General features: G+C 41.3%; 1 protein-coding gene across 6 annotated transcripts; it reads right to left on the bottom strand.

The window, feature by feature from the left end:
• Window positions 1-19,437: 19,437 nt before the first annotated feature.
• Window positions 19,438-68,445, bottom strand: VRK1 (VRK serine/threonine kinase 1). Of its 6 annotated transcripts, none has more exons than XM_019481608.2 (14): window positions 68,356-68,394; window positions 66,151-66,196; window positions 63,634-63,795; window positions 61,219-61,274; window positions 56,508-56,577; window positions 55,656-55,743; window positions 52,969-53,077; window positions 52,754-52,846; window positions 51,348-51,480; window positions 49,997-50,117; window positions 45,880-45,938; window positions 44,400-44,578; window positions 37,496-37,598; window positions 30,641-31,756 (listed from the first exon to the last, which is right to left on the bottom strand). In XM_019481608.2, exons 3-14 carry the CDS (start codon window positions 63,788-63,790, stop codon window positions 31,671-31,673), a joined length of 1,254 nt encoding a protein of 417 aa, XP_019337153.1. In that variant the 5' UTR covers window positions 63,791-63,795; window positions 66,151-66,196; window positions 68,356-68,394; the 3' UTR covers window positions 30,641-31,670. The 6 variants fall into 6 exon arrangements, with proteins under 6 accessions (XP_019337150.1, XP_019337153.1, XP_019337154.1 ...); XM_019481609.2 differs by having other exon boundaries at window positions 68,348-68,363; XM_019481610.2 differs by lacking the exon at window positions 66,151-66,196 and having other exon boundaries at window positions 68,348-68,409.
• Window positions 68,446-72,089: the final 3,644 nt, after the last annotated feature.

Genomic DNA, 72,089 nt, shown 5'->3' with positions numbered 1-72,089 from the left:
AAATGTTTTGCACAGTTCATTTCTGCCCTCCATAGCGACCTCAGAGCTTCAGTATTTTTTCATTAGAACTTTCAAACATAGAAGGTATCTTTGCAAAGCCATCAATGCGGAAATCCTCCGCCACCTATTTTATATTAGGAAACAATTGCTGGGAATGTTTAGACTCCCAATACATTATTTTTAATACAAAGACCAACTCCAGAGATAAATTCTGCCTTCTAATTCCCTGTAATTTGTCAAATAGGTGCTATGTAGGCATGCGGGGGTTTTGCTTTGCTTTGTTGGGGGGGGAAGTACCACCTCCACTAAAAAATTATAAGAGATGCACAAGCCTAAACAGAGGCCAAAAAGTGAAGGATCCCACTTCCTTTGAAACTGGAAGATAATTGCTTAGGGTTCCTTGGAAAAAGGAATAAATGCTTAGGACATCTCTGTTTCTCTTTAATAATGCCTTCAAAAATAAGACATTGGTATTACCTCCCCCTGCCACCAACCTGATTTATCCAAAACTCAGTATGACACAAAGACTCTGATCATGATTTTAAATTTGAAAACTATGTCTGCTTCATCTCAGCTTCTTTTGAGAGACTCTTGCAGCCTTGGGAATTATTCTAAATCAATACATCACACTCCAACCCAATACTTCTCATGACCATAAAGCTAAAAATACCTGAAACTGGGCATTCCCCAGTGGTCCCCATCACCTCCACAACTGCTGACACAAGAAGTAACACAGCACAGCACAAATGCCAGACAGAAAAGTTGCTTTCAGTGGTACTCTAGGCTCTACTGCCATGAGCAGCACTGTAAAATGTAGTTAATTGCAGCCTTTTCTTTTGCCAGTCCCCTTTAGACTGCAAGAGTTCCTTTCAGAAAGTGCCTCTCTCAAGTTATTCACTATGTTTTTTTTTCCTAGTGAAAAAATGTACAGCGATGAATCTTGAGATGCAGTTTGGTCATGAATTAGGTTATTTTTCCATCATTTCAAACAAAAAAAAAGGTGATACCTGGAAAGATCCTCAAACAGTCTGTTGTGAAGCACCTACAGGAGAACAAGGTGATCATCAGGAACAGCCAGCTGGCATGGATTCAATAAAAGGCAGTCATGTATGGCTAACCTGATCTCCTTCTAGGATAAGGTGACAGGCTCTGTGGATGGGGAGATGGCAGTGGATGTGATATACCTTGACTTTAGACACTGTCGCCCACAACATTCTCATTAATAAACTAAGGAACTACAGACTAGATGAAGGTGCAATAATGTGGATACATAACTGTTTGGATCATCATGCTCAACAAATAGTCATCAGTGGCTCATGTCTAGCTGGGAAAAAATATCAAGTGGAGTTCCCCAGGGGTCTATCTTGAGTTCAATATTGTTTAATATCTTCATTAATTATTTGGATGATGGGATTATGTGCATGCTTAGCAAATTTGCAGATGAGACCAAGTTGGGTGGAGTTGAAGACACACTGGAGAAAAGGGCTAGAATCCAGAATGAACTGAATAGATAGGAGAAATGGTCCACAGCCAGTCAAATGAGAGTCAGCAAGGACAAGTGCAAAGTCCTGCACTTGGGATGGAATAATTGCATGCACAAATGCAGAGTGCAGAATGAGTAGCTAGGCTGTAGTACTGCAGAGAAGGACCTGGGAGTTACAGTTAGACCAGTGAACGGACGCGGAAGACGGCGTGAGAACTGCATCCGAGAGACCAACTGGCGGCTTCGGCAGTGGTGTCTCGAGGCAGGCTTTGGCTTCCTGGACAACGACCCGCACATCACGACGAGGGACATGCTCAGCTAGGATGGGCTTCACCTGTCCCCCAAAAGTAAGCGTGTGTTTTCTTCTAGGTTGGCAGATCTCCTCCGGCGGGCTTTAAACTAGGCTTGTCGGGGGGAGGGGAAGATGAGGGCGGGGGAAGCTGTGGACCACCAAACCATGTGGCACCCACAAGGACAGCCCAGCCTAAAGAAAGAGAGCATTGGGAACCTGAAAACCATGGGGAGGCCAGCACTACGGCACAGGTAAGAAACGAGAAGGTAAGAATCAAAGGGCCCCTTGGGACTCGGAGCGGGGGGCAACAAAGGCACCAGTCGCAGGGCTCAAGTGCCTATATACTAATGCTAGGAGCATGGGGAACAAGCAGGATGAACTAGCGCTCCTGCTTGCACTAAACACCTATGACTTAGTGGGGCTAACGGAAACCTGGTGGGATTCATCCCATGACTGGGCGGTGCATATTGAGGGTTATAGGCTGTACAGAAAGGACAGGATGGGGAAGAAAGGGGGAGGGGTTGCGCTCTATGTCAGTGAGCAATATACATCAACCCTCATCAAGACGGAATCCAAGGATGAGGAAGTAGAAGGATTGTGGGTTAGGCTACATGGGGGGCAAGGAGAAAGGGATTTGGTGGCAGGGGTCTGCTACAGACCCCCACATCAAGGGGAAGAAAGAGATTCGGGGCTCCTGAGGCAAATCTCGGAGACCATAAAAGCTAAAGAGGCGGTAGTCATGGGGGACCTAAACTACCCAGACATCTGCTGGGAGTCACAGACAGCAAAGTCCCACCGCTCACGCAGGTTTCTAACCTGTGTACAGGACCTCCACCTGACTCAGGAGGTACACAGTCCCACTAGGGGGAATGCCATACTGGATCTGGTATTGGCAACGGGAGATGACATGGTAGCGGACCTCCAGATCGGTAGCCATCTGGGGGACAGTGATCACCTAATAATAGAATTCACCATAAGACGGCGAGTGGGTAAGGTAGCTAGTAGGGTGAAAGTGCTAGACTTTAGGAAAGCTGATTTCAATGAACTCAGGCGATTAGTCAAGGACGCACTGCAGAGTAGGAGATTTGAAGAGATGGAAGCCCAAGAAGGGTGGCTGTGCCTTAAGGAAATGATCCTTCGGGCACAAAGCAAGACGATCCCCGAGCGAGACAAAAGAGGGAAGGGGGCCAGGAGGCTTCCCTGGCTGACCAGAGAAATCCAGGGCAGCCTAAGGGCCAAAAGGGGAGCACATAAAAAGTGGAAACAGGGAGAGATCACTAAAGATGAATATACCTCCTCTGCTCGTGCTTGTAGGGAGGCAGTTAGATGGGCCAAAGCTACCATGGAGCTGAGGATGGCAACCCAAGTAAAAGACAACAAGAAATTGTTTTTTACATATATAGGGAGTAAAAGGAAGGCCCAGGGAGGAATAGGACCCCTGCTAAATGGGCAGAAACAATTGGTGACGGACAGGGGGGACAAGGCTGAACTCCTCAATGAGTTCTTTGCCTCAGTGTTCCTAAGAGAGGGGCACGACAAGTCTCTCACTGGGGTTGTAGAGAGGCAGCAGCAAGGCACCAGACTTCCATGCGTAGACCCTGAAATGGTGCAGAGTCATTTGGAAGAACTGGATGCCTTTAAGTCAGCAGGCCCGGATGAGCTCCATCCAAGGGTGCTGAAGGCACTGGCCGACATCATTGCAGAGCCACTGGCGGGAATATTTGAACGCTCGTGGCGCACGGGCCAAGTCCCGGAGGACTGGAAAAGGGCCAATGTGGTCCCCATTTTCAAAAAGGGGAGGAAGGAGGACCCGGGCAACTATAGACCTGTCAGTCTCACCTCCATCCTTGGCAAAGTCTTTGAAAAAATTATCAAGGCTCACATTTGTGAGAGCCAGGCAGAACAAATTATGCTGAGGGGAAATCAGCACAGGTTCGTGGCAGGCAGATCGTGCCTGACCAATCTAATCTCTTTTTATGACCAGGTTACGAAATGCCTGGACACAGGAGGAGGGGTGGATGTCGTATACTTAGACTTCAGGAAGGCCTTCGATACGGTATCCCACCCCATACTGGTGAACAAGTTAAGAGGCTGTGACTTGGATGACTACACAGTCCGGTGGGTGGCAAATTGGCTGGAGGGTCACACCCAGAGAGTCGTGGTGGATGGGTCAGTTTCGACCTGGAAGGGTGTGGGCAGTGGGGTCCCGCAGGGCTCGGTCCTTGGACCGATACTCTTTAATGTCTTCATCAGTGACTTGGACGAGGGAGTGAAATGTACTCTGTCCAAGTTTGCAGATGACACAAAGTTATGGGGAGAGGTGGACACGCCGGAGGGCAGGGAACAGCTGCAAGCAGACCTGGACAGGTTGGACAAGTGGGCAGAAAACAACAGAATGCAGTTCAACAAGGAGAAATGCAAAGTGCTGCACCTAGAGAGGAAAAATGTCCAGCACACCTACAGCCTAGGGAATGACCTGCTGGGTGGCACGGAAGTGGAAAGGGATGTTGGAGTCCTAGTGGACTCCAAGATGAACATGAGTCGGTAGTGTGACGAAGCCATCAAAAAAGCCAATGGCACTTTATCGTGCATCAGCAGATGCATGACGAATAGGTCCAAGGAGGTGATACTTCCCCTCTATCGGGCGCTGGTCAGACCGCAGTTGGAGTACTGCATGCAATTCTGGGTGCCGCAATTCAAGAGGGATGAGGATAACCTGGAGAGGGTCCAGAGAAGGGCCACTCGTATGGTTAAGGGCCTGCAGTCCAAGCCCTACGAGGCGAGACTAGAGAAACTGGACCTTTTCAGCCTCCACAAGAGAAGGTTGAGAGGCGACCTTGTGGCTGCCTATAAGTTCATCACGGGGGCACAGAAGGGAATTGGTGAGTATTTATTCACCAAGGCGCCCCCGGGGGTTACAAGAAATAATGGCCATAAGCTAGCAGAGAGCAGATTTAGATTGGACATTAGGAAGAACTTCTTCACTGTTGGAGTGGCCAAGGTCTGGAACGGGCTCCCAAGGGAGGTGGTGCTCTCCCCTACCCTGGGGGTCTTCAAGAGGAGGTTAGATGAGCATCTAGCTGGGGTCATCTAGACCCAGCACTCTTTCCTGCTTATGCAGGGGGTCGGACTCGATGATCTATTGAGGTCCCTTCCGACCCTAACATCTATGAATCTATAAGCTGAAAATGAGCTCAGCATGCTCTTGTTGCAAAAAGAGACAGTGGCCTTGTATCAATAGGTGTCACTTGTAAATCAAGGAAAGTGATTCTTCCAATCTATTCAGCACTGGTGAGGCCTCACCTGGTGTAGAAGGATGTGGCCAAAGGATGTGCCCAGTTAAAGAGTCCAATGCAGAGCAACAGGAATGATTAGGGGCCTGGGAGGCAATACTTACGAGGAAAACTGAAAGAACTTAGGTTATTTAGCCTGTAGAAGAGAAGACTAAGGTGGGATTTGATAACAGTGTTCAAATACCTGAAGGGAAATTACAGAGAGGATGGAAATGGGCTTTTTTCTGTGGCCATGGGGACAGGACTTGGAGCAATGGCTTCAAGCTTCAGCAAGAGAAATTTAGGTTGGAGATTAAGAGGAACTTTCCAACTATGACCATAGTCAAGCACTGAAACAAGCTACCTGGAGAAGTTGTGAAATCTCCATCCCTGGAAGTTTTCAAGAGCAGGTTATACAACTACTTGGCTGGGATGATTTAGTCCAGGATGATCCTGCCTTGAGCAGGGGGCTGGGTTAGATGAGGTCCCTTCCAGCCCTGCTTTCCTGTGATCCTGTGTTTGGAGAAAAAAGAATTTCAATCAGGTTTGGTCAGAGCAAAAGCAACTAATCTTCCATTAAATTTAATTTTATTTACTGTATTTACTCAATTCTAAGACAAGGTTTTTTTCACCATTTAACATGGCCGGGGGGGGGGGGGGGGAAGCCCCTTATTTTAAAATCAAGTGTGAGAGCAGGAGGGGGGCAAGTAGCTGTTGTTGCTCAGGTTCTGGCCCCTACCAGGGTTGAGGGCCATAGCTGCAGGTGCTGCCTGCCCCCTCCCCACCATCTCTGCATACCGCCATCTCCCCCTTGCAGCCTCTTCCCTGTATTGTCCCCCATATGCAGCTTCTGCACCCCCACCTGCCTCTCTCCCTCCCCCATTTACCCTTGCTTCATGGCAGCAGGCTCTGTCCATGCTGCAGCTTGGGGCACTGAGCCCAGCCCCAGCTCACACAGCTGCTATGGAGGATGGGCTGGGCTCAGTGTTCCAGGCTACAATGGGGATAGTGCCTGCCAGCACAATACAAGGGAAAGAGGGGAGGGGGAAGCAGGGATCAGAAGCTGGAGGGGTGGGGGGTGGAGGGAGCAGAGGCTTGTGGGGGAGAAGAAGCTGGTGGAAGGAGGAAGAGGGGGAGCACAGGCTGGGAGGAAGAAGCAGGAGTAGGAGCAAAGGCAGTAAGGGAAGGGAGACCCAAGGCTGGGGGGCGGGGTAAGAGGAGACAGAGGTGACGGGGGGGTGGGGGGCAGACACAAGCAGGAGGCAAGCTGCTTGACCTCCCCACACCACCTTTTCCTACTGTTTGCAACCCTGCTGTAGTTGGGGTGGGGGGTGAATTAAAAGATATCCCTACAATAATTAGATTCTATACATGGAAAATTATTATGGAATAATAGAAAATTTCCGGCAGGCCCTGAGCTGCAGGGAGCCCCGGTCCTTCCCTCCATGGTAGCTGAACTCCTCGGGGCTGCCCAGGAAGGTGGCTGGTGGACAGGTGCTGCCCCGGCTTGGAGGTAGCACCCAGCCCAATCCAACTCTTTCCCAAGCCCGAGCTGGGGCAGCATCCAGCCTGCTAGCAGCCTACCTGGGCATCCTCGGGGAGCACCGCCACCACAGAGGGAAGGATCGGAGCTCCTGACAGCTCACCCCCCAGCCACACTCGCCTCCTGACCGCAGGAGACACAGGCAGGCTCCACAGGAGAAGAAAAAAAAAAAAAAAAGGCTCGGACCCCTCACTGTAACAGTGATGGAAGCCCCTAAATTGAAATGGTGGGTTTTTAATCATCGCAATTAAAAACCCACCATTTCACTTTAGAGATCTAAACCCCCGTCACGTGTACAAGCATCCTAAGCCATTAATCATGATATCCTCTTTACTAACCTTGTAACAATCATTACGTTCACAGAGAGGAAATGTAAAAATATACACCCCACACTCAAATAGATGTTTAGCAAAGTAATGACAAAATCTGTTTAAACAGAGAAGGTGACAGCTTCTGATCTACCTGCAATTGATTATCATAGAATCATAGAGAACCAGGGCTGGAAGGGACCTCCAGAGGTCATCTAGTCCAACCCATAATCTAAACTCAATCTATATAAGACTACCGTCAACCCTGGCATAAGACTCAACTCTGCATAACACTACCGTCAACCTGATTATGCTGGCTGCTGCCAAAAGTCTTGTGCAGAAATGGCAGGGAAGGGAAAAGGAGGATAAGGCTGAACAGTAGTAGCTACTCTGATTGCACTCCTTAGAAGCAGTAACCTGAAGACAAACCGTACTAACAAGTGAGAACAAATTTCTGCTACAGACACATGCATCAACAAGTATGTAGTCATGGGGAATGGAGACTTCAGAATTTAATTTCATCAAGGTATTCATATCTGCAAGGTTGGGAATAATGTATGTTTATTCCCAAACACACTACACCAGTTCCCTTCCCAGAGGACTGCAGACCAAATTCTGCACTTTGATTTGTGTGCACAAACCTGTAATGCTGGCATGCAAGAATGGAAACAGCTTACTTGCTATGAGTCTTGAGCCATACCCGACAGCCTCAAATCCATGTTCTTACTGGTCACTTTAAAGAAAGAACATGAGAAATAAAAATTTTAAAGGGTTCTTTTTATCTGGTCAAAAATTTAAGAATTGGAGGAATGGGCAGGAAATTTGATTTAAAGGTGACTTGACCCATCCTTCCAAAGGCAGATCTTTGCTTAAAATCTGTTCATTTCTATCCATGGGAAAGGAGGCTCATCCCAGTTTTGGTCTCTCTGATGCTGTTGTCAAACAATTCATAAGAGAAATTCCATTCTTTTAGCATTAACAATTAATCTCATTTTGCAGTTTAATCTTCCTTTTTTAAGTAGGCAACTGCTCTCTTTCTATTGAAACAAAATGAAGCTTCCTTGCTACATGAGCTGTTGATCACTACTTTTTCATGAGGCTCTTATCTACTGCTGGACATTCTGAGTACATAATGTCCCCTCTTAGACACTTCTCAAGAGATCTGAGAGTTAGACATAAAGCTTTTAATTTTAAATGTTGAATACTCTCCGTTCTTACTACTCTCTCCAAACTGATGGATGATTGGAGTGAGCTACCTAGCCTTTCAGACTGGCTTCCACTGTAAACAAGCTCTCAATGGTATCTGAGCAGATATATGTAAGACACTGTCTATCCACCAGTCTAGATACTTGAGCACTAGGGAGATAATCAGGGGTACATATTCTATGGTGCCTCTCACTTGGGGACCAACATGACATTGAAAAACTCTGAAAAGCTCATGAGAAATCATAACCTTGCCAATGCCTCTACCCACAAAGTCATCATGCTTAGCTTGTGAAGGAACACTCTCTGTGGGTTAAACCTCAGACACTAAAATGGCATGGCATCTTGAAATAATTGCCTTACAAAAGAAGCAACTTTCTCTATGTCATGCTAGCATTTCCAGGTTCATTATCCTTAGAACAGGAATAGAATCTTTTCAGTTTTGTTAATGACAAAACCATGCTGCTCTATACTGAGCCGCAAATTTTCTAGCTGAATCTAAGGTGCAATATGAAGTCTGCAGAGGTTAGAAGTTGCTTGCTCTGTTTTTTTGTTTCCTAACTATAAATATGTTTAGTGGCTGCATGAGAAGCTTTGCTCAAATAATTATAAACAATTTCCAAAACAAACGAACATGACATTTTGGCTAAGTCCTGGACATTTGCACAGCCACTTGCTAAAACAACTGGAGACTGCTATAGAAAGCTGAAGAGAAATGCATGCTGTAAGATTAAACACTTATTTTAATGTTCATTAACAGTACTTAGAAATCCCAATTAGAAACAAACAGCAATGTGCAAGGCGCTGTTTGTTCAAACCTAAATGGTATGGTATGTTAGGGCTCAAACCCTAACCTAAATATCTTAAAGCCTATTACAAGAGGAATTCAGAAGTGCCCTACTCCTTAGAACAATTTCTCAGATGACCTCACTTCTTTTTACTTGGTTTGAAGACTAAAGTATTGACATTGACAAGTACATCTTATTGCACCTTACAGGAAAGACAGAATCATTTAAAAGGAACTCTGGCCTTGCTTTTCAAAGGTGTTGAACATCTGCAGTTGTTTATTTCAAACAAACAGATACTAGCACTGTTAAAAAATTTGGCCTTCCATGTTATTCAGTGAAGGCCACCCTGAAAAACAGGATTCTCTCTGCAGGGTACATAGAATAGTGAAGATCAAGAAAGCATTCTGCAGACTCCCATCTGTGTAAGTGAGCAGTATACACACTTGTTCGGGGTGATGAAAACATGCATGTATTTGAAACAACACCATAGGCATATCATCCTTTTGCAAAGACTAAGAAAATCCACAGTTGTTTCTCCACATTTGCATTGCCTTCCTTTGTTTTCAGTATCTGCTATCACACTAAGGAGTTGACCTGTGAGAGTGAAAGAAAATGTTGCAGTGCAGCCATGACTGAAAGAGGCTAACAAGGTTTCAAAACCTTTCTTCTTTGTAACAAAGACAAGAAAGAAGGATCAAGATGACTCAGTGAAGCACACAGGAACAGCCAACATGTGAGGGAAGTTGAATAAGCTTTTTGGTATTAAACAAAATGATAGGCAAGAATATCAATGGACTGGTCTGCATATCAGGGAAGATATGACCCTGGCATCTTCCACTTCTTGCCAGTACTACCAAAAAATTAGAAGCCATCACCTCCATCAATGGGAGCAATGGTAGAAGTATACCTAGACCAGGTTCTGAAATTTTGAGTGCTGCATTTCCCCTCAACATGTAACTCAGGCTACAAAACAATTTCTATCATTGCTAGCACTACTGACCACTAGTGGTAGGGCCCATTTTCATTAGTGCCGTTTTATCACAAATTCAGGACACAGGTGTGTTACAACAATTAGTAAGCATGCCGTATTAGCAAATGTTCTTTCAGTTTATATAGGTATTTCTGCTTTCAAGCATGGAGTCTTTTTATTAGTAAAACTTTTTTCAGGTTTAGCTACAGTAAACAGCTAGAAGGTTACTGAAGATAACAGCTAGAAGGTAACTTGCTTGCAAGCATTTTCCAATGCTCCACTTTTCTCCAAACTGAAAAGAATAGGGAAGTACCTTCAGTTTTTCAAGGGATAGATCACACATTTCTGTGGCACAAAGCAATTTCTTAAGAATATTCTGCCCTGCAATGTATCAATTCCCAAAGCTGCACATTATAGTTTGTGCTCTGAACAAAGCTAAGTACGTTCTCTCCCAAGCCTCTTTTGTCTTCTAAATGCATCCTCCTTGGTTGCATCTCACATCACTGCACATTCAGGGTGCGTCTGGATGAGCAGGAACATGCGGTATGCGGCACCACACATGCAGGTATTCCTCATTCTGCTAATTTGCAGCGTGTAGGGGCGGGGGGGGGGGGGTTGTTGTTGTTGACACTGGGAGGTCACTGTGCCTAAAAAATCAGGGCGACACATGTGGTGACAGTGTGTGTCATCTGAAACCAGAGCCTGGATGGCCACAGCCATACTCCAGCTGCCAGCCAGGCTCCCTGCTGCAGTATCACAGGCCCCCAGGACCCCAAGTAAAGCTGCAGGGGCCAGCCCAGGTGCTGGCCCCAGCCTCCCCTACCCCACCCAGGGCAACATACCACTCACCAGAGCACACGTACACAGGCATTCCCCAGAGACAAGGTGCAGCAGTACACACTGTCCCCACGGAAATGCACGTTCCTGCTCATGGGGCCTCACCCACGCTGGCTGCATATAACGAACATATTAATCACTAGCTCTTTCGCTTAAATTGTGAAAGCAGCATTTTCATCCCACTTCAGAAACTGAAGGTCTGGTTTACCAGTAGGATTAATTTCTATCCTATTTGAAGTGAACTGGCAAGTTGATACATTTTTTCCCTTCTCTTCTACTGCATCAGGGATTTCTCATCACTTTTTCTCTAGCACAGTGGTTCCCAACCTCAAGTCGCGACCGACAATGCTGGCAGTGCCACACACAAAGGATGAGCCAAGCTGTGTGCTGGGAGCTCTCCCACTCCTGCCCCCACCCCTGGGCCACCACCACTCCCAGCAGCGGGTCACAGCAAAAATAAGGTTGGGAACCACTGCTCTAGCATTATTTACAAAACATTGTCACAGTAGCCAAGGCCTGAAACTGAAAATCTTTTCGATAGAGGCCACAAATATGGGAGCCCCTAGGGCTGTGCGAAACGGCACTGTTCCGTTTCGACTTGAGTTTCAAGCTTTGAACGGAACAGCATTTTGTTTCGAATTTCATTTCGAGTCGAAACAGCTGTTACGTTTCGCTTCATCAAAACAGTGAGGCTGTTTTGACGTTTCGTCCGACCATCGTGCTGAGGAAAAGAACACAGCTCAGCTGGGCTAAATTTGTTTCCCCAGTTGAATCATAGGGCTGGGGACGGGAACTGAGCAATCAGGCTCAGTTCCTTTCCCCAGCCCGATCACAGCTCTTGGAAAGGGAACTGAGCCCAGGCTCAGTTTCCTTCCCCTGTGCTGTGATTGGCTTCCTGCAGCCTGGCGGTGGGAGATGAGGAGAGCCAGGGCTGCGCTCCCGGCTGCTGCTGGGAGCACAGCCCTGGTTCTCCCGTCTCCCACAACCTCGCTGCTGGCTTCAAAACTCAAAAAGTTTCAAAATGTTTTGACTAGCCTTCGAGGCTGTTTTGAAGCCCTTTGGTTAGATTCGATTTCGCTGTTTTGAGCTCGAAATAAGTCCAAACAGTGTTGAATTGAAACAGCCAGCAGAATTTCGCACAGATCTAGGAGTCGGTGACTTTTCCATCAAAGATCAATTCCTCCAATTTTTTTTCCCTTTTTCAGGGCATCATCCATTAAGAGTATGCAAGTCTTTTGTTTAATTTCATTGTTACAGCATTTACTAGGAGCCTGAGGCAAACATACTGGGGCTTGTTTTCACTTTTCAGTGGCTCTGAAGTATGTAGAACCTGTTGTCCATTTTGGTAATACTCAAATTTTTGTTGTGTGTTGGAAACAGACTTGAATATGCTGGCTTCAAAAAATTATTTAAAATTTTGGCTTAATAAACTATATGGTCTGAGTTATTCCCCTGTTAATCACAGAACCATAAGGCAGGAAGGAATCTTAGAGGGTCATCTAGCCCAATCTCCTGCTCAAGAAAAAAAATCAGTCTTGTCTAAGCCATACCAGACAAATATGTACATCTGAAGACTCCCACGACAGAGAATCCACAGCCTCTCCTGCCAATCTACTCCAGTGCTTAACCAACATCACAGTTGTCATGAACCCACAATATTTTGAGGTATTCATGGAACATCACGGTTTCTTGAATTCATTTCACTAACATTTCACATAGCTTCTATGGATAGGTAGCATTAAGCTGTGTTTAGCTTTATCATTATTATGTTTGCTTTATGCATGAATTATGGCATTTGATATGAACATAATTTTTATGTTTTATATTTTGACAAGGACTGTTTAAGTGGGCAGTGATTAACTTCAGTGTTGCACCTCTATTCACACTTGAAAGCAATTGCTGAGAATTACCATCCAACATGGGTATGTTGGACAGTCAAAAAGACCCTTGGAGACCTGGTCTGAGGCACGTGAACCAGGATCTTCCAGACAATGACAAATTTACATTTTTAAAAGAGAGGCCTATAGCAAGAATGACACCTAGCTATTTAGGAAAGGGCATTACTCATGCCTGTAGAAGTAAGAAACAGTATTCTTAGGATACATCTGAAAAGATGTAAATATTCTCCTGGTCATAATTTGACTAGGAAAAACTCCTGGTTTGGTAAACAGATATACTCTTTGGGGTGGAGAGGGGGTGGCAGGAAGTTATATGCATAGTATAGGATCTCCAAGAATCCAATGAATAATGTATTCAAGGTATGATTAAAAAAAATCCCCATACTTAATCCTTGCCATGGGATCAAGTGTTTGTCTTCAGTTTTTCTGGACACAAGGAATGACTTTAAGCCAGGGGTGGGCAAAATACGGCCCACAGGCCAAATCTGGCCCATCAAGAAATGTTTATCTGGCCCATGGCAGGTTCCTCAGCCCTGCCCTGCCCAGCTCAGGTGCAGGGGGGCAGTCAGGGCTGTGGTGCGTGTAACGGCAGGGCTGGGGTGACACAGCATCTGAATTCAGCTTCCTGCCAGCCCCACTGCCTAGGCACTGCAGCCCATCCACCATGTACTCAGTGCCAAGGGTGCTAAATGAAGTGGGTGGGGTCTCCATGGAGACCAGTCTGGGCCCCCCACAGGCAGGATGCACTTGGCTGGCCAGATGGGATGGGGTTGGGGACAGCCATGGAATGGCATCCGGGAGCAGGACAGGTGGGCAGGGCCAGTCCAGGATCACAAGGACCATAGCTGCATCTGGGGTAAGGATGTGTCACAATACTTAGAAAACTTGTCCTAATATCCAAGCTAAATCTTTTGCTGCAATTTTAGATTCTTGCTTCTCATCATATCCTCTATGGACAAAGAACAATTGATTCTTTTCTTAACAGCCTATTTTATATTTAAAGAATTATCACAACCCCTCTCAATCTTCTCTACTCTTGGTTAGATAATCATAGTTCTTCAAACATTTCCTTGTCTGTCAAGTTTTCCACCTCCTTCCAACCATTTTGCTGCTGTCCTCTGGATTCTTTCCAATTTGTCCATTTTTTACTTGAAGTCAAGTGCCCACAACTGGACCCAATGATCCATGGGAAGACCTAACCACTGATGAATCAAGTGGAAAAAATATTTCCCATGATTTGCATGCAACATTCCTATTAACACATTCCACTACTAGCTTTTGTGCAACAATAGCACATGGTTGAATTTATTCAAGATTGCTGTCCATTATAAACTGCAGACCCTTTGCTAAAATGCAGGACTTCACAAATCTGATGCCCAAAATTTTATATTTGTGTATTAGATTGTTCCATTTTAAATGCAATACTTTGCACTTGTTCTTACTGAATTTCATCCAATTTATTTCAGGCCAATTTTCCAATTTATCAAGGTCATTTTATATTCTAATCTTATTTGCCAAAGAGTCTGCTGTCACACGCAGCTGGGGGTCATCTGAAAATTTACTATGTATATGCTTAATCCCAGTCTCCAAGTCATTAATGAAGATACTGAACAGTACTGGACCCTGAAAGATCCCTAGGGAACCCCACTTGATAAATCTTCCCCCTCAAACATAGAGCCTTTGATGACTACTCTTTGAGCTTTATTATCCAACCAATTATAAAACCACCTTACAGTAGTTATCTAGACCATGTTTCTTTATGAAAATGTCATGTCATACTCTCATTCAGAGTATATCAAGATCCTGGCTAATGTTGAAGTATACCACATTCATTGCTCTCTCTCCATCCAGAAAGCTTGCCATTTTGTTGTAGTCAAGGTGGCTAGCAGAAAGGGTATAGTTTTCAGTCGGGGCAAGTTAATATAGGGGCAGCTTAGAAGGGTCATAGTTCTAATATAGCTACTGGCTTCAAATTTAAAATAATATTTAAATAGGGTGACCTATTTCATATTTAAATGTTAAATCATATTTAAATAGGGTGACTAGGGTGATCCTAATTTGACTGGGAGAGTCCCGGATTTCAGAAGCTGGTCCTGGCCAGCCACTGAAAATTAAAATGAGGGTCCCAGGCATGAGGCGCAGTCCAGCAGGAGGCAGAGCAGCATGAGCTGTAAAACAGGAAGCCCTAGCAGGCAGCAAAACTACCCTAAATTTAGCTTGATTAGTGGAATGACCATTAAAAAGGGAGATGATTGTTAACACCTGTGAAATAAGGAACAATGGGACATTAATGGGCCATTGACTCCCTTAGCTTCCTGAATAGTAGTACCAGAGCTGCAACATGCAGCCCAGCCCCTGCCCCACCTGCAGCAGTACCACTGATTGGTGGAGAAGGGGGGGAAGCGGGGCAAAGAGGACTGTCCCAGATTTCACATTGTCCCATATAGCCAGCCTATGTTAAAAGAGAGTAAAGAAAACCTGTTTCATGGCATTGATGACACATAACCTAAATAAACCATTGCCAGCAACCAAATATCACCAGTGCCTGGCAGTTGATCCACTTCTGCTTTCTGGCACCAAGGCTAGAGTCTGAGATGGGTTGGGACAGAGCCATCTAAGGATTCCCCCCCACCAGAAAAACCTAAAATGGCTAATTAATTTGGTTTTATTTGTTAGAGTACGACAGTTAAACAAAAGCCCATGGCAGATTACAGAACCTGGATTTTTTATGTGCAATAGGGGCACTGTAAACTGTTTGACACTCATCTGACTTGGTTATAACCAACAGGGTTTAAGTTATACCCATACCGCAACTATTTGGCTCCAAAGTCAAATTTCTGCTTCTCTGCCTAACAAGCCACTTGTCCATGTATTTATCAGTGCGCTCTGGGAAGAACTTGGATAGTAGATATGGAAATTCACTTCAGGATGTCCTACCACACTACACTGTAGAAAGAGGAAGAGCTGAACTGGTTACACAGACATAACTACGATGTTCTACCCACTAAAAAAAACAAGTGTGCCAAATTGGATACAATTCCTAGAAAAAGGCACTATTAATAACCGAGCACTCAGCCTTGTAGCATATGCACAAACTGTATTTGGAGATGGGAACAACATTCACAGGAAGGCCCAGTGTTAAGCCACTGGGCTCAGTGTCTTAGTTTCCAAATATCCCAACTATTTTTCCAAGGTTGGTTTTTGTTTTGTTTTTTAAAGTAACTGTTTGCTTCTAGCATTGCTAGTTACAGGAGGGTCCAAAAGCTGTTAATTTCCCGCCATGCTCTCATTGCCAGTTATAAGCCTTCATAAAAGGGACAGGAGAATCTCTACCCTAGTACTGCGGAAAAAATCTAGAAACATACTACATTAAATTGCTCAGGCAAGTGAGGTATCCAGCAATGGTCTTCAGAATAAAAAATAAATAAATAAATAAAAATAGGGTCTATCAATTAGAGAAGTGGCGCTTGGAGCCTATGTGCTGGCATGCCTACAGTTTTTTTTTAAATGTCTGGCAGGATGTTTTACAAACTAAACTCAGCAAGATTACAATTCCACCAGAAGGTGGTTCAGATGGTTTTGCTAATAATTTTGATCAGCTGAAATGGAGAAAAACATCATTTCATTTATTTGGCTTTTCAAAAAACTGTCAAGTGTAAGCAAGACCATTAATCGCCCCCTCCTGAATACCCCCATCCACCTGGGGGGAGGGAGGGAAAGGGAACAAAACAAAAAAACCCCAAAACAAACCACATTTACATTTGTTTCCTTATGAAACTAGTCTGTAAAACCAGCCTTTGTCTCCAAAGCTAAGCTTGGTCATTCTTTCTGCATTTCCTTTGCTAGAAGGAAGTACATGTTTCTTCAGAAAATTCACTGAAGGCTGGCATTGCTCCTGCTGCAAACATGTAAGTGCTAACCACCATATATTGGCTTTTGTTTTAATAGCCTTTTAACCAACTTTGTTAATGGACTGAATGCAATTTAGATATGGAACTTGGCTAAAACGTAGCTTCAATTGGCTATTAAAATTTAAGAGCCAACTAAGATAGCTAATTACAAAAAAGCTCCAGTGATAATGCTAAGCAGAATTGGTAATAGCAAATGACAGTCTGTCTAGTCTTATTCCCAAAGGGAAAGAAACTCTTAACTGAGAAGTCAACCAGACAATGTGCAGAAAACTTAATTGCATTACTGGTATTATGGCATCCCAAATCTGGCAGCTCACTGGGACAAAACAGTGAGTAAAGTCTGTCAAACTACTCAGGAAAGCAACTGACCCTTTTTATATATTAGCTGCAGCAGATTCCACAAATTATTGCTTTAAGGTCTAACCTTTTAGGAAAAAATCCCGTAAATAAACCATTGAGATTTCAGACCATCAACAAAGTATCATAAAAAAACCTTTATACCTATCCTGAATTAGATTCTCCCTCCAGATATTTTAAATTAGAAAAAATATAAACAACTATTTGTCTGCTAAATATTCACACACTAAAAGCATTCTTTGCTTCATTATCAATACTCTCATTACCCCATCAGTTGAAGTACAGACTAGTTCTCCTATGAAGATTTATCATGTATGGTGGCCACTTTGAAAATGTAGGTAGTAGAGTCTTTAACATTCTCTACTCAAGTGTCTCCCTGCTGTGCCTGTAAATGTCAGTCCAGTTTTTTCACGGCTGTGCGCACAGATTAGAAACAGCAGGAGAGCTTGGGAGTATGACTACAATACCAGTAAGGACACTTGTCTTCATGGCACTGCTCAAGTGATTCTTGGAATGCAGGACCCTGCTGTTTTCTAATATTTACACACAACTGGAGTCATCAAGAGCAGTAAATGCAGTCTAAAGGCAGCTTGCTTCTTTTGTGTTAGGGGCTTTACATTCATTCAAATGGGAACGTCAACAAAAAGTACATCCCCCCCCCCGGAAGCTGTGTATTTCCCTACCATTTTGCAATACAAATGTAACTACGCACACAGTATTATCAAAACCTTCCTCTTTGCTCTTCCTTACCTTCCTCACCCGTTAAGGATCATTGAAGTTCACAGGGAGTTGCCAGAGCTTCTTGACCACTAGTTATTGTGCTTTGACAAGAGCAGACACAGCCTGATAACTATTCACCTGGACTCTAAAGTGCTTTTTTGCTTCTTAGAACATTTTATAGGAAGCACTTCACTCAAGATACTATTCTTTTTTGTTACCAAGACCTCAGATTAGTGTATTTTAATCTCAGGATCTGAGGCATCTTAGGGTATGAGAGAAGAAAGTCTCCTAAAATTTCTGTGTGTTGAAGTTTGGTCTTATTGTATCAAACAGAAGTCTAGTCCTGGATGGGTGAGAGGATTTGGAAGAGTGGTGACATACCAGTAAAATTCACATGCATTGTAATTTAATGTTCAATAATCAACAATAAAATATAAAAGGAGAGTGAATAATGCTACCTTTGAATCATAGAATGATGAATAATGCTACCTTTGAATCATTAGGGTTGTAAAGGACCTCAGGAGGTCATCTAGTCCAAACCCCTGCTCAAAGCAGGAACATCCCCAACTAGATCATCCCAGCCAAAGCTTTGTCTAGCCAGGTCTTGACAATTTCCAAGAATGGAAACCTCTCTGGATGACCTCTTCCAGTGTTTTACTACCCTCCTAGTGAAAAAATTTCCAATATCTAACCTAAACTTCCCTTGCTGCAACTTGAGACCATTGCTCCTTGTTCTGTCATCACTAAGAACAGTCCAGCTCCATTCTCTTTTAAACCCCCTCCCCTTCAGGTAGTTGAAGGCTGCTATTAAATACTCCGTGGTCTTCTCTTCTGTAGACTAAATAAGCCCAGTTTCCCCAGCCTCTCCTCGTAAGTCATGCGCCTCCATCCCTGAACCATTTTGTTGCCCTCAGATGCACTCTTTAATTTGTCCACATCCTTTCTGTGGTGGGGAGTCCAAAACTGAACACAGTATTCCAGATGTGGCCTCACCAATGCCAAACAGAAGGCAACAATCACTTCTCCTGACCTACTGGCAACACACCTATTCCCTGACAGCAACAAATTACAATTTCTGTTTTCTTGCCAACAATATTTCTTTAGCTGGCTGTAAGATAGGTCAGGGATGGCACCTTAGAGCAGTGTTCCCCAAACTTTTGATATTTGGGGCCAATTTTTTCCTGGAATAAAATTAAAAGCACACTTCACTCTTTCACCTGAAAAGTTACACATATAAATCCACACAGTGGTGGCCACTGCCCCCCCGACCAAATGAGCAGTGCCAAGTTGGTCCATGAGCCAGATGTGGTTTGTGGACCTGATCCTACTACATGGGGCTGATTGGTGAGGACACAAATCCCACTCTAGAGCTTAGAAATTTGGCAGTGACAGCTCAATGGTAATGTTACTTGCCTGTGCTTTTCCACTGCCAGATTTCCAGACCCATGGGGAGTACCACAGATCAAATGACATGACTCCACAGGCCAGATCTGATACCAAAAGTATCATTTTTCACAACATTTCCACCCTCTTGCAGTACCCTTTGAGAGAGAAAATGAATAGCAGCCTTCCCTTTATCCTGGGAAAGAAAACTCCATGGAATTCAATGCATTAATATATGGTAAACCACTAACATTGTAAAGTCTTGTCATGTTTCTTTTATACCTATGCAAATACACCTGCAAAGCCTCCTGTATATTTCTTCCAACATACAATGACCAGGGCAAATGTCAGGTGGCAGTAGATGGTATCCAGTTTTCCATTTTAAAAAGTTGCAATTTTATAAACACAAAATGTTCTTGTTTAAAGGGAAAAGAAAATCTGATAGATAATTTAATCATTGAAACGCACACACTTTATATTCCAGTATCCTCGTTTATTTCAGAATGTGGACAGTTGGATAACTAACATTATATAAGCATTTAAATTAGCAAGAACAAACAGTGGTATACCAATAAAGTTCACTTACTCCTATATGCTGCTGAAACAGTTTGCCATTTTTTGTAAAGCAGTTTTCTTCAGAAGACTTATGTCCATTGTTCCAGTTTAAAAGAAAGTCACTTGCATTACCTAAGTGCAAAAGGTTTTCAAGCTTCAGGGTAAAACACTGATCTCCATACTTGATCTCAAAACTTCCCCAGAAATACTTGGGATTAGGAAGGGGGCAGGGGGAGAAAAGAAAACAAGGCAGTTCAGCATAAAAGTGCTTTAAAAATGGAATCAAAAATTTTTAAAAAGTCATCTTACCAAGCAGCAAGGACAAAAGATGATTTTCATGTGATAAGCACAAGTCAAGCTTTCCCTAAAGTAAGAAAGGAAAGTGTAAGAAAATGGAAAATGTGTAAGTAAAAAAAAGTTACATAAAAAAGGGAAAAAAGTGGGCTCATACCCTTCCTTGCTTCTTTTTTGGTAAAAATAAAACATGGTGTTTTGTAGGGTTTCCAACAGAAATTCAGGTCTTGCCTAGTGTCTTTCCCCTAGGAGACTATGGATACCTAGAGAATTGATATGACGGCATTATTAGGCAAAGGAAACTCGATGAACTGAAGTTCGGCCACATTACAAAATTTAAATGCGTCAGAAAATGGTTTTCAGCAATTTCATTACATAAACACAGGTAAGAGGAAATAACCAATGTGATTGCTGAAATCTGTACTTCAACATTAAATTTTGTAGTGTAAGCCAAGCTTGACTGAATTAAGTGATAAAACAAACACCTGTGAAATAGTTGAACAAAAGGTATCTAATTATTTGCTATTTCTTCCCCTCTAATTAGTGCTACATCTACATATCAGACCTCCAATAAGTGTTCATGCAAAACCAGGGAAGACTAGAAGCAACATTGCTAATATTTCTAAGAAACGAACATAAAAGGAAAAGGGAAAAAAGACCCCTCAAATGGTTGTGGGCTCCCTTTCCAAGTTATAAAGCAGCAAAAAAATTTCATGTCTCAATAGTAATCTGAAGGGGAAAAAAAGAATTTGTACAAACTAAAATCAACTTCATTTCAAAGTTCGGAAAAAATTCTGTATTTATGAGAATTAAATTGTACATAGTGTGCACAAATATTTTATTAAAACATTTATTCTTCAAAAGCGGGTACAAACTTCAGCAGTTATCATACAAATCCTGTAAAATAACTGAATGTTTAAAAAAAAGGAAAGAAAAATTCCAGTGCTACAGGAATTGAACAAAGAATAGTTGGACAAAAGAACACGTTATTTTGGTTCATCTACTTCTGGACTCTCTTTTTAGTTCTTGGGTTTTTCTTAGTTATCGGTGAGATCGCCTTTGTTTTGGTTGCTCCTGACTCTGTAGTTCAAAACACAAACAAAAGTCAAGTCACTCTTTATATACTAAAGGATAGCAAGAAGATTCATGGCAAAATAAGTTTTTCACAGCATTTTAAAAGGGTAAACTCAAATAAAATTAGTAATTAGACTTTAATTTATACTACAAATTAGATAACTCATCCCAGGCTCTCAATATCCATAACCATCTTTTTAAAGATATATATAGTTAGATGAAAGCCCAATCTTGCTCTCAGACTGTCGGTTATTCTATAACACTTTGGTAACAAACTGACATCTAAACAGGACACTCTGCCAGAAATTCCTCAAGCTTCTCATTTTTCCCCATTATTAAAAAATGAAGCTTAAACAACAAAAAATTGGCTCCGCCTTTCTTCAGAGGATCCAGGTCGTTTGAAGGGAAGTAAGCTGCAAACTGGACAGTCTGTCTTCTTTATAAAGAAACAGAATTGGATGCAAAAATCATTGCAGTCTTACTGATACTTTTCTGCCCAACAGAAAGGACACGAAAAATTGACATAAATCAGAACAAGTGGCAGTCACAGTAAACAAAAATAAAATATCTGAAATAAAAATTAAGCATACGTGACCATTTCCAGAAATGTAGAGACCATTCAAAATCAGTATTATGCCATTTAATAGTACTACTGCTCATTTCTTACTATCATATCTGTGACCAAATCAGGTAGAGCTAGGTTTGTGTTCAATTGGAAGGCATTTTAAGAGAGGCTGATTGCTTAACAGAGGAAGCCAGGGCTAATTCAAGTTGTGTAAATAATCAATTTTGATTTGGTGCCTGAGTTGACCAATAAGAAAAACCTGAGATGACTGGCTCTGTGGATGCGGGAAGCAGTGGACATGATATATCTTGATTTTAGCAATGTTTTTGATACGGTGTCCCACAATATTCTCACAAGCAAGCTAAAGAAGTATGGGTTAGATGAATGGACTGTAAGGTGGATAGAAAACTGGCTGGATCATCAGGCTCAGACAGTAGTAATCAATGGCTCTCTATAGTTGGCAGCTAGCCTCAAGTGGAGTGCCCCAGGGGTCAGTCCTAGGGCCAGTTTTATTCAATGTTTTCATTAATTACCTGAAAGATGGCATAGAGTGCACCCTCAGCAACTTTGCAGATGACACCAAGCTGGGGGGAGTAGTAGATACACTAGAGGGTAGGGCTAGGATTCAGAGGGACCTCGACAAATTGGACCAAAAGAAATCTCATGAGGTTCAATAAGGACAAGCGCAAAGTCCTGCACTTGGAACAATCCCATGCACCGGTACAAGCTCGGGACCGGTTGGCTAAACAGCAGCTCTGCAGAAACCTGGGGGTTATAAGCTTAACATAAGCCAAGTGTGCCCTTGTTGGGAAGAAGGCTAACAGCATACTGGGCTGCACTGCCAGTAGGTTGAGGGAAGTGATTCTTCCCCTCTATTCGGGACTGGTGAAACCACATCTGGAGTACCGTGTCCAATCTTGGACATGGTACTACAGAAAGTATGTGGACAAACTGGAGAGCAGTGGATGGCAATGAAAATAGTTAGGAGGCTGGGGAACATTGACTTATGAGGAGAGATTCAGGGAACTAGGCTTATAACATCTGGAGAAGACAGAGGGAATTAAATAGCAGCCTTCAACTACCTGAAGGAGGGATTCCAAAGAGGATGGACCTGGACTGTTCTCGGTGGTGACAGACAACAGAACAAGAAGCAATGGTTTCAAGTTGCAGCAAGGAAAGTTTAGGTTAGATATAAGGAAAAACTCTCATGAGGAGAGTAGGAAAGACCTGGAACAGGTTACCCAGAGAGGTTGTGGACTCTCCATCCTTGGAGATTTTTAAGACCTGGCTAAACAAGGGATGGGATGATCTAGTTGGGCAGTGAGCTAGACTAGATGATATCTTGACGCCCCTTCCAACCCTCATTTTCCATGATTCTATGAAATGTTTACGCTGTTTTTCTTTACTTTTATGGCTCAAGCTATTTGTGGAATTCAACCCAAATTTGCAACTGTTTTCAATCACCCCTAAACTAATGCATTTTATCACTGAACATATGTCTAGCCCTCTTATTAATCCTGCACAGCTCTTAGATGCAACCTCTTGTGACAGTAAGTGCAACTGGTTGAGTATTCGATAAAACATTTCTTAATCATTTTATTCAAATCCATTGTTCTTATTCTTGAACTCTGATAAAGGTAAAACAGAAGTGATCAAATTTCTTTTTCCAAAAGAAAAGACAAGCTAATATTTCCCCTTCTACTGGGAGATTCTGAAAATCATCCAGCTTTAGCTATGCTGCTTCCATTAAGAGCAATACTCCACTATTCCACTAACCCATTCAACAGAAAGAGAAGAGAAATGGGGATATTTTATTTTGTTTAAGGCAAGAGTTCATTAAACAATTCCGCTAAGAGAATTAATCCATCCATCTCTCACACCAGAGAGGCCTCCCAGCATGAAAACCAGGACACAAATGAAAAAATATCAAACATTTTGGCTGTAAGCAGGAAAAAATTAGTTTTCAACTTTGTGTTCAGAAATCACATAACTGAACTAAGTCAAGCAAGAAGACTAGACTGTAAGAGGCAGCCAAGAGGCTTCTGTTACCTGGAGGGAAAGGAAGCAACAGGAAAATCCCCAGGTGAGGAGGAGACTGCAGGTTATGGACAGGATGCAGGGGAATAGGCAGCCAGGGACTCACAGGGTGACAATGCCTATTGTGGGGTTAGCTGTCCAGCAATAGGACAACAGGGCAGAGCCTTGTTTGAGTATTAGAGAGTCTGCTGAAGCAGCAGGGTAGCAGCAGTAAGCTGCCCTGAAGGCAACCTGGTCACCAGACCCAGAGAGCATGCCCATCGTGGGTGGCTGATGAGTCACCTGACAGGAAGGGGCAGGACTTAGGAGGCACATAAAGCCAGTGCCTGAGACCAAGCAGTGAGTCTGGCTCTGCAGGCTGCCCAGGAAAGAGCTCTGGACCAAAAGGGCTGCTAAGAGATGCCTGGCTGACAGCAGAACTGCTTTGAGGACTGCTAGTATGACGCTGAAGGTTTGCAGAGGAATATAACCCAGGCTAGAAGGAAGTCTTGTAGCCCAGCCAGTGAGCTGGTGGATAATTTGGACCCAGTGTGGGGAGAGTGTGTTACAACTGGAGGGCTAACCCTTTTGTTATCACTTAGACCAGTGGCTTGTGAATGGGGCACCTGAGTGGGGTACATTCTGGTTAACCCACAGTGGGGTGCCTGAGGGGCACTGTATTTAACCACAGAGAGGTGCCAGGGGGCACACCAGTATTTTGGAGTCCTCCATGGCGCTAGGCTCAAGACAAAGGCAGCTGGAAGCCAAGAAGGCTGACAACCAAGAGAGAGAAGCAGCCTGAGGCCAAGAAGGCCAGGGGCCCAGAGCCCCAGAAGGGCAGAGACTAGAGCCCAAGAGGGCGAGACTGGGGCTGGAGCATAAAAGCCATGTCTGGCACAGTAAGCCTAAGCAGAAAGGGCCCAGCTAAAGAAAAGGGGTGGAGGCTGGGAAGGCCGAAGCCCCAACAAGGGAAAATGATTAAATGGCAACACCTGCAAGGCAAGGGTGTGAATGCAGTGGCCCTCAAGGCAACAGGTTACCTGGAGGGAGGGCACAGATGGGCCAAGAGGATCCACTTGGCGCATACGGGGCAGGATTGGGACAGCGAGCCTGAGAGGGACCTGCTAGCAGCAGGACAGACCCAAAGGCATTCTCCATTTTCATCTATCAACTCATTACATCAACACATGGCAGGAAAGGGAACAGGAAGGGGACCCAGGGAGCAGAGCAAGAGTCACAAGGCCACCAGGGGGAGGAGTCACAGCTGCCCCTGGGGCCCAGTCTTGTTACAGAAAGCAGAAAATAATTTGCCACAAAGTCCCAAATAACAGACTAACCTAGAGATGGACTGAGAACCTTAAGAGGGAAGAAAACATTGTTTACTTAATCAGTTAAGACAGAAAAAATACTACTAAGGAAAAATATGTCATTGACAAAATTCCTTTAATGGGCTAAAACAGGGGTTACCAAACTGTGGTATGTGTACTCCTGGGGCTACAAAAGACATCTCTGGGGGTACACAGGAGAAATTGGGTAGTATGCTGCTAGGGGTACGCAGACAGCTGGTAAATCTGGAAGGGGGTACACTAAGAACAAATTTAGTAACCTCTGGTCTAAAAGAAGCTGGTCACAAGCAAGGTATAGAAGATTTCCTAGACGATAGGATTGCATATCTCACTCTTGCACAGTTCAATCGTCTAGGACACAGTATTTTATGGACAAGAAGAGGGCAGGTGTGTGCGCGTGCCACTACACAGCTTATTTCAAGACTGGGAACAACAGACAGATATGCCAGGACTGAGTTTAAGACTCTCCAAAAGGCTCAGGGGAAAAGTTGGAAAGTAGAGGCATATTGTGACATACCAACAGTGAAATACTGCAGTGCAATGTTTTGAAAAATGTCCAAAAGACTGAAGGATACATAAAGAACAGGAGGCTCCTTAACTTCAGAACAGAAAAACAAAGTATTATTGACTTGCACTGACTCTGGTACTCTATTTGGTTGAGACACTGAGAAACTGGAGTTCCAAGGCCCAGCATTTACAGCCTGCTTAAAGAGAGTGGGGAAAGGTGAATCATTCTAAGAAGGAGAGTAGTTCCTGAGAATTTTAAGCAATTTCTAGGCTGCATCAATGGAACCAATGCTCATGGGTTTAGACCAAAGACCATGCTCCAGCTTGCTTGGACATGGCAGAAACAGCATGCATACCATTCTACAGCTTAGCAAGAGCAGCACCTGCTTAGAATAGACTCTTCCAGTAGAAAACTTCCAGCAAAGGTAATAAGACCAGTGGGAATTTTGAAAAGTTAATGTTAAAAGGCACTTTTTTGTCTTTAACAAAATGTTTTCAAGATCATTAGGCTGGGCTAAATGTTGGCATGTACAAGCTGTATGTTGGAGACTACAAAGTAACTCAACTAAGTTGCCAAATGATAAATCATTATTTGCTTTTCACATGTATGCACAGTCTGTTTATAAACCTCTTGAAGTTCACTTTCTTAATTGCAAGACAGTGTTTTAATGTTATACAACCATGAACAAATGTTTATATAATTGCTGTATCCTGAACATTATCACCCTGAAACAAAGGAAAACTGACCCATCAAAAAATCTATACAAACTGAAAACACTCGTTTTTAAAGCAAGTGAGAACTATGCATCAATGCAAATCTTTTTTTTTTAATGATTTTAAAGACTCATGAATGCGAGAGAGCTTGCAATGAACCAGCTATTCTGTTCCATGGAGGTACCTAAACCATGCTCATCACTATAATATCTGTGTGCCTTCTAGGAGCCCATTAAACAATGTGGCTATACATCTGTCATGCATTTGTTCTCTCATTTTGTCCCCAGGGGAAGAAATGTGTGCAGTGGAGTGTCCTGGTTTTGGTAGTAAGAGCTTTAGTTTTTAAAATACACATGTTGCTCTTTGTTAGAGAAAGCATGGGTCATGCATTTAGAACAGGTGAAACAGGTGTAGGAGAATTTACATTGCTGAGGACATTCAAGACAGTGGGAAAGGTTCCATTTCCTGGCAAACCAGCCTTACCCTTGTTGTGAAGAGCTCCACTTTGAGTATCAAGATTTGAACAGAATTTGAAATCCGAAAGGGAATCCATATGATGAATTCATAGTAGCCTACATTTCTTAGAAGATTAGCTGTAGCACTCTATGGGAGTTGGGAATTTCCCAACTGCTGAGGTTTCATGGACAGGCACATTACATTGCTATAATCTACCTGAGAAAATGACAAAGTGTTCAGACAGATGTAGCAACTGAAATCTTTCCAAGTGAAAACTACTTCAGAAATGCTTCAAAAAGAAAGAGTTTCATCCAGAGGATCCATTTACGCCCTGTACCTAGGGACCTACTAACTTTTGGAGCCCCTTGCTTAAAGATATTGGGGGAGGGGGGTCTGCTGTGCTCCACCATGAGTTTCCCCCTTCCCCCATACCAAATTCAGTTTCTGCAAAAATCATGAATTCAGTACATCTCTACCTATATCCCTCCTGGCTGCAAGGTTTCAAATGCTGCAATTTTCTCCAGTGCCTTCCAGGAGGAGTAGATCAGGCGACAACAGAGGTGGGCAATTATTTGGGCCCACGGGCCAGAGAAATCTGGTGAGCTGTCACAGGCTGGGTCAGTGCACACCCACTCCAGCATGCAACAGCTCACCAGAACTCCTTAAGTGGCTCTCTACTCTGAGCTCAGCCCGGTGGCTGGGATGGGGCCACAGGCAGGCAGAGAGAGGCATCCAGGGCCGTGACAGCATAGGGCTAAGGTTGGAGCCTAGGGCAGAGTCATGATCCACTGCTTGCAGTCCTCTGTGCCAGGTACCAGTTGCGCAGGTTGGGGCATGCGGAGTGGACCACAGCTCTGCCATGGGCCCTGGCTGTCACCACCCAGTGACCCCAGGATCTCGATGAAAACTTGCCTGGACCTGAGTAGGCAGACAGGATGGGGCTGCAGGTGGGCAGTGAGCTGCATCTGGGGCCAGGGCCAGGATCTTGAGGCAGTGACAGCATGGGGCAGGGGCCTGGACCCAGGGAAGAGCCAGGATCTGCTCTGGACATGCTTCTGTCCTTGGAACGCGCCCATTGCAGGGATGTGCAGGCAATGAATTGTGGCCCAAGCCTCACACTGTCAGTACCCTGCAATCCCAGCCTCACCTGCTCATCCCACTCCCGAACACTGTTCCCCAGCTGCCCACGGCCCCTTTTCATCTGCCCAGTCACACACCCTGCCCATGCAGGTCCCACCCCTGGTGGTGGGTGTGGGGCGGACAAGTTGGGGTGCCTGGGCAACAGGGCTGGGTCTGATGGTGGTGGTAGCTGGAAGGAGCCGCTGCTGCAGCTGCCAGGAAGCAAGTCCAGCCACAGTGCCACTCCAGTCCTACTGTGCACCCAGGGGCAGCAGGATTGGCCACAAGCACCACAGCCTGGGCTGCCCAGGACTGGGACCCACCGCAGACTGGACAAAATCCTTCAGTGGGCTGGATCTGGCCTGCAAACCGTATTTTGCCCACCCCAAGCTACAACAACCTGCAGCTCTGGTCCTAGCTCACTACTCCCCTCGCTGGGTCATGAAGTAGGGAAGGGAAAGCAGAGAAGAGGTGTGAGCAGGGATGGAAAGTGTGTGGCAGGGGCTCCTAAATACCCCAAACTTCTCTCTGTCCCCTCAGGAGGGAATGAGTAGAGGGGATTAGGGCTGGTGGGCCCAGCTCTGCCATCAATGGGGATGACCGAGGTCTAGCAGGGATGGCAGAGGCACAAGCCTGATTTCACCCCTACCCCATGCTATCTTCATGAATGTGTAACCAATAAATAGGACTTCATTTAAGAAGCTGTTATTTCCGAATGTGTCAGCCACTTTTGAAATGTTTTGGAATGCTTCAAAAGGCATATACATCCGTCCATCTGACCCTTTGAAACATTTTGTTAGTGCTGTCCACACCTTAAGACATAAATAGCCAAGATCAACTGGTTCTACGCAACCAGAAATGACAGAGCACTGTTCACAGATGCTGCTATCAACATCAGGAAGAAAGTGCTCGTGTTTGATTAGTAATTTAAAAAATACACATCTTTGTGGACGCACACCTTCCACCAAAAACAGCATTACAGCTGCCAAGTTTTCAAAAGGTTTTCCTCTGCCTATCAGCATCAATTCCATCTTACCTAGATTCAGTATTGGCCAGCTGTTTTTCATTAAAACATTGTTTCAGCTTGGTGACATGTTACTTTTCTTTACAGAGTGTTTAGAGGACCCCTTTCTTGGATAGTAATCTGAAAAGTTTCCTACCAGAAAAATACTGTTGTGCTGGAGAGGGGAAAATTAAGATGCAATAGGACTTACATGGCTTTTACAGGTAGCCTTGCAGAGCTAGTATAGCCATTATGGTCAAGGAAATATGTAAGAGGTAAGGATTAGTGGCAGGGGGGAAGTAATTATTTTGCTGAGCCTACTGTAGAGTTGAAAGACATCTTAGACAAGCTTTCAGGCTCAAGGCCTTTCCTAGACCTCTCCTAACTATACAGTTGGTCCAATAAAAAGATAAATCACCCCAAGGGTGGATTTGATTTAAATCACTGGTCAGGAAGCCCTGATTTAATCACTGTTTTCTACAAAAAGTATATTCTTGTTGTTTGATATATCCTTAATACATATAATTCACAACTCAGAGATAGATGTAGGTTTCATTTTTAGAAGGTACACACAATACATTTAAAGCGGTGATTTATTTTGATATTTTTTCAGATTAATTTTGCAGCTACATCAGAAAACGGAATTATGATTTGGTTATTTTATTTATGAAAGATAACTGAAGCAGATACTTGTGAAGTCAATGGGAGGTGAACTATTTCCAATTCACGAGATGATTCACGGATTTTTGTTTGGGGGATATTTTTGCCACGCAGTATTAAGAGGACAACAACAACCATCACCAGAAATCACAGGCAGTAAAACTGATTTATTTAACAACAACCTATTTTGGATATTTTTCTTCAACAATAAACACACAATTATTTTAACTAAAGGTGCACCAATATATCAGTTGTATATTGGATTGGCACTGATGAAAGGAAAATGAACATTATTGGCTATCGGCTTTTTTTGGCCGGTGTAGCCAATGTCACTGATAAATGCCACGTGCACGTGCACACCCGCACGTGACCAGGAATGCAGCCCCACAGCTTGGAGAGTAGCGCCCTGCAGGTAGGTCTATGAGGGGGAAGGGGCATGGGAGTGCAGATCGAGGTCCCCATGGTGAGAGAGGGAGTAGTGCTGGGGCAGTGCCAGATGCTGCCCAGCCATGGTGGTGAATGGGACCCTGGGGCCAGGAACAGGGCAGAGCTGTGGGTGGCTCATCTAGGGGGTGCAGGAGGATGGGGATGGGGGGTGACTCTCCACCACTGCATGCACCTCCAGCAGACATATGTGGTGCAAATACCTCCCTGGATTTGCATGTGAGGCGGAGGCAGGCTGCCTGCTGCAGGCTCGGGGACAGAGGCAGCACTAGCCTTTTCCTGAGAGGGGGGCTGAGTGGGCGGCAGTGCTGGGAGGAATAGCTATGGTGGGGCTAGGGTGAATTTTGGGGTGGCTATAGCTTCTCAAATCCTCCCCTAGCGCTTCCCCTGCCCAGGGCACTCCCATTTGCTGCCTTTCCCTTGGGAGCCCTGCGTTGGCCCCACTTCCTCTGCCTGCCCTGCAATGCAGGGCTCCCGAGGAAAAGGCAGCAGAGCAGAGCACCTTGAGTAGAGGCAGTGATGGGGGGTGGCTATAGCCACCCCAAAATCACCCTAGCCCCCCTGCAGCCACTCTTCCACCACTGCCACAATCCACCCCGTGCAGCTGATCCCGTCCCACTCCTGCCTGCTCTGAGCCCAGCCCTCCCCACTGGGAAGAGGTTAGCACAGCCCCTGGTCCTGAGTCCACAGTAGGCAGCCTTCCTCCACCCTATGCCCAAATCCAGACCGGGGTGAGGGGGAGCACATGCCCCCTATGCCTCCCCTAGAAATGTGCGCAGCAGCAGGGAGCTGCCCCTCCTCCCCACTCTCCTATGCCCCCTGGACGAGGCACCCACAGCTCCATCCTGTTCCCGGCCCCAGGGTCCCATTCATTGCCTTGACTAGGTGGCACCTGTGCCACTCCCTCCCTCGCTCTGGAAGCCTCGATCTGCCACCCCCACCCATGCCTGTTCCCTTCCACAGACTTACCTGCAAGGTTCTGCTCACCAGGTTGAATTCCTGTAAATTGGCTATCAGATGGATATCGGCCGATACGGCTGGTTAACAACTGGCTATTAGTATCAGCTGAGAAAATATTTATCAGTGCACCCCTAACTTTAATAAAACAGACATATGTATTTTTGAATTTTTAACTATTTTAGTTATAAACGTGAAATATGTTTCTAAGAAGAATTAAACAGATCGTTGCTGCCAGATCAACATAAAAAAAACTTAAGATACTGGGTTATGCAGTAAACTGAGTCTTCACCTTCTTCTTCCTGTTTACTCATAGACTGGAAAAGACAGACAAGCTTTTCTGGTTTTTCAGTTCCCAAGCTATGTCTCAATTTAGAATGAATTAGTCCAAAGGAAGAAAATATTCTTTCTACACCTGCAGCAGACTACTGCTACTGCTGTTAAAAGCTGGATTATCACTTCAATAGTCTGTGATGGATCCAGGTTCTTAAGTGACTTTCACCAATTCGCTGGTGTGACCTTTAGAACCTCATCAGCAAACACATATTTCTTGCATGGTTCACCCTTAGCCCTGAAATTTAATAGTTGGTATTATGGAGGGATGATTGCTGGATGCCCATGTCATAACCAACTCCTCTTCTTCAGCAGTTAAAGATTGACCCTGGTACCAAGTATTGAGAATATTGGCAAGAAAATGAGCTGGAGATAGTGGTTGATCCATTCATTTTTTTTAATGCCTGTAATTTAACTCTGTCATTGTGTATTTCTCTTGTCAAGGTCTCACGCAGTTCCTTCCAAATTTCAACAGCATCAGCAATAAAACAGTGATTTCCCTGCACTTTGTTCAAGGCTACGGAAATTGGCTTCAGGATAGTCAGCATATATTCTACATTTCTGTTTAGTCCAATGTGGAGAACTTTGGCTCTTACAATTCCATCTATTTTGTCACGATTTTGTTCACAAATTGTCATCAGATTAGGCCAGTTCTCAATATATCACTCAAAACAGGCCACTACTGAGTTCCATTGTACATCTTGTGGGAGATTTAGTTTGGTTCCTCCTGCTTTCTTCAGAGCAGCTGCTGCAAAGAAGTCATTACACAGAATTATTTTGCTGTTTCAACAACATTAGGCTTCATTTCTGGAGCACTGAAGTCTTGGGCTAAGAGGTGCATCAAATGAGCACAGCAGCTATATGTTATTAGCTTGGGGCTTTCTTCTAGATTTCTCAACTTTGATACATTTGCAGCATTGTCTGTGACAAATCTGCTGCTAGACATCGGAATTTTTTTTCCACAGCTTGTTACAGCTTTTACTGCTACTTCTTGTAAGTATTCTGCTGTGTTGGCATTTCCTTATGTATCAATTGTTTCTGTAAGGTAGCCAGTTCCTTCTGTTGTCACAAAAGCACATATTACTGGATCATTGTGGACATTGTTCCACCCATCAAGACTCAGGTTAATAATTTTCCCCTCTAGACTTTTTGCACACTGTTCAATTTCTCTCTCATACGGTTTATCCAGCAATTTGCCTGCTGTATTTGCTCTGTTAGGTGGACTGTATCTTGGTCATAATGACTGAACCATGTCAATAAAGTATGTGTTCTCAACCATACGGAAAGAAGAGTTTGTTGCATAAACAAAATGAGCAATTCTTCCATCAATTACCTCTTGCTATAATCTGCTGGTTCTTATTACAAATTTATCTATGGCTGTTTCTGGATGATGGAGATTTTTTTTAAATTTTTGCTATAGGTGATATACTATGTGACATACATTTGACTGGAACACTGGTATGATTAGCAGATAACTCTGAAACTGTAGACAGTGATGATGATGTTGAAGATGGTTAGTCAGAATCTCATATGTTGAGGATGAATCCTCCTGAACAAAAGAAGTCAATGCAGTCACTACAGTACTGCTCATTTAGTATTACTCATTGCACTCAGTACTAGTTTAGAAGTGAAACTGTAAAAGGAAGATCTGATTATTTCATCCATTATTTTATATCACAACTGCGTTAAAAATATGATAGCTTCACAAAGTAACAACGATATTTTTGCTCAAACATTTTGTTCCATTCATCTTCAAACAGCTGCCTCCTGAGAAGGAGTACTTCTCATGACGTTTCATTCAGGCAACCAGGCCTTCAATTTTTTTGTTGCACTGTTTGCATTTTGTAAGCATACCTGTCTTGCCCACAGGTAGAGGAACTTCATTAAAAATATTCCCAAACAGGGTCTTACAGCCTGGCAAGCCTCCTGCCATGACAGGTTTTCCTTTCTACCATACCATTCCCTTACTAGATCTGAAATCAATGGAGGGGCTATATTCAGACACTTATACTTCAAGACTTCTGAAATGTTCTGCTCAAAATGTTTCTCTCTTGTTTCTACTGCCCCTCCCTCCTCACGTTTCTCTCAACTCCTCCTCCTTGCCCAGATCTACTCCACCCTAAATAACCCTCTGTTCATTTAACTTCTTGACGCTTTGCCCTTTTATAGAGAGGTAAGGGCTTGACTGTGTACACAAACTTGCAGAGACACAACAGGGCTGATGGATAAGTAATCAAGTCTTATTTCTCATCTCCATATGCTGTTAACAAGGATGTTACCTCTGGAGAGACAAATACACAGTTTGAGAACTGAAATGAAGCATCACAAAGATACTTAACGGGATCTTCTAGACTGAGCACTGAGTCTGATTAGGTAGAGTGGTTCTCTTTAATCTGTACTCATCTATAGAGGAGCCTCTGGGAACTCCATAAGATTAAGCCCCTAATATAGTCCATGGCCTGTTGTGACCTATTTATAAAACTATTCGAAAAAGGTTACACGATTATATGGCCTCAAATAGTATATAATTAGAAGTTAAAATCCCTATTCCATGATGATACCTTTGAGCTTTAATATATAATAAAAACTATTTTTATATAGGGTTTGTTTTTTATTAAAAAAGCATCTTAACAAAAAATAATAATATATGATTAAATAAAAAAATCCAAAATTTTTTTTTTAAATCGTTGATTTTTATCTACCCTGATCACCCCAAAAAACCCTTGCTTCTTGGGGATTATTATTTATATATAGAAAGTGGGCTCTGAGAAGAAGCCAGCAGCAGGAACAGAATCCAAAGGAGTAAAGCCTGAGTGAAGATGCAAACACCAAGAGCAAGTTGAAATCTGGGTGCAGCACCAGAATTGAACATGCCATTTAGAAGCCAACAACCTAAGATCAAATCAGTGAGGGGAGAAGGAAAAAGAATTCAATGTGGTGACTTTCTTCCTTTAAAAGAGTGAAAAAAACAAACAGGGTTTATGGTTCCTTAAATCATAGGCTTAAAAAATCTTCCTGCTGGGGGAGGCTACACAAATAAAATAGGAAGTCCTGAAGGGCAATACTTTTCCAAGATTTTGCAGGCTTACAGGTGATTAAACTAGGGGTGCCTTGAGATCCTTTTTTTGGGTGCCAAGGGGTGCTCTGCAATGCTAGCATGTTCAATCTATAAACAGCAATACAATTCACAAGATAAACAGATTTCCAATATGAATCCATAGTACTGCATCAGAAACATTGCGACTTGTGCTCTGAGTTCTCTGTCCTAAATTTAATTTTGAAATCAAGATTTTGGGCATCAGGTACTGCAAGAACACACTTAACCCAGTGCAGCAGCCTATGGCAAGGCAACTATGATTTCAAACAGTTTGCTATTAAGCTATTTTGAAAAAGTTTAGTTCAACAAAGAAAATTTCTTTTACACAAAATTTTGACTCACAAAGTTTTCCTGGAAGTTTAGATCGTGGTATAGGATCAGATATCATATAAAATTTCATTATTACTTTTGCTTTCAAGGTAAACAGAAGAATGCTTCAACTCTAACAAGCATTAGTTCTCTGCTCTAAATTAAACAGGATTAAACTATATTAGTTTTAAGACCTTTTTAAAAGAGGTTGCATTGGAACAAAATATTATTTGGGCTAAATGAACTGTAGAAAATTTGCTTTCCCAAAGAGACAGATTAAAAAGACTCCCATAAATAATCTATTGTCTAATTTTTTTCTAATGCCATATATTCAAAACACTTTTCAAAATAATTCTTCACCACTTAAATAGTGAACAAAAGCCACTACCAGAAAAAATGCAACCTAAAAGCAGCATTAAAGTTTCATACCTGTTCAACTGATGTCAAAACTCCCCTCTCCTCTCCCAGCATTTTCAAGTCTAACTTCACCTCATGCACTAATTTTCTCTGTTTAAGCCACTCTTCAAAACATTCGGATAAATTTGAGTGACCACAAAAGAAAGATTATCTTCTACAACCTTTTAAATGCAGCTAGTGCAGAATACAGCAATTTTTCTGTTAGGGAGTATGCCTTACAATAAGCATCAGCTTCCATCCCAGAGGTTATGCAGACTCCGCCTGCCTATTAATCCCTATAATTTGGAGTTGCTGGTTTTAACTGATAAAGCCAGTTCATTTGAGACACTTCAGTTTGCACCCCTAAGATTCTGATTGGGAGGATGTTGGAGAAAGGGCATTTTAGACATAATACAAGAAAGCTTGTATTATGAAACAAGCTTTCTACTTTCCTTTTGCCAAAATTAAATTTTTTTGGCCATCAGGCTCTGTTACAGGGGCCCATGAACACAAGGAAAGGAGACTGAGAATAGTGCTGTGAGGGATAAGACTTTTGAATGCTAGTAACTGAAAAATGCCATACTGGATAAGACCTGTGAGCTGTCCACAGTTCCAAGCTCTTTAGAAGGAGAAAAGAAATACTCAGCAATTCACACAAGTACAGCATAACCAGCCCATGTGGAAAGATTTCTCCCAAGCCCTACCAATTAGTAGCTGGTGTATGCCCTGTTATAAAAAGGGGAAAGAAACAAAACCAAGGATGGACCGAAGGGAGAAAAAGTGGACCTCCCACAATGTCCTAATTAATATCAATAGTGTCCTAAAATAATCCAAATAAAATATGAAATTAACCTAACATTAAGAATTTTATTAAAAACAATTCCTGCACTGAAGATTTCTAAGACAATGAATGCTGCCAAAGAAGTTCAAAGCTGTATTTCTATCAACTGTAACAGAAATTATTAAGGCATACATCTGAGATCCTCCTTTCCAATCTATTGATATAAGCTTATTTATAACAGCCTAACACAATTATCTTAATGATTTAACTCCGGTAATGCCCAAAGGTCTTAGTCATGATCAGGGCCTTGAAACGCAGAAACATGACCACTGCCCCAAAGGTTTTATAATCCAAAAGACTAATCTAAAAAGAGAAACAACTTTTCTTTGATGCTTTCATTGCCACCTCTAAAGAGACTTCAAAATATAAGTCCTCATCTTTCTGGATACTGTTTTCCAAATTTCCTAGCAGTTCCTCTTTCTGCCATTCTACATACATTCACAAGCATCTGCAGTAATGGTAACACACTTCTATATCATGAGGTTGGCAAAAAACATATTTTCATCCATAACATCAATTTGAAAAGTTAGTCTGAATAATATTAAAATGTAAACTATTAAACACCACCCTATCCCAACCGCACTTCCTCATCACCACTTACACATAGCACAATACATATTCCCATGGAAAGTATATTTTATTCATGTATCAAACAAAAACAGTAGAAGTTTAGTGGTCGTTTAAGTGAGGTGTGTGCGTGTATGTAAAAATAAAATAAAGCCTAAGGACTGCATATTGAAAATTGTGCGTAGAGCAGTGATGAGGAAGAATCTGAAATATATATCTCTTTTTGCTTAAACTAGAAAATAGATGCCTAACATTGCACCATTCTGTTGCTTACATAAAAGGTAAATCTAGTTAATTAACTCCTATCCAGAAAGTGAAGGTTTAGGAAAAAAAATTCTGAATAAAATGAAGACAAAAGTCTTTTTTCAAATGGTCACAATTGAAGGTAAAACTGAAAGGGTTAATGTCGTACTCTGGAATGAAAGTGCTCTGACCACTTTTGGTCATGTCACAGTAGCTAGGTATTTGGAACAGGCTTCCTTCCTTCTCTTATGAATTTTTTTCAACTGCTAAGACTAACTTCTAGCAAATCTGAATGTTTAAGTACCATCATACGGGTATGTTTATAGTGCCATGGATATTGCTTTATTGCCCCTTTATCTAAGATATATGATCTGAAAAATATTCTTCAAAGTAGTTAACTTAAAAAACTATTTGAATTTGACTCTTATCCATGCAAGGTACGGACAGCAGTGGCTAGAGAGCAAGAAATAATTCAACTAGGCATTACATATTGCTCTGGACACCTTAAAGAACCTTAATCTTGACTTGCAATAACCCTATTGTAACTGCCTATGGCTTTTCTATGGAAAAAATACCGGCTATGCCAAATTGTACCAAACTATTTCAAATTCTGTCTTCATAAATTCTCTATCCTTAAAGCTGATCCTCTCCCCTTCACTTTAAATCCACTCACTGCTGGAAACTGTTCCCGCCGCTGCTGCTGCTAGCTTCTGGTTGTAAAATGCTGTGATGAATTGGTCCTGGGGAGTCAGCATTTCCTGACAGCGAATTGGACAAGATGGGAGGGAAAAAATGAGAATGGTGGGGAGAATGAACAAGAGCAAAAGGGGCAGGGGACTACCAAATTTTATTAACTAACAGTTTCATCAACTTTATGTCTGAACACACTTTGCTGCATAGAGTTAGCATACAGTTTTCCTAATGCTACTCTAGGCATAGTTAATTTCCTGGGAAAGCCAAAAACTTAATTTAAGTTATTTGAGTCTTCAGAGGTTAACAGTATCTACTTTCTGAAAAGATGTTTTTTGACTTACTAGAAGGAGTACGTCTCTTCTGTTTTGGACTTCCTGCATCTTCTACATCCTTTTCAGTGCTTTCTTCTGCTGTAGCTGTTGCTGCTGCTGCCTTTCTTTTCCTCTACAGAAAAGTAAATAAAATTATACTGGTTGAAACAAAAGAAAAAATTCCAAGTAGATAAAGTTTAAATTATTTGCATGTAATTCTCTGCAATTCCAAGTCAGCCTACCACATTTTCCCCCACAATCGCCATAAAAAAAATTGACCTTAAATGGTCACCATTTCCAAATTACAGCAATTAATATTTGTCAATCCTGAAATCAAAGCACTTATTATAATAAACTATTACCATTTAATAATAAGCATCACCCCTCTGTACAGTTATTAGATCACATTAAAATTATTTTACTTTAAATCAAAAATCCATGTTTCACGGTCACAATTCTTCAAACACTGTAACAAGTTAGAATTTAATAATTATCACAAGCAAGGATCAATCTGAAAATCCTAAAATAATGTAAAAAATGTATCCCAAACTAATGTTATAATGTTATAGAGTTATATAAAACAAATGCATACATACACACACACACACACACACACACACACACACCTAATATATACAGTATTAAAGTTTAACTTTATTTGAATCTGTATTTCTCCTTAAGGCTTTTTCGGTACAGCTAAAAAAGTAACTACACCCACTGACAGCACATTATTATTTTTCCTAATGGCAACTATGGGTTCTGTTCCAAAGAGAGCGACATGGGAAAGCTGAACTCTATTCAAGGCACATTATCTTAAAACCTTTAAAAGGATAGAACTGTTATTATCTGTGTATTACAATTAATCCTACTGTTGCAAAGTATTCTTAAGGTGGTTATGGAAAGATCCTCTTTTTTTAAAAAGCCATGTCATTTTGTAAAGGATCGATTGGCCCATGCATAGAACAATAACTTTGCTAAACCCTGGCGAAGTTTAACCCATCATTTTTTAGTAACTGAGTAAGAATGCACTGCTTTACTAAAATAGCTTTAGAAGTGGTTACAACTTCCCATAGCTCATGAGAGAAGGGGAGAGTGCATTACATCTTTCCTTTCCAAAGTGTTGCTTCATGATTACCATCTAAACCCTGCTGGGCTGAACAGATTGGTTCGATAATTACATACAATAACTGCAGTGGGCAGGTAACCCTCAGCTGGCACAGGGCAGCTCCCCTGTGAGAACTTCCATATGCAAACTGCACTGATGGAGTGCATTAGGTACATCTTTCCTGCCGGTGCACAGGCCTGATTAACGCCAGCCAAGACTCCAAGGTTAGCATGTCAGCAGATTTGTGATGCATTAGGCAGGAATAAACACAGACACTTTTGTTCGTTCTGACCAAAATTAAGGAGGAATATTTCAGCACTGTATTGCCTTTATACAGGAGATAATGCATTCCTCCTGACTGTGCTGGGAGAGATTTTAAATGCTCATCGTAGAAATAGATATCCAATGCATTCTACACAAAAGCAAAGTACATTTATCTTGTTTCCCAAGCTTATTTAATAAAAAGTGTTTTCTTAATCTTGATGCAGGTGAATTACATGACAATAAAAATCAGGCAGCATTCATCTGACAAAGGCAACACCTGTGTATTTGAAGCAGAAGGTTAGAAGGAACTATGAATCACTGTAATCTATATTTCTCCTGTTTATTTTACTTCCAATGTTTTCCAACACTTACCGAGTACTGTCAATGTATTCAGCACTGAACAAAAGTATGATACGCACCTTGTCTCAAAGAGTTTGGTTCAATATTAAGGGTGTTAACATAGGTAGCTTGCTAAGCTAAGGCTAAAAGAATTTATTGCATATTAATATTAAAAATAAGACAGATATCTTTAAGAAAAAGAATGAAATTCCAGGAAGTCTGTTAACTATATATCCCATTTTATTTTTAAATCTCTAGAAACAAACATTAATAGTTAAACTTATACATGCTTGGAATATTGAAAGGTATGCTTGATGGCCAGTTTCACACTCCAACCCAGCAAGCACACTTACGTTATTTATAATGCACATCACAACATATTTGGTGGTATGAATCTATCAAGGAGAATGCAGTGCTCTAAGAAATTTTTTTTTTTTAATTTACAAATATCCCTCTAAACCAGGGGTGGGCAAAATGTGGCCTGTGGGCCAGATGCGGCTTGCCAGGCCATTCTATCCAGCCCATGGGGCCCCTACAAAATTTAGAAAATTAATATTCATCTGCCCAAGGCTGACTGTCATGTGGTCCTTGATGGCTTGTCAAAACTTAGTGAGTGGCCTCCACCTGAAATAACTGCCCGCCCCTGCAACCATGAAATAGCAAAGTTGGCCTGCCATACACCACAGCAACACTGAAGAAAAGCATTTTCAGAGGAGAGGGAGGTTTGTTGTGTAGTAATAAAACACGCCAAAGGAATCCAAGTGTGGGTTTCTTACAAGACATGTTAGGCTTTAAAAATTGGTGCAGAATGAGTACTAGGACACCCTTACATCCTACAACCATTTGTCTCTCTCAGTTCTCTGCCTCAAAATAATTCATCCTTGAGGCAAAAGTCATGAATCCATTAAAAGCTGATAGTGCTATTACAACTAACAACTGTTGTACTCTACAGCCGTGTCTAAACATGCACAGGTATGCATTTGCAGCAGTTCAGACTGCCACAGCACATGCCCTTGCATGTGTGCTTCGTTGCCCAGTTTCTCCTGGCTCTTCAGCCAGGGGCTGAGGCCAGCACCAGTGCAGTCTTACCTGGTGGCCTGGAGCAGCAGAGGCACAGATGGGGCAGCACATAGGCCTGGTCAGCAGCCAGAGCATTGCTTTGGTCGACCCGACCTCTGTCTGCCAGCACTCGCTTGCTGTGCATGCATTGTACTGCTTCTGTTTTGGGAGGAGGGGAGGGGAGGTTTGCTACCAGGAAATCTCAGTAGCAAATTTTGGCCCTACGCTGCAAATCTGCAGCACAGGGTATGTTTTAACATTTGCCGCATACAGTTTGCAGCACCACAAAGAGGTTTGAGGAGCCACAAACCACACTTCCCCTGCATGTCTGGACACAGCCTATGAAGCATGAATTTGCACACAAGATTATCTGCTCAAGTATTATGGATCTCTCTCCCAATTCCAATTCTCACAGCACTCACAAAAAAATCCATTCAAAACAATGAGATGGCTCTCAAATAGTTACAAATAAAATAGCTACTTTAGGCATTAGGCTTTCTACAAAAGGCTAATCTTGAGTATGTAAAACATTGCCAATATAAGGTGTAGGTGCATCTGTTATAAAAGCAGTTACTCTAATATTATAAAAGCCTATGTCTGTCTGTCTATCACACTTTAATCACAATCTGACTGGCTGACGGACACAGCCAATCAGAGTGCTCCCAGTGTGGGGGAGCGCCGCCTTGATTCCAAAGCTGCGCCGAGTACCAGACAGAGGGTGGGGGAGCCAAGGCTAGCTGTGCTGGCCTCAGCTCCCTCACCCAGCTCCCTGCAAGCAGCGCCGAGGACCGGAATACTAGCCATTCTTGACAGGCAATTGGCTAGTATTTTAAGACTCTCTCATTAGTAAGATGGCTCTTAGTAACAAGGGATCAGTACCATTATCGGAGACTGATTCAAATTAAAAACTCCAAATTCTTGTTTTGAATGAAGGAATATATGTGGTCCAAAATCTGAACCTCTTTCAGGGTTAATCCCTGGGACCTTTGTTTACCACTATTTTTAGATCCATAGGAAAGCACCTCCTAGATCGAAGTCGAAATCTTACCCATCACAGATAATCATGTCACATAGTCCCTTTCATAAACCAAGTTCCACACGGAGGGGCAGGAATGGCTATGAAAACATCTTACATTACTTCTTCTTTCCTAACCTGCAAACTCTGCACACCACACTGCTCCAGCTAGTCACAGATCCATCTTTTCCTCCTAAGATTTTACAAGTCTAGCTACCTACTCTTCATTCATCCTTGATGCTTTCTGGAAGCAAAGCTCAGTAACTTTCAGCATCCTATTGCTCTAGATAGCTATTACCGTTCAAAAACAAGGGGGCTGCTCAATGAAGATCAGCCCCCTCCCTGTCACTTGTCATAACCCAAGGGTGTGATTTTTGTTTGTGTGCGCTTCGGCACTGCTGAATTATTTCCCGCCACTTGTAGCTTTCTTTGCAGGGTGCATTTCTTCATTGCAACACAGAAACGCATGTTGCAAGGAGTTCCCGCCATTTGTATTCAAATTTGTGCCCCACTATTGGTCAGTTCTAAATTATTCTTACATGGCGGCTAGCGATTGGCTCGCTCGCCGTATAAGAGGCTTGAGTGGTTTCCGCCCAAGTTGGAGGACTCCACGAACATCAGGAGGAGGAGACTTCACGTCTCATGAAGATCTCTAAGCGCTGCAGAGCCTATCGGACCCAGCATGTATTTCAAGAAGGCTATAGGGGTCTGATCAGCCTCTCACCTCTCCCCGTCGCCAAGCGCAATCCTCGACGTACCCTTCCCTGCGCACAAGTTCCACGGAGCCTAGCAAACTTTGTGTGAGTGAATCCAGAGCTCTGTCCGAGTCCTTAAACTGGGACTTAAGCGAAGTTTTCCTGGAAGTTTTCCAGCCTGCACCGTGACCATCTACGGTGTAAGTAAACCATTAGATCAACCATTAAGCGTCCGTGCCTAATTCTAGCGTGCCGCCTGCCTTCCCCAACCCGGCGTGTCCGGGCTGCTGGCCACAGCCCGCCGTGCGAAATAAAAAGGGCCTCGGACCGCTCCCGGCCCGCACATCACCAAGGTTTTTTCTGGAGTGAAGCAAGATGAGACCCTGGCAAAAGGAACAATCCTTTCCCTTCCATACTTATCCTGAAGCCTTAACTGAACCACTGGCCCTGAAAAGAACTGAACATAAATGAAAGGGCTTTCTAGCCAAGTATGTTGCTACAGAAAGCAAGCCATAACAGCTTGATATCCAGTTAACTATTTTACTCTTGGGAGCTGTTCTTATTAAAGCGTCCACAGCATCTCATACATTCAACATCCAACACTTCAAAATGGTGGAGGGGGTGATTTAACTAAAGCTTGCTTGACAAGTTTTAGTTAAAGCACCATCGCCACCATTTTGAAGCACGGGGACACTGAATACACGTGATGCTAAGGCTGCTGAAGCGTGCTATTTAGAGTCTGGTCTGATGCATTCTAATTAGCACACATCGGAGCAGGTGTTGGGCACACGTCTAGGTGCCCTTTAAGCCTGGGAGTGTCAAATTTACAGCCTGCAGGGCTCCCACAAGAGCCAGGGTGAGCAAGGGCAGGGCCCAACACCAAACTCTCAAACTCATGGCCATACAGTTTTGGCCCAGAGACTATTTTCTGTGCAAAATCGTAACTGGGTAAAACTAGAAATACTTCCCAAGAGACTTTCAAGCTCCCACAGCTTTTGTTTTTTGTCTCATACTTTCTACCAGTGAAATATTTAATGCATGGCAAATTGACTGTCAATTATTACTAGCCAGGGAGAGAACTTGTATAACATCAGATACTTGCCATTACCTTTCAATCAATACTCATGGGTGTAATTCGCAGCTCTGGTTGAGGTTATAACAGGCTAAAGAAGGCCCACCCACAAGCTTAGTCAATTTCATTACCAAAGGGGTGGAGTAAGCATTTCTTTCACCATGAAATAACCAAAGCAGAAAGATGCTGGTTTCTGACTTCACTATTATTCATACAGAAGTGTAACAAAATATTTCATTACAACAGAAGCGGTGAAAAACTCACTTTTACTATACGTTTCTCTTTAAAGACTTTCCCTATTAAAACTGCTTGTATGACATAAGTAGATATAAAACAAAAAATACAAAGTTTCAATACTTAACATTTACAAGACAAATCGCACAATTCCCTTATTAACATTTGTTCTAAACAGAGTATTAAGAGTAAAGTTTATTTGGTAACTTGGCTTCAAGTTCAGTCATGTCTGACCCTCTGTATTCTTTATATCATAATGTTCCACCCACCCCTCCTCTCAAATTAAGGTCCAAAATCTATGATATTTTACAAACTGATCAGTGAATGAATTTTCCAGTGACTTTTCTCCCTTTCACCAGGAACTGTCTGATAAACACTCAAGTAAATCCTGTGAGCATTTGCTAATTAACTGTTTAATATAGTTATACAAGATTAATACAGTACGCTGATTTGCTGAAATGTTTGCCTTATAAAAAGTATCTGTGTGGTATTAAAAGACTGTATACCTTAACCTGTGGAAATGAGCAGGTGTGAACAAGAAACTGCACAAAGTTGCAAATGTGAGATCTACTCAGCATTCCCAGTCTACTTAAGCACCCTTAGTCTGGCACTAACTGCTACACTCAGCGTTTATAAACAGTATGCAAGATCCCTGCATATAATATCTGTGTACCAATAGCAAATAGTTGCATAAGGATGCCAATTTAAAGTTAAAAGTTTAGGACTAGGTATGTAAATCAAGAAGCTTGATAGGAAACAAAAAATGCTAACCAAACTTCTCATTTTCCTTCACATCCATTTTGACCCATCTGGAGATTCTGAGATTCTTGGGGGAGGGGGAAAAGTAAAATTAGCTGGAAAAGCTCATCTGTTTAAATGGCATTACAGCTACATATACATTCTGTTATTCAAAGTATTTTTTTATTGAATGTGAAAGCATACCTGCAAACATCATGTTATATTAAACTTTCAGAGCAGTTAAGATTAGAAAAATGAAGCGTCTGTGTATGAAAAACATGAACATTTGAGACTCTTTCCTTATTAACTGATTTAATTAGGACATCTGATTTCAGTATCATTTTATTATTACTACTCATTTAGTTCAAAATAAGAAGCATTAAAAAGCTGAATGGCAAGTACAAAGTAAAAACCTTTTGTATGGGCTTTGTTTGCAAGTCTCCATTCTCTGACAAACCAATGTCCAATATTCCATCATCCCGTTGACCAATGGCCTTGAGCCCTTGTAGAAGTATTTCTCGGAAATGCTGATAAAAAGGTTTATCTTCATAGCTCAATAACTTCACCTTTTCCATGTATTTGGCTATTTCATCTGGGAAAACAGTACCTACAATTAATGTCTATTAAAAGCAGTTTAATCACTAGGTTTTACCTTAAAAAGTCAGAAAACTATGAGAACCCATTTACAGTTCTTTGAGATGGATATTAAAACATACTTAATTATGGCTATTTAGTACAACATATTTTAAAGGAAAAATAGCCATTCTCAGTGCTATTTAACAAATGGTCACAGCACCACTTTCTCTTCTACATTCGTCACCAGGAATGAAATATTAAGTTTTTAAAAACTACTTTAATAGGCTTATCTCCTCCATGGTGAGACTTTCATTCAATTGTATTTCTTCTTCCCTGAATTTAAGGGCACCTACTACAGATGACTGGAAGTCTGAACATTTCTTATTAAAAAAAAAAAAAAAAAAAAAAAAAAAAAGCTAAGGAGAAACAGTTTCATATTTTTCCCCCCAAATGAAAGACAGGAGTGTCATTGCCAAGAAACCTTTAAAATTATACTTGACAAAGTACTAGTAAACTGGAAAATGCTGTATTAACAATTAGGACTGGGTAACAGAATTCTTCCATTTCTAATCTCTGAGAAAAAAGTATTAAGGTTACTGTCAAGGCTTTAAAAAAACTGCTAACCAGCTCACCAGGGCAAGCTGCAAGCTCTCTCACAAGAGACCTAAGAAATTATTTAGAAATTTAGTTTTTCTTTAAAAAAAATAAATAAATAAATCTAGGTCTTTCAGCTGTAAAGAAAGTTTCTAAACATAATGGAATATAAGCCAATGTGAAGCTCTCTTCTAAGCTACAGACAACATTAATGACACTGCTGCTCCCCACAGCTTTGTCAAACTATAGCAGAGAGGGAGAAAATAAAATAGACTTACCTATTCAACGAATGTTGATTATTGCTATTCAAACCCTGGTGATCTGAGAAACAGGTCTTGTGGACAGAACACATTGGTACAACCTTCCACCCAACCCCTTTCCTAACATGATTTTAATCTGTTTATATTAAATCCAACACAGAAGAAATTTCTACAAACAGCCAAATATTTAACAAAAAAGTTTGTCAGACAAAAATTGGAATTTCAGACATGCTGCAAATGCATTCCTGGGGTTACCTAAATAATCTTTCCAAAACACATTAATGTTATCTGCAGCATTATAGTGGTCAGTTAGTCTTTTAAAAAAAAGTACACTGAAATTAAATATTAAAAATGCATCTTGCCAAAAAAAAAAAAAAAAAGCCAAAAGCCCCTAAGTATTATAGACAATTTGTCTAAATATAATAAAACTGCAAGTACTGATATTTTATATAGTTCTTCCTACCTGGCTTATTTTCCCCAAGAAAGCACTTTTCCATCAAGTCCGCAATATTCTCTCTGTATCTGAGAAACAAGTGTAGAAAAATCAATGACACAGACTGCAATAATTTATATTTAATAACAATACCTAAATAACATATTAATTCACATCAGATTCAAGTTAAAGTAAGGTAGCACAGAACAAAAATGGTTTCTCAAGTTAGTTATTTGTGTTAATATATAAAAACAATTCTTTGAAGAGTATATAAAACTGTTTGGTAAAGGTCTTTTGTCCTTATTCTGTTCACCTTTTACACTGTTGTCTAGCTCAAGAGATTGGAAAACCAAAAAGCTTTGTTGTTTCCATTTTACAATTGGATCTTTCCATGCCAAAATTATGCTTCAGTTGTTCTTTCTGAGGAAAGAGGGCACTTATCCATTTTGTAAAGTTCTTTGATCTTTTATTCCTAAGACCTTATTAAAAGTGCTTTAATTCTGCACCATTGTGTGATCCAACTGAGAAGAGCATGCGATTACAAGACAATGCCCCTCTAACAAACCTAGCTGAAGGAAACAATTTCAGTTCTCTGCTGTCCCTGAGCAACTGCAGTATATATGGCACAGTGCCCTGCTAGCTCTGTGCACACTAGCTACCCAACCAAAAGCAGTTTAAAAGTTCTATTGTGATGACAAATGCAAATCAATTAAGAAAAATGTGTAGAAACTACCAGACACAGCTAATGCAGTGCATTTCAGTCCAAAGTGACTTGTTTCAGGGGAAGCAGCTTGAGATCTAACAGGTAAGAAAGCCTAGAGAAAAACAGAAATTCTGGGTAACTTTTAAAATATGTATCTTCTTCTGAAGTTTTACCTTGAGAGGCTTTAAAGATGAAACTCTCAGGAGATAAATTAGTTTTGAACCGAGTTCCAAAAAACACTCTAAGCTGTCTTGCTTTGAAAGGGAATGATAGTATTGGTTGTAAGTTTGTATGTTAATATTTGCTGCTTGAGCAACTATTTTTAGTTAGATATTTAAATTGGACTGTTTTTATTGACTTTCTGAATTTTGGTGACAGATGTCTCTAACAAATTTTTCCCACGTAATGCTAGGCCAGCTTCAATGAAAGTGGTCTCATGTCCAAACTTTTGGAATTGTTTGGCAGAGTCTCTGTGGTATGTAAACCACAAGTATTTTTAAGATGATCGGGTTAAAACATTTTTTCAGAATTGATGTTAGTTACAGTAATCTAATTCAAGTGCGACTGGAACAGGTTCATGACGCAGGGTAAACCTCACCCCGATTTGGAAGATCACTGTGCAGCGCTGCATGCATGAAGATCACTGACTACCAAAACTTCCCTCTAGTTTGTTGACCCTAAGAGGCAAGACTGATATTCCAGAGTTCCAGGAGGATCATTTTTGGACAGAGGAAATCCAGCCTTTGGCCACATGCAGGTGTTAAGTTTCTACTGGGAGAAGAATCACTGCTCTCCTGGTAGAAACAATGACCATCCAGATATTGACTCATTTTCTCCCAGAGTGAAAATGGAGGTTTCATAAGATCAACTCATCTCCAACTGACAGAAGTCACTTCTGGGAGATTATCTCCTGGCGGAACACACACCTGTACTCAAGAGAGAAGCTACAGTGCTGTCTTGCAGTGTTTCAGAACGTCTTGTTCTCCCACCCCTCCCCAACCTCCCCCGACAGCTCCAGGGAGACAGTTTGTGACTCGGGCTGCACTCTACTGCAGCAGCCAAGCATGGCCGTGAACACCCAGCCCCTCTCTACAGCCCCATGCTGTACTTCAGGGTTGTGCAGACAGACAGTTCCACGGCAGCCATGGGCCCTGCCATTCTAACCAGGCAGGGGAACTCAACAAGACCAGACCCTGGCAGAACCTGTCCTGACCTGAACAAACCCAACCACACCTGACAAACCCAGACCCAACCCCAACCTGCCAGCACCTGGATGTGAACAGACGTGCCCAACCACAACCCAGCACCATGATTCCATCAGGGTAGTCTCAGATGGTAATATTGGTGAGAGGAAGGAAAACAGAGAAACTGAAGCACACCTCATTCCCCACCATATTCCCACAGGGCTGGATGCTTCCCTGCATGCCAGGTGGGAGACAGCTGGGAGCTCCCTCATCCCGAGTCCTTCACATTGGTCACAGAAACCACTGTTGGTAAGAGACAAGGAAACGGGAAAACTGAGGCACACCTCATTCCTTGGCATACTTCCATAGGGCCAGGCCTTGCCCAATGTCCTGGCATGCAAGGAGATATTCTGCCAGGAGCATGCTTGACATGCACTGGAACTGGGTCAATCCACTGCAGGCTGCTGGAGGGTAAACTAATAGGTTTGCTAATAAAAAGACAGCAGACACCCTCTAGGTTTCCAGCTGGGAGGAAGGGACGGAGAGGGAAGGGTGCTGTGAAAAGGAGTTCTCCAGGGGGTGTGGTCTCCTAAGCTGGCCAGCCAATCAGCTCTGATCTATATGCCTGGACTGCTCTCACCATTCTCCATCAGCCAGGAGAGCCTGAAAAGCATGCTGGGATGTGTACACTGTGGTTCCCTGGCTGTGTGTTCTTGGCAGCACATGTTATGTGTGTGGGACCTGCCCAGCCCCTGAAATGTCTGCAGAGTCCACTCCTTACTAAGGAAAAAAAATGTGCAAGAAGTCTCACGGTGGCTCTCAGTCCCTGTATGTGGCCTTCAACAAACCAGACTGTTCCTGCACCGTAAAAGAGGCCCACTAATAAGAAGCACTTTAGAAGAGCAGCTCAAGCTGCTTGAGACAATCCCAGCTCTTAGACTGTGGTACTTTAAGTGTTTACAAAATTCTTAGTCATTTAAATGAAAACAGAAAACAAAAAGCGATTATCTGAGAAATATCCCATTCTGTTTAGACTCTTTAATTTAGGGTGTGAAATTATTTAGCACTCTTGCACACCAGCATACACCCAAAAGTCTGCATGATAAAGTAACAGAAAAAAAAACAACCCCAGGATTAAATAGTCTCTTTCAAATATATTTATTCATGCAAGTTCTGTTAAAAGTCTCAAGAAACCAGAAATTGTGAAATTAGAAATTAAACAAGCTCATTCTACCACTTATCCAAAGTCTTCTTTTAAAGTCTAAATTTAAAATATTACTATGAGGGGAAGAGAAGGATAACACTACATAAGAACTGAATTCTAAGAGGGATGCTTAACTGGCTCTGAAGTTATGGTTCAGCTATTCAAGAATCTGGTTACAGTACCAAGATTTTAACCAGTTTTAAAATCAAAGATATAATTTACTCTGGTAAATTACTTTGCTGGGAGTTATAAACGGAGACACCTTAAAATCCTCATCAGAACTTAAAGATGGATTAATTCTAGAAACGATTTGAGGTCTAACTCATTTTAAGATTTAATTCCAAGATTAAATTGTTGATACTAATTCACTGATTTGACTTTGATTTGGTCTTTTTCTTATTCTTAGTTTAGTTTAATATTAGCAACAATTCTGAAGCTTTGTTAATTTTATAAAATGCATTTTAAAACATTTTAAGCATAAAAATATTCTAGGCATTTCTCTTTCAATAAGCAATACAAGTCCAGAATCTTTGAGGATCTTTAGATTTCTCTCAAGTAATTTTTGTTTCTCACAACTGAATTTAGGTAAACTATTAAAGAGCAAAAGATGTTCCATCTTAAACTCCCCACAGCAGTTCCCCACTTCCCGTCTGTTCAAGTCCAATCTCTGTTATAGCTGATGATGTACAGTAGGGCTCTTACCCCTTACATACAGCAACTCTCACCATATCTGTAATTAGAAGACAGAAGCTGCTTGCTCTAAGAAAGGTGCAACAAGCAGTGTTAGAAAAGGGCGAGAAGCTGATCTGAATGAGTGCTGGTGAGACGACAAAGCCAATTTGGTGGGACCTGGCAGAACTCTCGTTCTGTTACGGTCAATAATTCTTTTAAGCAAGAGAGAGCTATGGACATTCTGGAATCCCTATGCCAAAAAGTTAAAGATTACATACAATATGCACTTTTATACAGCCCTTCACAGCAAAGGAAGCTGTATAAAAGTGCAAAATATTGCTATTGCCTTTTCGCTGCAAATGAAAAAGAAAATATATTCCTTACCTGATTTTTGAATCTCTGACATAGTTGGGGTCTTTCAAATTGTCCTCCCATGGCAGATGGCCACTGAGCCAATGAATCATACAGTAGCCTAGAATTTCCAAGTCACCACGTCTTGATGGAGCTACAAACACAAAAGTCTGAACAACAACGATGCATGCAAACAAACATTTAATTGTTTAAATATGTTAAGACAATTGGAAATCAGTTCAAAATTACTACATCCTTTGCGAGAAGTAGAGAAGGAAAAAATATTGTTCTAACATTTGGAAGTTCACTTCATTTCAAACTCCTTTATCAATCACTTTCTCCACTCAAGGATATGTCATGCAGCAGTTATACCAATTTGTGAAGCATTTTAAATCTTCCGATTGTGACAAAAATAGAGTGAGTTAGTGAACTGATTGACTTTGCTATTCAAAACATTACTATTTCATGAGGAAAAGGAAGGCAAAAATAATTTTGAAATCTGGGTTCCTGAAACTATCTTAGAATACGGAAACTTTTCAGATTTCCTTAACAAAGCATATTGCTGCTTTTGAAAGATTCTAAAAGCAGATGCGTTACATCCTTAATCATCTTTAAAATATAATGTTGTGCATTCCTTAAAGCAATGATTACAATTATATTAAATGGACGAACTGTCAAATCATCTATTGAAGGCCTAGTCAATTTGTAGCCCAAATGAAACAATTAACACTGCAGCATATTTTACTGTTTAAATTAAAGACTTTAGCAAGACAAAAAAAGAGCAACACAGCTGATCTGGTAAGGTCTCTATAAAAAGTCATACTGCTAACCATTTGTGGCTCTGTTATTTTAATATTTAATATTTTCAATGGCCAAAGTTTAGACTTGTAAGATAGTTGTTTAGTTCTAACACTACTGAAGGTCAACTTCCATATGTGCTAAAATAAATCATGATCAGTCAGCCCACAGCCAAATATGGGGAAGTATGCTTCATAATTATTGTGGAAACAATTTATTGCCCCCCAGAAACAATTATATATTTTTCTAATGAGAACACCCCAGAACCTTAAGATACTAGATAACTTTATGTAAAAGTCAAATGTCTAGGAAATACTTTGCATTTTTCCCCGAAGGCTATCACAAAGTAACAGCAAAAACAAACAAACAAAAAAAGAAAAAGAGTAACCTGCTGAAATTGTTTCACAACAAATTCTACTGAGATGAGAAAGATGAGCTTTTGCTATACAACTAAATATTTAGTCTTCTATTTACAATGTTTAGACACCCTATTATAAATTTGCCCAGCCTAAACATGTAACTACTTAAAATGTCCTTCATGTCATACTGTCTTTATTGTAAAGTGAATAAAGTTTTGATTACTTACCCACACCCTTATGTGCATCAATACTAGTATATTCAATAGTCCCATCATGACATCTTTTTGGGTCTTCTTTATATTCTTTGTGAACTCCTTCTGGACAGTATCGATATGCAAGGCCATAATCAACCAAGTACACCTATTAATTCCCACATATCATCCAAAGATTAAAGTATTATACATACAGAATTATGTCAAAAAATTATGCATACCTTGATAGCTACAAGTACTTGCCGGTTATCTAAGGTAAACAAATAGAAGGGTATAACCAGTTTTAGAAATCAGTTTTTGGTTGCTCTAGCATAGTAATTCTCAACCAGAGTGCCATGGCACCCTGGGGTGCCTTAAGATCCTTTCACGGATGCTGTGGGGTACGATGCAATGTTGCTAGCAGTGTTAGTTGTACAAACATGATTCACAAGATAAACCCAGAGATTTCAAATAGGAATCCAGAGCATTAAAACCATTCTGACCTATTGTGATCTAAGTTTTTTGCAACAGAAAAATTGTTCCACTATTATTCCATATTCAAAAAATGACTGAAAGCTAAGAGTCTGCATTTTCCAAAGGGTGTTTTGAGTCTAACAAGGGGTTCCTTGTGTCTAAAAAGACTAAGAATCATTGATCTAGCAACAGATAAAGGTTCAATATTCAAGTATTCCCCTGTAGTGGACTGCATGTGGTAGAAGGGGCTCAGTCTTGGCAGCTGACTTTAAAAATACCAGTTACCATTCTGATTTTTTTTATTATTATTCATATTGATCAGATTCATTCTAGTTTTACACAAAGTAAAAGCAGGAGCAAAAACAGTAATTCCAAGCATGAATCTTCTCTAGCCCTGGCTACTCCTAAGCATAATGACATTAGTTTATTCACTTTGTGAGGTAAAGCATTTAGACAAGAAAACACAGGCAGTTATGAAATTCAAACATGCATTTTTCCAAACACTAAAGGGTGTAAAATTTAGAAAACGAAAGATATTTCTGTAAACCAATTGATTTGAATAATCAACATGTTAAAAGACCAAATTTTCCAAGTAACAGAACACTTATTTGATGGATTCCTTGAACAAAGGAAATAAAAAAGTGACAAAGCAGACAGGCAAACATAATTCACTGGTGTACTATATAATTTTAAGCTTCCACCCCCAAATAGCTATTTGAAATTCACTTTGTATCACAAGCACTCCTCCTGAATATTATTTAGGGCAAAACAGCCAACTTGATAAACTGCCAGCAAATTGCATCAAAAATGTAGAATATTAACTAGATATAAATGTCAAGCAGAAATAATATTACTGTATATGTTCTTAAAAAGTAAAGATTTCTGCTAGGTTTCCCAGGTTCAAAGCCTCTTTATATGTTGTCAAACAATAGGTTTAAAACAGGAAAAATGACACGCATCAGAAATACCTGATTTGGATTCTTGTAATTCAGGAGAATATTTGAGGCCTTGATGTCTCCATGCACATATTCATATTCATGGATATATTCCAGAATATCAAGCTAACAAAACAAGATACATTACAATGTCAATGCAATACCCAACTCCATCCAGCAGAGGACCTCTATTAAGCACAAAATGTCTTAAAAAAAGACTAAATTAGAAAGATAGATTTCTTACTTACTATTCTTAAGCCAAACTGTAACACAGTTTTATGTGCAAAACGCTTTGAATTTTCTTCATATATTTTCTGAAGATCTCTCCCAAATCGGTCCATTACCATAAACCTATAGCTGTTTGAAAGCAGGAAAAGAAGTTACTAAAACTTGTAGAGGAACTCTCTCACGTTTTACAACCTATTCTTGAAGTAATTATTGAATTGAAGTGTATACTTTTAATTAAAGCAAACATAATCTATGCAGCTGACAAATATTTAGGAATATTTTATTGTTTCTGTACTGTTTTTGAACTGTGACATTGTTGTGTTTAACTATATCACCTAGAAAAAAGGTCCTCTGCGAAAGTTATGTTCCCAATAACCTAGCATTTTTACAGAATAACAGAAAATGACCATCTGCAGAACAGATTTTATTCAAAAACTAGAAACAAAAGGTTGTCTGTAGAACCCAATCATTTCTTCCTGTAAGTGACTCATTTCATTTAAGTGGTTGTTACTTTTACAAGTTGGTTGCTTTGAAAACAATGCTACTAAGATTTAAATGAGCACTTGACCTAGTACAGTGAATCTCACCTGATAAAGATGGCTTGACATTCATCTTTGTTTGACAAAGTGGATTCACTTTAGTACCAAAGCTTTTTCCTACAAAAGCCTTGCACACTGAATGTGGATATACTGAAAAAGCTCATTTGGGTTGAAACATTTACCTTTGTTATATTACATTTACTCATTTACTTTTGCCTCTCATGGTTAATCAGAACTGAACTCACTGTTACATTAAATTACTGGGTGATTTAAGGCCCTAACTGTTTCAACTGCCCTGTGAACTGACCTATCTTGGGAAATTCTGTGGGTAAAAACCAGGATTTCTCCTGAGATAAAGTCTTTTATTTCGGGATCCTACAGACATACAAGCTTGTTGTCCCACTTCAAGTATCTGTAAAGTATCCAAGATTTTTCCTGTGATAATACATTTAGTCCTGTGATAATATGGGCTAATTCAAATGAATTGCCATTCAAGCTGCATGTGTAGAGGGCTATACTGCTTCCAAGTGAACTTGGATCAATCAGAACCAACTCAAATGAGATGTCTGTTTCTACCCTAAATGATGGTGCAACAAGACTTCTGGTGCCAAAAGCTTGTTAAACGCCAAAGTTCCTTATCCCTGTTCTCTCTTGCTCCACTGTTTTCTTTGCTGAAGAGATAGGGCATATAAAAGTAATCAGCATCATTCAGCAAAAGACTTCATCCTCTATTGCTGCAGTACAGAAGAAAAACACCCACAAATCGCACACCGCTGGTTATGACCCATCACCCATCCCTTGAACCTATTCGGAAAATACTCAAAAAATTGCAACCCATATTAGAAAAAGACCCTATTCTTAAAAAAATCTTCCCAGAGCCACCCATCCTAGCCTTCAGACAAGCACCGAACCTTGCCAACCTCATCACAAGAAGCAAACTTCCTCAGCCCCAGAACACACCAAAAGGATCCAGACCGTGCCATGACAAGAAATGCAAAACCTGCCCACACATCTCCACCACCTCCACTATTACTACACCCCACAACAGAGCCATCAGCATCCCTGGATCTTACAGCTGCACCTCCAGGAATGTAGTATACCTCATCCAATGCACCAAATGCCCTGATGGAAGATATGTAGGAGAGACCAGACAACAACTGCGCACCAGAATGAATGCACACCGGAAATCCATCAAAGACAGAAACACCCAATTACCGGTGGGGGCACATTTCTCACAGGAGGGCCACTCTCTCTCCAATCTCTCAGTCCTGATCCTCAAGGGAAATTTACACAACACATCCCAGAGACGAGCCTATGAGCTCCATTTCATCAACCTGCTGGATACTAGAGATCATGGACTAAACACAGACATTGGATTTTTGATACATTACAATCTGCCTGGCAACTGACTCCCCAGCCCAGCCCAGCCCAGCCCCTGGCTTGTTTACTTTTCATTCCATCCAGGAAGAGCACACACCAACTGCTGCAGCGTCCTTAGCCTGACGAAGGGTTTTTGAACCCGAAAGCTTGCTTAATAACTATTCTCCAACCATTTGGGTTGGTCTAATAAAAGATATCAAATTCACCCAAGGAACCTTGTCTGCCTTCATCCTCTATTGTAATTCCAAAGGTTCCTAGAAGATTTTTTTGTGTATTCTGTGCGTGATTGATCACAATTTGCTGGTGGGGTTGAATAAAGCAAAGCCCCCTGTTCCTTCATGAATGCAATGGATAAAGAAGTAGAAATATGTTTAGTAGTAGTTGTTACTTAAATAGAAAGAACAGAGAGGACTATTAATAAAGGATGTCTGTTCTGTAATTAAGCCTGGACAGCACTGGTCATATAAACCCTTGTAGGACACCATCCTTTTCTAATCCCAATGCAGGGAAGGATGGTCAGGGAAATGTAGCAATTGCTTAATGCACATAAGCAATTAGTACATCTTTAGGTGAATTAATCCACTGATCATAATGAACAGCATACAAACGTGCCCCAAAATTTTAAGACAAGGATCAGGCTGTCTAATTTAGCCCTAAAATTAAATCAAGAGATGCTCTACCCCGTAAGTAAACCATATTTTCTGTAGATTAAAGCATGCTAAACAGTAGACCACTTTATCTATGTAGATTAAAATATTAGAATTGTCCCTAGAGACAAAATCTCTTACCTGTTTCCATTCTTTTGATGCAACCCAGACCCCCAATACCTTGGTACGCCTAGATATTTCAGTTTATGGGATTTAGTCCATTTCTGAACTAAAAATACAAATAAAGACATGCACATTAAAATTTCCTAATGAAGTCTTCTGCAAAATGTTACCTAAATCATTTTGTTTTGGTATCCACATAAGATGTGATCATCATGTGACAATGAGCGAACCATGTATATTAGTAGGGAGCCAAATAATTGTCTACCTCTGGCTAATTCTGGTAATTCAGCTGTAACAGGGACACACTGATGATCACACAGGCAGCTGTAAAGTGCCTCTTTTCAGTTTCAATAAAACTAATACCACTGATGGCAACATGCCCAAAATGTAACTGTAAGACAACATTTATCACAACAAATTCACATTTTCCAAAATTATTAAATGATGTCAAATAAATTCTTCTTTTCAGACAAATAAGTGAATCTTATTAAATCTTCTTTTGGTTTTAAACACTAAATCCTGTTTGTTCTTTTGATATTATAAGGATGAGGCCTTCTAACATGAAAAAATTACAAGACCATGGGTTTTAGTTCAGTAACTCCTGCTTATTAACAATTATCTTCAGTAATTACCCATTTAGAAAAAGAAACATCCATTTATGATTAAAAGCATTCTTAAGAAATGTAAATGAATACCAGTAGTTCATTTTAAAAAATGGATCTAAAGAGACTTTCTTGATGAGCTAGATAACCCATTTAATGTTAAAGAGTACCACTTAGCTTTTATTTTATTAAAAACCTCGAGAGAATTTATTATTTATAGGAAAATGTGGGCTTAAAGTTCAATCAAAATGTCTAATTGACTGCTTACTTTGCTCTGGTTTGGCAGCTCGCATGTAGAACTTTAATTCAGAAAAAAGAGGTCCATTCTGGCTGGGTTCCTTTAAAATAAATTTTAGTTAGAGTTGGTTAAAGTTTTAGCTAACGAAATCAATTACTCTGAAAATCTTGACGTGTTGCCCTAAGATTATTCTTCTTCCCTGCTTTGGATATTGATAATTTTTCAAGAATCTGGTCTCTGAATAAATAAACATGACAACAGAAGAAGTGGCTAGAAAGTTAAAAATACTTTTCTCCACAATGAAAGGTTAAAGAGTACCAAATTAACTGAAAAATCTTCAGAAATATTATTAAATGTTCACAGCAGCAGCTCTACAAACAGTATTAAGTATACTTTCACTATCTTCACTTTCTCCAACTGAGGCTATTGTATTCTGAACCCAACAACATTGCAGTCATCCTCACAACGGTCTCAACACTTGAAATAATTTGAAAGAGCATGTACCAAGTAATCCTTAAATACACTCTTGCAATAAACCCTCTCTTAGAAATCCTGTTTATGGAAGAATGTCTTTTTAAACAAAACATGTATGTTCTTACTTGTGTATTGGCTACCACATCTTAACTCACAACAAAGTCCTAGGGAAAAGCAAGGTAGTTTGTAGCTTTCATGTTAGCCAATCAACACCAACACTAAGGAGGAGCCTATGACCTAACTCAGCCTACTAACTCTAACCTATGGTGTGTTTTGCCTTTAGTAAGATTCTAACCTGAATTAGTTGGAGCATATTAGCTTAACTCTGCCCTATAGTGACACCTTTCATCAATAGTATATCTATGACTAAAACATTTGCTGCCTGAGGGATGAGTTTAAACTGATACTTAGAAGAACGCTTCCACACAACCAGCCAAGGTATAGTGTGACTACAGGCATCAATTATAGCCAAGTAGAAGCCTCAAATGAAGATTTCCATACCATGACATGCTTGGACTTCTTGTAAGTGTAACCCTACCTCTAAATTTCCCAACTTAAAAATGCTGAATTTAGAGATAAATTACAGCTTCCTTAATTTTAACTCTTGAATTACTGATACATATCCAACCTTAGCTCCATTTCAATTGAAATCTTTGTCTTAGAACTTCCTTAGCTCATAAAAATTAAAACATTTCAAACAAAAAAGTGTTGTATGAAATATTTCATAAATACTTCTAAAACTGCCATGTGACATTATTAATGACCTGAACATGCATAGTTCAAATCTTAAAAACTGTAATTAGTATTATTTAAGTGCAAATTCAGTGGTATAGATGAGAAGTGTTAACAGCCAGACTGCACCAGTCATTGAATCTGGGTTTCCAGCTGCCTTGCATCACCAGTTAAGCACAAGGAAGATAAAGTACACTGGTGAATCTGCCCTTGATCCAATTAGGGATTCCTTAGCTTAATGACTCCCTGCAAAAGCAGAGGACTGGATTCAATGACCCAAAAGGCCCTTTCTGGTCTTATTTTCCTAACTTATTATTTTTATATAAAGGTATCTCCAGGAGACAGGTATTATGTGTAAGGCAGGGCAGGAGAATTCCATTCACCAAATCCTGATACCACTGAAATTTTAGGACTCTTCTTTGACTTGTTTCTATTCTTCCTGCACTGCTGCCAAGACTACATTCAGTAGATGTCTATAATCACTAAGGCCGCAGAGCCAATGTAGGCAGCCTTTCAGCACTGCCTATGACAATGGTTCTCAACCAGGGTGCCATGACACCCTAGGGTGCCACAAGATCCTTTGAAGAGTGCAGCAAAGCACCGGCACTGGCAGGTGTGCAAACTAGTACACATTATTCACAAGATAAACTCAGAAGAGCAATGACAGTTGGGCTACGTTATCTACTAATTAAAATACTGGCACATGTCTAGTTTTCTTAATCACACAGATAGATCAATAATAAGATTAATCAATAATTTAACTTAGTTACAAAATAATATCTTCAAATATGGTCTATGCACAAACAATTATAAAAAAGAACTGGAGTGTTTTTCTACTACTACATAAATTCCAAACAAAAAAAGGCTAGTGTCAAATTTCTTAAAGAAATTTTCATAAATTATTTTTAGCGGACTAACAGATTCACTTCTAAATGCTCGGAAAAATAATTCTATAGGCAGAGCAAGTGCTGTAATTTGGCAGGCATACACAATATTTTTCATACATAACAGAGGTTAAAGTCCTGTTTTAGCTGTAAAGCAGAATTCAGCCTTAATTATGAAACTGAAGTTAGCACCCCCATAATAAACATAATTCTAAATACAGATAAATGCACATGCTATGCTGCGATGATTAAGATATGAGGTTTAATACCACAGTAACAAACACCTAAAAAAAAAGACCTGGACTAGCAAGTATATGTTCAGTTTAAAAAACTGACTAAAATTTGACTAGAAAATTCAATAATCCTTTCTATTATGGTGTAATGTCAAAAACACATGAACTATTTTCTTCTCTCTAGAGAAAATTTTAAGAATTAATGAAATAATGCTATCTGAAAAACATCAAAAATACTATTAAACTTTATCTCTCCTTTTTCACAGTGACATCAGGAATTCCATATTAAAAATATTTCTTCATTAGTAAGACTGCAAAATAAAATATTCAAATACTACTACAGTAAAAGCCCTGTTATCCAGCATTCTACCAGCCGGAATACTCTATTAACCAGAATTTCTGGCCGGCTGGATGGACACAGAGGGATTGGGGGGGGGAAAAGCTTGCATGCAGCGGCAGCTACCACCACACTTCGCTGCTGCTGCTCCACATCCGGCCAAAACATCAACCCTGCACTGCCACGGTTCCACCTCTGGCCGCTGCCACACCCTCCCCCCTGCCTGGCCAAAAACCACCGGCATCAGGTAACCAGAATTTTTAGATACCCGGCATCCCCCATTCCCCACTCATGCCAGATAACAGGACTTTTACTGTATTTAGACATCAATATCATAAGAACTAGATGTCAGATACTACACCAATTTCTATCCTGCTTTAATAACTTACCAATTTTAAGAAATACTGTATGAAAACAATTTTCTTCTGAACACTAACAAATCTTAGTTTACTAGTCAAATATTGGTGACTTGACTCCCAAGACATCAGAAACAAGGCTTTTACCAAGAATTGCTACCAAACAGCATATGAAGACAGCAAAAAGGTCTGGTATTTGTGTAGGCAGGCCCAATGCAAAGATGGGGGTAGTACATATTTCCCAATGACCCAAACACGGGTAGAAAAAAAAACTAGGAATGAAAGCAAGTAACCATCAGGAAGCTCAGCAACAGGGGTACTGCAAATTGTGACATAAAGAGGATTGCAACATTAAAGTGAAATAGAAAGGGCTTGAAGGAGCTCAGGAGGTTGTGTTTACTAGATTCCCTGTTCAAGGCAGAGGACCATCCCTGTCTAACCTCTCTCAGTACTAGATAAAAATACTGAAATGCTATTCCAATTCATTATATCAAATGTATACAGTTATACTGTTTTACATGTACATGCTGACACTAGTCTCAGTTCTTCTGTGCTGAGTTCCAACTTGGCACATGCTGGGAGCCCAGAATCAAGTCAGTTACAGCTTTGTGATTCTTTATCATTTTAGATAATTGTGGCAGAAAAGTTCTTCCATGCCTGTACCTTTTCTCATTCCATGATCCTTACAACTGATGGGGTAACTAACATCAGTGATACAGTACACAGAAATACTCCAGTAGAAACTGACAAAGAAAATGTATCCATTTTGGAGTACTCAAGTAGATTGTTCTGAATAATCTGGGATACTGTACCAACTACCAACCAATCCATCACTAACAGCTCCTAAACCAAGGGTGGCCACCTGGGGCACACATGCCACAAGTGGCACAGGCAGCCTCTGTGTGGCACACAGAAGAGAAGAGCGAGATATAAGCAGCACAGTAGCAGGTGGGGCAGGAAGCAAGAACAAGAGCAGGAGTTTGGGCAGGAAGCACAGGGCAAAGAAGAGAAAGCAAAGCAAGAGATCGGACAGAGGAAAGGGATCAGAGTGGCACTCCAGAAGGGTACGGGACTAATTTATGGTACACCTGCCAAAAAATGTTGGCCACCACTGTCCTAACTTATCTCCCTTCATACAGTCTCAGGTCTCAGATTCGTGTGTGTCCACCTGGATGTCTTGCCATAAATTAATCCAGTCAAAACTGAACTGTGGACCACCCATCCCCTGTATTCTCTGTTACTATTAACATCATCATTCTGTGTCATTTGAGTCTTTTGTTACAGGTAGTCTTTAAAGACTCATTTTTTGCCTGTCATATTGCCCTGCCTTTCTCCATAATATTTGGTGTTCCTTCTTTTCTAAAAGAAATCCAAAACTTGTCCAGGATTTCACTCTCCTGTGTACTGAAAGGAATCTATCCTTCTGTTACCTAAAGTATGACTGACTGTCTTTCTTCCATCCTTTGCAAGTTATTTGAACTTTCAAATGGTATATCCCTGTGTTTGTAAAGCAATCTATATATAGCACCACAAAGTCCTGATCCCACACTGGGGCTTCTGGGCATCTGCACATTTCTTGTACAGAAGTCACACACACACACAAAATGATGTAGTATATAACTATTATAACAATATATAGCAGCTTACAGCATGTCACACATTACATATGCTATACCAAAACAGCCATTTTAAAATTTTGAAATAAAGATTCAAGTTTTCTCTTACCACTTTTACAACATAAGATGCATCACTGCCAACCGATTTTGAAGAATTAACATCAGCTGTTAAAATATGAAGTGTTCATCAGTAGGATGAGAGACAACCATCAAAAACAAAGCTTCTACTTGCTATGTCATTTGTTTAGCTATGCCACAAAGTAATTATACATTAGCATGAATAATTTTCAGAATCTAGGCAGAAGAACTGTATCAGATTTAACCAACTTAAATTTCTGGTTGTGAGTTCTCTCTTGCCAGGGCGGGAGGGAGAAGCTTATTGCAAAATGATAATGGAATGCTCTTATTAAATAGTAGTTACTCATTTAAAGACAGATAGAAAAACACAATATGGGTATACAACTTGCAAGAAGCTATCAAGTACTTATTTTGTCTAGATGCCATAATAACCAAAAACAGTCTTTTTCTTCTCTTCCAGCTATTTGCTATCCCAGCTGCCACTTCATAATTTCCATAGAAGTAGATTTACTGAGTGATGGAATACCACAATGGACAGTTTAGGAATAACAGATACATAAGGACGTGCTTCTGTACAAGTAGAGAACGAGATTAAACAATGTCTGGAACATGACATGGTTGGGCTTATATAAAAAAGCAACTAATAATGTGGGTAACTGTCTAACACAAGGAGAATGCCACCTTTAATAAACATTAGGAGCTTAGTCAAAACCATGCAGCAAAGCCAGGCTTCTCTAGCCACGATCAAATTTGCCAGTTCTCTTGACCAAGTCTTCTCAGAAGAACGCTGTCACCTTATATTGGTGCCCGATCATTTTACTAGCATCTTAGATCAATAAATGATTTTGTAACCCATGAACTACTATATGAAATTACAGAATTCAGTGCAATTGTATCACAAGTGGAAGGGAAACATCTTATCACATATCTAATGCACCACATAGTACAAGAGCCTTATCACTATCTTCATCTTAAAATTTTAACCATTCAACGTTCATTGGAAGAACAGAATCATAACATGGTGCCCTCAGCAGGAATCCCCAGGGTTCTGTGAGGACCTCACTTCTATGCCATCTATGCAGAATACATTTTGGAAATGGTGCTAGATATAAGAAAAAAAAATTCAAACTTTTCCCTGGAAGTTCAAGTATCATTATAAAGTGAATTTTGTGACAATACCCGCACAGAAAAATGCTCAGATATCTACAGATGGCTCAGTAAACTGATCATACAATAATCAACATGACCTATGGGCAGCAGTTCAGATGCAAGTCATCCCAGCTAAAGCAGAAAGCTCTGTTAACTGGTCAGTGGCTTGCACGAAGTGAGCTGACAATCTTAAATTTTGTATTTATGAGCTAAGTATCCTCTTAACAAAAAAATACCAGCATAAGACAGAACAAACATCAAATTACCATGGAGACTGAACTATCCATAGATAGGTCTGCTAAAGTAAGGGTTGAGACACTGGCAAGACAGCATAGTTATGTTTGAATTGCTGTGCCCATGCCATCAATCTGGCATCATCAACAACCACTAGAATTACTTCAGAAATGCTCCCTAAGAAGTAATTAAGTAAGAAAATAGAAGCCTGTCCACAAACATTTAAGTGATATTATAAAGGAACAAAATGGGTTATATATGAAGAACGTTACCAGTAAAGATTATAGCTAATCTGTCACATGAATTAGCTGAGGTTAAACCAGTGACTGGATGCCACAGTCCCCTGGTGTGTCTTGATATCCTTTTAGGGGTGATGCATACTGTAAGCTGTATAAATATGCCACACGAAAGGAATCCAGAGATTTGAAATAGCAATCCATAGTGTTAAAAACATTCAGACCTGTTGTGTTCTTTTCTGAGTTCTTTGCAACAGAAGAATTGCCGTATCATTTTATATAATCAAAAAAACAAGTGAAAACTAAAAGCTGGCATTTTCTGAAGGGCCTATCAATGGGTGCTTTGAACTTACTAAGGCAGTGGTTCCCAACCTTTTTAGACTGCGGACTGGGAAACCATAGACCAGCAAACTGCGGACCGGAAGTATAAAAAAGGGTTGGCTACTGGTCCGCAGTATGTCGGTCACTTCCAGACTTCCAATCCAGCAGCCAACCCTCCTGTGGACCGGCAGCCAACCCTTCATGACCCGGGGGTTGGGAACCTCTGTACTAAGGGCTTACTCAAATTTGAAAAGGTCAAGAACCACTGAATTAGACTAAGACTTGAGGGGTTTCCATATCACATACTCCTAACTATGCCTCAATGTCTTCTAATATTCTCATTTTACCTACACTTCTCCCTTTTGCAAGAAATAAAAATATTATGCTGCAGCTGACATACATAGCCTTCCTAAACTAGGAATTGTTGGGGTGGGGAAAGGATGAAGGGGAGGAGGCTTTAAGGACCCTCAACTTTAAAATGCTCTGTTTAGTACACACAAGCTTACCAAGATATAAACGTCCAAAGCCACCTTGCCCTATATGCATGCCTAATTTCCACTCTTTTTTTGATGTATCTGTTAACACCTCTCCTGGAGCAAATTCTTCTGCAAGCTTCCTCTTCGCAGGAGCTCTTTTTCCAGATGTCTTCTTTATATAAGGCATTTTCACTACAAAAAGTAATACAGGGTTATACACTGAGCAGATTTACTTTCACACTTTTATTCTACTCCATATGCCGGTTTTTATACTTTCTTTTCCTCATGACAGACTTCCACATAGTAACTATGAGTTGTTTAAACTGCCAAATTGTTACTACAAAAATTCTTTATGAATTTCTCAAAGTAATCCTGTCAGCATGGATTCTAGGTGAAAAAACAAGCAATTTCTTCAAGAATCAGGAAAAATGGCTCTAATGAAAGCAATTTTGTAGAAGAGATTTTTTTTTATTTGAAGGTTTTGCATAATTTGATACATGCTACAGAATTACAGCTATTCACATGATAATGCATTGTGATCCAACTATATGAAAAATATTTTACCTATATTGGTTTCCTTACAAGTAAAACTGTTGAATTCACTAATTTTTAATACAGCTTAAGTATTTAAAAAAATGGAATCTCAACTGTTCCACAAAAGAATGCACTCCCTCGTATTTCTCATTGACCATTATCTCAGCAGTTTAGTTTCTAATAACAATTTCACAAAAGATCAAATACCTGTCACCACAGTTAAAAATGTCAGAGAAGTGTTCTCTCACAATTATGTTCAACAAATATGAAAGTCCACTTATTGTTTCAGAGGATATTTAAAATAATCCAGAAACAACAGAGCTGCAATGTTCTTAGAGGATTCTGTCCATCTCTCCCCATCATCTCCAGGTACTTTTCCCCAGTCCGCAGATCCCTTTTCTGAATATCAAAATGCTTCTTTTCCCCTAAGACAGCTCTTCTGCCTTGCTAAGGCCTAAAGAACTCTCCTGGAAGGAAAGGCAAAAGATAGTTCCTACATGTGTAATTTTAGATAGTAGAGCCACATTTGAATATCCATAGAACATGTAAACCATGTCCAGCACAGATGAAAGTATGTAGTAGTCACGTTGAGGAAGGAAACAGGGGTATTTAATCTCTAAATTACTTCTAAAAAGGTTGTTAGGTATTACTGCACAAAACTATAGGATCTGAAACTGTCTAGAATTCATGAAATGCAATGATTTAACTCTAAACTGCTCTCCAAGATTCTCATAAAACAAAATTTTGTTTCAGATATAACTGGACAGCTGAGTCTCTTTACTCATCTTAAAACAGAAACAACATGTTATCCATAATTTTCAAATGATCCTTGTAAATGCTGTCTCTTAATACTTCAGTTTCTCTCTTCATTAGATTCAAATTTTCCCTCCATATTTTTAATTGTAGAAAAACAGAACTTGTGCTTTCTGCCCAAACTTAATCTCAAAAATAGCATGGCCAGTCTGAATGACAGAACGAGCTGCCCCAGGCACATAGAGCTATTGTGCTTACCTACAATTACATTCTCAACTTAAGAAAATACTTTATAGACTAATACTGGCACATTTTCTCCTGGGACAATGACAACTTCTTTGACCGCTTTCTACAAACTGGTAAAATGTATATATCATATATGATATATAACATTATATATCATATATACATATTAGCTTCATTCATGGAATATTATGGATGTATTTCATCTTGGTAATCTCATCATAATTCTGCTGCTGACAAGCCTGTTTGGAGGGGACAAAGCAGTTTATTTTGATTAGCTCCATGAGAATGACAGGTGAAGAGTGGTTCCCCTACCTCCAGTTTTACTTGTCCACCATACTCTCAGTCACATACCTAAATAGACTGTAAAGAACTGAATTTCTGATTAACATCCCCTTAAGCCACGGAAGTGAAAGCTAAGGATGGACAGTGAATATCGACACTTGGGAATCCTGCCCTTAAATAAACAAGATATTCATTCATAGTTTCTGGGATGCCCATGCTCACACCCGCTGCTAGGATGGCACCATGCCTACTCATAGGTTGGTCAACCTATCACTAGGCCACAGAAGCCAAGCAAAGATAATTTTAAATGGGCAGTGTGCAGAAAAGTAAGCATGTTGAAATGTTGCAAAATAACTGTCCTCTGTGGATGCAGTGGCTCATTTTGTATCGGAAAATGCAAGAATCCTTTATGGTACTAAAAACAGGAAGATTTGGGGATTGCATGCAGTTATACAAGAATAAGTGCAATGTAAAAAGAATGAAGAAGGTATGAAAAACATGTTAAACACAGCAGGAAGGGAAAGACCTTTTTATTTCTAGTTTTGTTATTCTATAACACTTTCTACCTAGAGACCAGCAAGTCTACCAAATAAGATGGATCATTGGCCTAAGCTCTCCACATTTAAAGCTCCTTACATGAGAACAACTACTACTCAACTTCTACTACTCAACTTGCTTATTCCTACTAACCACCAATATCTTTATATTTAAAAAATGACTGTCAGCCCATACCATCATAAAATGGTTTACAAACTTGGATGCAGAACTCATTCGCCTCCTGAAAAATACCACAGATATATTACAATACAATGCCAATAGCATTTTAGGGCAGAAAGCAAAGATGACAACAAAATGAAACTATGTTGGGAGATTTAGAAATAACTGAAGATAAATTACTTGAGCTAGAGTCACCATGATGCCAGCATTAACTGTACCTCTTGAACAACAGGTGCTCAGTTGAGGATATCAGAGCTCGCTCTCATCCAAACAATGTAATACCAGACTGCATCATAAATTTAGCACAGACTCAGCATCACCTGCTGAATTGGTCTGCACCACCTTCTGCAGCATCAGTGGTTGTGTTAGTTTATCATATCTCCCACCTCAAGGGAAAAGAGGCCTTATGGCAAAAGCACAGCATGTTGGGAAATGCAACCATTTATCTTCGTTTCATTTAAGGTTCACTTTCACCTTTCTTTGTCTCCATGATCAATAAATGGAAGTACTGCCTGTCTCAGAGGGATAGTGAGGGCTAATTCATTAGTGATTGCAAAAAGCATTGAAATCCTTGGTTATCTTAAGTACCAGAGATACTTGTCCCTCCTTAGTTATGTGACTAGACAAGAACATATTTTCAAGGTATATCATTGTAAACAGCAGCATTAATATGGCGGTGACCTGCTCTGGCCTTGAATAGCTTGAGAAGCATAGACTTTGCACCTAACAAATATGAACAAATTACAGCAGGAATCATGATTTGTTTAGTCCAGCCTTCTCAAACCCTCTTCTTTAGCGTACATGAAGAAAAGAAGTATTGAGTGTGCTATTTTGACGTATGCAGGCAATTCAGTATCAATAGTGCTATTAGTGAAGTTATCTTTATAAATGAAGCCTGGATTGGCATTCTTGCTGCTACTTTTTTGCTCTCAAAGCGAACTCCAGTAGACAATTCCCAATTGGTGTTTTCTTCCTTTCTCAATAGTCTAAAATGAATATAAATCAAATTTATTTTAAGGAGATATTTTTCCCCCGGGCGACAACTCAGGATGTTGAATTTCTCCCTGATCTGGTTCTTTTATCCTCTACAAATTGCTATTTTAGGCTTGTTTATCTCAGTTGGACTTCTTTCAGTTTTCAGCAGACAAGACCATGCTGCTGACCTGCTATCCTTTTAGTGAATAGACAGTCCCAGCAAGACCAGGAATCCACACGTCATCAATATTGTTCATAAAATCAAAGCAGAAATCTTCAAGTCTGATCGCAAACGCGCGCGTGTGCACGTTCACACACGTGCGCACACACACAAACAAAAAAGAAAAAAAGTTTCTAGAAACTTTAGACCCGTTTCTCATGTTTGGCATGACTTCCTTTTATTCCCCGCTGCCATTTCCCAAAATAGATGTAATTTTGCCCATTTTAAAGAAAGAGGTGCCAGCACAGCTACACCATCCTAGATATTTCCAGTGTCAACACAGAGTTATCACCAGGGATCCTGGGTTTCTCCAATTTAAAAAAAAAATCCTGCAATTTTAATTTTCAAAAAGTAACCCCAAGTCCACATTGTTCCATGATTTAAATGAAACACCGCTAATACGGAGACATATACATATTGTGGTGTTTCATTTTAATTACAGAAAAATGTGGATTTGGGGTTACTTTTTTTTTTTTTAAATAAAAAATTGGGGATTTTTTTTTTTTTAAACCAGGATCCCTGGTTATCACAGAGATAAACAATCTAAATTTTACAAGACACTTTTTGGCTTTCCCTCAGGCCACCTGGGATGTTGTTAATGCTGACGGTGAACCGGTTGGCAGCTGCCTCCCCCCCCGGGGCCTTGAGACATCCCCGTCCCTCGATACCTGCAACGGAGCTAAAAAGGGCGACGCCCAAATGGTGACCTACAAAATATTTTAATCGCGCCACAGAAAAAGCCTGGGCCACTTGGACACGGCCACGGCCGCTCCCTCGCGGGGAAGGGCCATTCATCGGAGCAGGCAGGCGCAGGCGGGGCGATCCCGCTCCGAGCAGGGCTTGGACTAGAGGCCCCCAGCCGGGCCGAAACCGGCTCCGCGCCTTCCACAGCCATCGAGCCCTTCCCCCATCCCCCATCCCCCGCGCGCAGCCCCCTGGCAGGCGAGGGCCAGGCCAGCCCCGCCGCCCGCCCGTCAGTCAGTCAGTCACACCACGGGCAGCCCGGCCCGTGCGCACCGCGGTACCTCCCGGCGACTCCGCCCGCGTCGTCCGAAATTCCCGCACTGCGCGCGCCCTGCGCCGCCCGCCCGCCGAGCCGCGCCCCCCCACTCCGTTGCCCTCTGCCATTGGCTGCCTCCCGCCGGCCCCCGCCTACCAGCACGCGGCGCTTCCCGCCGGCCACCGTCCGCGGCCCCAGTGCACGCTGGAAGCGGTAGTTTCCGGTCGTTCCGAAGCGCGTTGGCGCAGCGGTGAGGCTCGCTGGGGGGCCGTGTGCAAACACCCGCCGGGCTGGCGGCAGCCAATGGGAGGCGGCCTGCGGGCCTCGCTGCGCTGGGCCTCTGGAGCCCGGGTCAGTCGAGTCGCTGCGGTGGTCCGGGGCGTTTGGGCTCGGTGCGCTGCGCTCCCCACGGAATGCAGACACTGCCATAGGCAGGAGCCCGCCGCGCTCTGCGCCGGCCTCCCACTGCTCTTGCAGCAGAGGCCACGAGCCGGGCTGTGCCCGGGGACACGGCTGTGCGAGGGTTCCTGCTTTAGTGCGCTGCACGCACCGCACAGCAGAGCCTGGCACCCAGACCAGCCCCGCCCCCACCTGGCAGGCGGGCGCTCAGGAGATAGAAGGAAAAAGTAAAAGGGACTTGAGGGGAGACCCCTGCTTGGGGCCCAGGGACCTCCGCAGACTCCAGTCACGGTTGCCTGGCAGTCAAGTTTGCAGCCACCCTTTCTATGGAGAATGGAGCGAGGCCCGTGGTGCCCCACCGTCTTGGCCGGTGGGATGGATGGGCAGTGCCCGCCGTGGGTCCCAATCCAGCAGCCAGGGCGGTTGCAGAGGGGCCCCATCCAGCCATGTGGAAAGAGCTTGGCCTGGCTCTGATCCGAGCAGGGAGGGAGTGGGGCTGGCAGTATGGCTTGCTGTCTCCCCTGACACCAAATTTCCCAACTGGTTGGATACTCTGGGCCGGGGGGCAGCCCCCCCCCAGCAGGGAGCGGGGAGGTGGGTCTCAACCAGCCTGGGGTGTACGAGTTGGTTTGCCTCTGACCCACTAAAGGGATAATACGGCCCTGCCTGAGTTAGACTGTTCTCAGTGGTGGCAGATGACAGGACAAGGAGCAGTGGTCTCAAGTTGCAGCAAGGGGAGTTTAGGTTAGATATTGGGGAAAAAAACTCTCATGAGGAGAGTAGTAAAGCACTAGAAGAGGTCACCCAGAGACATTGTGGACTCTTCGTCCTTGGAGGTTTTTAAGACCCATGCTGACAAAGCCTTGGCTGGGATGATCTAGTTGAGGATGGTGCTGCTTTGAGCAGGCAATTGGATTAGATGACCTGCTGGGGTCCCTTCCAACCCTAATTTTCTATGATTTTAAATTCAACTGGTGGAATTTGCTGAGAGGACCAGCACCCTGCCAGCTGCAGCACTGAGCCCTGACTAGCTCCTGTCCAGACTTCAGGGCAAGAAGCAATACATGGTAGAGTCACAGGGCTTTGTGGGCAAGATGTGAGTGAACTTTGACTGTTCACAATATCCATAATGGCAGTTATGTCCCTCGCGCAGCCTTCATCTATACCAGGCCAAACAGCCTGCTCACTTGACATCCTACCACTAGGCTCTGTACTTGCATATGGATTAATTTCTTCAGTAACTGAAAGCAAAATAACCGAGCAACGTATATATTTTTTACTTTCTGCTGTTCTATAGTTACAGGAATTTTATATAACCCCTGTAGAAATTTAAAATAAAAAAAATCACTCTGGTAAATTTTGGGGGTTTCCTACTCAGAGAAACCTTTTCACTTAACCTTATATAAGTCTGGGTTTGTCATGTCTCCCTTTTTCAGTTCTACACAATATTCAAATCTTTATCTCAAATGATATTAAAATGGTTTACAGAATGTATACAGTTTGGTAGCTATTTTTGAGAGAGAAATACTAAAAACTAAGTTTGGATTTTCTGCCCTTTTCATAAATTGTTGCCTTTGAAGGGTCAGAACAGATTTTTCCCCTGTTGTTGGTTTTGTGTGAGTCAAATCTTTAAGTGTTGATTCACCTGTGAGCACTGATCCACTTGTCATGAGATCATTGCATTTCATTCTTTTGTTGTCAGATACAAATCAAAACACACCCACACTTGCTTCTGCCAAGCTGTGAACTTGGAAGAGATGTATAGTAGGAAGATCAGAATTCAAGGCAAGCCAAGGAGTTGGGGGAAGGGGGGAAGAAAACTACTTTGTTTTTTCAGCTCAGTAGTTCCTTAAGCAGAGGGATGTGATTTGATGGGCACTGTTTTCATGTTCTCCATTCACAGGGGGGGTGGGGTAAATGCAAAGATTAAAATAAGTTAAGAGCTATCAATACATAACATGTCCATCATGATTGTTCCCAGACATGTTTACTTTAAAAACCTAAGCTGATCCATATAATGTATTTCTGCTGCTTTTCAAGAACCTACACTATTCTGAATTGCAAAACTTATGGCCCACTTTACCTCCTCACAGAAAAGACACAGAAGAAGGTTAAAAGTGGAAGATGTTGCACACTAGTGCTTTGCCCCTGGCATCGTTCTCAAGCAGCTGATCAGGACTGGAAAAGAAATGGTGATGCAAATTATTTTCTTGAACTCAAGATGAAGCAAATGTTGCAAATCATTTCTATGAACAAGTATTTCAGTGACTACACTCTAGAGAGCTCTTACCAACATACACTAACTGGGTACCCAGGAAGGGGGATCTTAAACCTCATTTAAACAAATATAGCCAAAATAAGATAGCTCTTATTTCATTTCTTGATACTAATTCATAAGAATGGACCAATCGTAACAGTGCTAGCTTGCATGCTTAGGAGACCCAGGGTCAATTCCCTGTCTGTCACTGACATCCCATGGGACCTTGAACAAGGCAATTAGTCTCCCTCGTAGGGAACCCATAGAGGTAGTATGCTCATTGTGGGTCCCACCAGATTATTTGTTATCTGCACCCTCTAACACCATCAACACGGATATTACACAATATACACAAAAATTAATAGAATTCAACATTTTAGAGTAAAGATCCATTTAACCGGATGGTATTTGACACTGGAAAAGTAGAATTCACAATTCAGTGGGGGCTCCAGAGCAAGAGTACTAGGACTTAAGTGAAAACCTAGTCAGCTGAAGGGTACTTCCAAAAATACAAAAAGTAAATTATATTCTTCCACCTAGGAGTTTGACCTAAAATCATCACACTTCTTTTAGCATAAGAGCTGAGTAATTTCCCATTTTTCCCTGGGGCCAAAATCAGTTCTGCCTTCAAAGCAATAGCTTCTAGGTCTTAACATTATAGGCAACAAATAAGATTCTGTGAGTGGTCAGAACAATCATTTATGTCTGGTGTTTCCATACACTAATGGATATCTCTCTCTGGTTCAACCAAGCTGAAATGCTTTCCTTAAAGTTAATCAATCCATGGCTACAGTGGAAAGTGTTTCATACTTTAGCCAAATATCTGAAATAGCGACAAGTTTTATGGACCACTCCCGATACATCGTCAGTGTTACTTTTATTCTCACAAAGAAAGGAAGTACAGACCAAATGTAGTCAATATGTAAAGTTTGAGACGTATTTAACAACAGTCCTTCAGTAAAACGTTGATCACACCTTGTTTTTTAAACAGAGTTTAAAAACAATGTTAGACATTTTGGGGGGAGTTTGGTCTCTCTTCACATAGTCTTTCATTAGTTAACAAGGATTGAAAATGCTGAAAGAAAATCCCACATCCTGGAAGA

Source organism: Alligator mississippiensis, chromosome 2 (assembly GCF_030867095.1).
Source record: "Alligator mississippiensis isolate rAllMis1 chromosome 2, rAllMis1, whole genome shotgun sequence".
Lineage (NCBI taxonomy): Eukaryota > Metazoa > Chordata > Crocodylia > Alligatoridae > Alligator > Alligator mississippiensis.
Note: the sequence above shows the minus strand (reverse complement) of the source record. Positions and strands in the feature narration are given on the sequence as shown.

Bases quoted from the DNA above. Each gene is read 5' to 3' on its own strand.
- VRK1 (XM_019481607.2), bottom strand. From the start codon at position 63,790: ATGCCTTATATAAAGAAGACATCTGGAAAAAGAGCTCCTGCGAAGAGG. The intron at 53,078-55,655 runs GTAAGAGATTTT...GCTTTCAAACAG, and splicing joins CATCAAAAGAATGGAAACAG to CTATAGGTTTATGGTAATGG. The intron at 51,481-52,753 runs GTATTTCTGATG...GGGAATTAATAG, and splicing joins ATTACAAGAATCCAAATCAG to GTGTACTTGGTTGATTATGG.